This window comes from Quercus suber, unplaced genomic scaffold, assembly GCF_002906115.3.
Source record: "Quercus suber isolate HL8 unplaced genomic scaffold, Cork oak 2.0 scaffold_365, whole genome shotgun sequence".
Taxonomy (NCBI): domain Eukaryota; kingdom Viridiplantae; phylum Streptophyta; class Magnoliopsida; order Fagales; family Fagaceae; genus Quercus; species Quercus suber.
The window spans coordinates 347,784-405,550 of NW_027069817.1; the positions used below are offsets into that span (position 1 = coordinate 347,784).

Here is a 57,767-nt window from a genome sequence, read left to right on the forward strand (position 1 = left end):
TCAATTTAAAAAAAATCTCCTCCAACTCATAATTTATAAACTCGAATTACAACCTTATAATAAAATAAAATAAAGACAGTTGTTATTTGATGGATAATCAAATAGATTGAGCTTTTGTTTATTTTATTATTATTATTACTATTATTATTATTATTATAGTAGTTTGAGCTCTTTGAAATGATGATGACCTTGATTTGAACACCAAGATTAACCCATGAACTAGTCGCGCTCCGAAATTAACATAGGCCATTACTAAGGGCCATTTTGGTATATCAGCTTTTTTATATAAGCTTTTTTTTTTTTTTTTTTGTTTGAAACCTTAAAATAGTAGGTCTCTATTATAAATCTCATGTTTGGTGAGAGTTTTTAGAATACAATTTTTAGAAAATGGTTTCCAAATTAAACTATTGCTTATTATTAGTCACGACAATCAAATCTACTGGAAATATCTCTCCACAAAGAATCTCCAAGAAGCAAAAAGAGGAAAACTAGGTAATTATATAAATAAATAATAATAAAAGAAAGGTAAGTGAAAAAAAAATGTAATTCAAGAAGGGAGAAGCTTAAATCTAGTGTTGGACCCAATACCATACGAACACATGGCAGCATCATATAGGTAATTATATAAATAAATAATAATAGAAGAAAGGTAAGTGAAAAAAAAAAAAAAAAAAAGGCATTCGAGAAGAGAGATGCTTAGATTTAGTACTAAAACCGATACTTACAAACACGTGGCAATTATTAGACGTGGCTATATCATATAGGATCCAATGTTTAGGACATTGGATTTAAACCTTGTCAGCTGTTTATTCAAGAAAAAAAGATTTAAAGTCTTGTGTATTATGTGCCCTGAATTCAATACGATATAGACACGATACTCTCTTCCTTTTCAATGCAATTAAACTTAATTATTGGGACACCAATGGTTGGTACCACATCGATATCCTTTTGTCTACTCTCTTTACAAGCATTCGGTGTCAATATAAACGATGAAATCAATTGATCAATAAGTGTGTGTTTGGTAAGCGTTCAGTCCTTGCATTTGTGCATTTTGTTGGCAAAAAATGTGAGTCTCACAGCACTATTTACAGACTCACAAAAGTCATCCAAACACATATTTCAATATAAATTTGGGTCCCACAACATTATTTACACATTTAAAAATTATTTTGTTACAGTATTTACAGTAATAAGTTCTCAATTTTCAGCAAATAAGCGGTATCTAAACACATCATAAATTGAACCAAAATACCAAAACGTAGAACCAAAAGATTCCCCACAAGGACAAGCCATTGGTATTCTACGAAGTTCATAATTGCTAGCACCTACTATCTAAGAATTCGCAAACGCGTATGTCACGTTCTTAGAAAAGCCAATAAGTGTACAAATTAGCTACATCAAGCTCGTGTACTTACCATCTATAACATTTACGTCAAACTCCAGAAATTTTGTCCGGGACCAGTAAGAAGATAAATTTTGAGGTTTTTGTAGTGTTTTTATTACAAATTTAGTAGAGGAGAACAAAAGATAAATTATAAGTTCATTTGACTTTTTTTTTTTTTAAAGAAATGGCATATTGTTTCTTAATAAAATGAACATACTAATTATTGTTACTAAGATTAAAATTTGAAAATCATCTATTGTTTCTAAATACAATAAACATATTAATTATTATTGTTAAGTGAACTTTAATTATTATTACTTAGAATACTTTAATCCATTAGTCTATGTCTTTACTCTTTATAGTTATTTTATTTAATAGTCCAACTCAACTTTGACAACTATTGGCCTTTGTAATTGTATTAAGAAAATTTTTGTTGTGTTACTATTTGCTTTTGTCTTCACTCAATAACTCCCTTGTCCCATGACCTTTGTCAATTTCTTTTAAAAGCACCAATTTTCTAATAATATAATTGTCTTTTAATGTTAACATTTGCTACCAACTGATTAACTGGCCCACATCCCCAATCGTTAGTCTCCACTTAATAAATAACAAATTAAAACATTCAAATTTAGCCACTCTACTCGCAAATTTTGTTGTGTTACTATTTACTTTTGTCTTTACTTAATAACTCCCTTGTCCCATGACCTTTGTCTATTTATTTTAAAAGCACCAATTTTCTAATAATATAATTGTCTTTTAATGTTAATGTGCGCATCAAATGAAAGGCGAATGGGCTTGGCCTCACTTGGGCTCACAATTTATTTGAAAAGTGGGTTTAAGATTTCTTACTCTAGGTTGTTCTCAGTACAGAGACTCAATGAGATCACTTTTCTCTTTCCCACTGCCTAAAACACCTCTTTCTCTCTATCTCCGCTAACCTTTTTCTGCCCTATTTTTGGTGAACTTTTTCCAACCCCCCTTTTTGTTCCAACTTCGCATATTTATAGCTCAAGGTCAGTAGAGAAATCATGATTACTCCCATGGTTAAGTGCAACAGGAGGTCCAATACCCTTGATTATAAGTGGGTGGTTAGGTGGGAGTGGAATGCAGTAGGAATGGCCTTGGAACTTGGTTCCCACTCCCGCAGAAATGTCCGGCTGCGATGCTCCTAGGTTCTGCCGGCACATTTGGGATGGGATGTTCGGATGTTATTCCTCCCTCATTGCCCGATTAAAGTCCCCCGAGCAAAGATTGAGTGATAAAGCTCGGGCCAAGTTTGCTACCTACTGATTAACTGGCCCACATCCCCAGTCATTAGTCTCCACTTAATAAATAACAAATTAAAAACACATTCAGATTCAGCCACTCTACTCACAATTTTTTTCAAAAGTATAAATTAATTATAACTTTATTTGCAAGAATATATTAATTAAATTTATAAGTCAAAGTAAAGAAGGCAAGTATTTTTTTTTTTTTTGGTCAAATTGTTAAGATCTAAATGGGATTTTCTTGAAGTTTAAGATCATCAAATTTCTACTTTTGATGTTGGGCTTACTATTTTTTTCCTCCTCAAATTTAGATCAAATTTGTTTGCTATTGAGCTTTTTTTTTTTTTTTTGGTGTGTTTAAAAATACCAATATATTATCAAGATGATCATATTCAAGTTTATTTTAATTGGACTTAAAAAAAAGATTGGGCCACGGGTTCAAAATTTTATTTTGGAGAATCAAAATAAAATTATTTTTAAAATATTATACATAATTCTTTCTTTTCTTTTTCGCCAGCTCAGGGGTTCATTTGAACCCCACTCAGCTCCACTTGGTGCCGCCCTAGTCATGTCCCAATGGGAAAAAGGGGTTTCCAATGATGTGGTAAAACTAACCCACTAGTTTCGAAATAAGTTGATAGGAAAACTCTAGGGTGAAGTTACCTTTCTAGAATTTAGGGCCCGTTTGATAAAAGAATTTGAATAATGTTATTTGTAAAATTTTGAAATATGTGTAAGTGAAAAAATGTGTAAAAAAATGTATAATGTTGTTTAAAAACTGAAAATATATTATTTAAATAGTCTACCAAATAGGGACTCTAGAGATACTAAACCCCTTATTCATGCACCAAGTTTTTTTTTTACTAAATTTTTTTTTTTAATTACATACAAAATTTCTACCTGGATCTCAAATTTTACCAATTCTTAAAGCAAGTATAAGTGGTATTTAAGTTGAAGCCAGTGGGGAAATTCACACATCAGAGATTCAGAATTGTTGATTGCTGACTTGCTGACGAAGCACTATTGCCAAATGTTTTAATTATTGAAAGTTAGTACCAAGCAAAATTATCTGCTACTAATAATAAGTAAAAATAATTCTCTAGTTGTAATGAATTTAGTGCAGATACAGCAGCATAAAAATTATAACTGGAATATGCAAGGTCCTGAAAACATTGAAACTAGTATCAGACTGGATCCCTAGGCAACCATTCTCTTTCATAAATAGGATGGCTCAAACTTTTAACCTGTCTAGTACTTCCTATTATCCTACAAATTCCTTCTGAGCTACCGCACTGTTGCAATGCATGTTGCAACTTCAGTTTATATTTGTTGTCAGAGCTACCGCACTGTTACCACTGGTGTATAGCATAATCCAAAAGCCAAATAATTTGTTGTCAGAAACTCTATGAATCGTTGATGCTGGCTGGGACCCCCGTGCAGCTTTCCAACTTTAGTCTTGCGTTTGGAACTATAAAAAAAGGTATTCAATATGTGTCAGGAACTCGGGCATACTGGCACTGACTTTGTTTGATAACTGCGTTTAAATCACCAAAATTATTGTTTAAATACTGTATTATATTTCTTTATACACCGTTTATTTATACGTATTTTCATAAAACATAAAAAAAATTTATTAGAAGTTTCTTCCTAAACAAGCCCACCATCTTTCATTTTAAACATTATCCACATGCTCAGAGAATGTCCCTAATCTGTCAGTTTTTGGAACCATCTTGGCCCACCCATAGGTCTTTACAACTCATTTGGCCTCCCTCTATCAGATTGGTTGCATGACAATTGCTCCTCTATTCTGCCCTCTCGGTACCACGGCATACCATGGTCCACTCTCTTTCTTTTTGGTCTTTGGTCTCTATGGACTAATAGAAATTGTGCTACTTACCAAGCTAAATCTCCGAACCAATAACTTCTAAAAGAGTGTGTTGCCAAAGCTTTAGAGTATCATTTTCTCACAGCTTCGTCCAAAGTCCCCAGTGCAAGGCCTCGGCTCAATGCTAAATGGGATAAACCCCTACCGAGCTGGTATAAGCTGAATACTGATGCTTCCATCATCAATGGCCATGCTGGTGCTAGTGGTCTTCTCCGTGACTCGAATGGGACTTGGGTCCAAGGTTTCTCTAAACCATTAGGCACTGCCATGGTCCTAATGGCGGAACTTTGGGCTTTGAGGGAAGGGCTTCGCATGGCAAGACAACTTAATATATATTATCTTATAGTTAGTGTGGATTCCTCTGATGTTGTCAAGCTCTTTTCCTCCTCATCTTCCACTAATAGACTAACCTGGCCATTGGTGGCTGAATGTAGGGACATTCTCCAAGCTTTCCAACAGGTCCAGCTCAGCCACTGCTTTAGGGAGGCCAACCATGCTGCTGACTTGCTTGCTAAAATAGGAAGTTCTCAATGGGAGGATTTTGTTTATTATGTTACTCCTCCCTTTTCTTTGTTGGATGTATTAGCTTTTGAATGCGCTAGTGACAACGCACCTAATGTATCTATAAATACTGAAGCTATTGTATCTTTTGATACCCGTTTCCTTGCGGGTTAGTTTGCAATAAACTCTTGGTTTAATCCAAAAAAAAAAAAAACACTTAAAATGCAGGGAATATGATGCTTCAGTGTGTGTACATCTGAAAAGACTAGAAATATCTCTAATAAGCATACACCAAAAAACATCTCCCTCCTCTCAATTCTTTATTCGGCTTTTTCTCTCTCTTCTCACAAGTTTGTCTGTCTCTCTCTCTCTCTCTCCTGTCTTCCTCTACCCTTCTCTCGGCCCTTTTTTCTCCTCTCTCCCTATCTCAGCCTCTCTCTCACAAGCCACCAACCTCCGCCCACAGCCGATCTCGCCATGGTCTGCTTCACCTAAAGCCACTCATCATGATGGTGGCTCCATTCACATCTTCTCCCTTCCGTTTCAAGTTCTTTTTCTCTCATTTCTCTCCGTTTATTGGGTTGTATAAATGGAGTTAAGGGGGCAATATAGGGTCGGCGTTGGTTTCTAGTTGCTTGGCTATGTATATTAGCTTTATTGGTGGCAGTGATGGGTTTTGTGGGTCGTTCGTGGGTTGCGGGTTGCTGGGTTTTGCGGGTCGTTCGATTTTCTAGTGGGTCAACGTTTGTTTTGGGTTAATTTTTATTCATCTCTTCATTTTTTATTTGAAGTTTTGTGTTGATTTTGAAGATTCTTTTTTAAGTAGTATTGAGTGGTGGTGATGACTGGTGGATTGGTTTTGGTGGTGGTGGGTAGTACCTGTGGGCGGCGGTGGTGGTTTGTACTTGTGGGTGGTGGTGGTGGGCTGTGCTTGTGTTTTGGTCTCTTCATTTTTTATTTGAAGTTTTGTGTTGATTTTGAAGATTCTTTTTTAAGTAATATTGAGTGGTGGTGATGACTGGCGGATTGGTTTTGGTGGTGGTGGGTAGTACTTGTGGGCGGCGGTGGTGGGTTGTACTTGTGGGTGGTGGTGGTGGGTTGTGCTTGTGTTTTGGTGGTGCAGGGTTGTTTTGATGGTGGTTGGTTGTACTTATGGGCGGTGGTGGGTTTGCAATAATGGTGGGTGTGGTGAGGGTGGGTAATGGGTGGTGGTGGGGAGTGGGTGCAGGGGCGTAGCTAGGAATTTTAACATGGGGGGGCCAATTCAAACCAAGAATGTTGAAATTGATGACGATGAGTATTATCGTTGTATGGATAGTCTATATTTTTAGGTTGATATGGACCTTCTTTGAGATAAGCTCATCGGATTTCATCCTGTTTGTTGATAGAAAATTCACATATTTGTTTACGTGATCCTGGATCACGATATATCTCTTCAGATTGAATTCTTAAACATTTGGAGGGGTCAGGGTGTTCATCAGGCATTGAAGTATTAACATTTGTTTCTACAGCCACAAGTGTCCTAATTTCTGAATTGTTAACATCTTTTTTCTTAAAAAATGCATCAATTATTTTTTCGTTTGCTTATAATTATTTTAGCTTTAAGAATATGACTCAAAAATTAACCTGAAAGGAAGTTTAAAAAATAAAATTTTAATTAGTAATTTTTACTTAGTTATTTGGATATTATTCATACTCAAGAAAAAGCAAAATTTTCACTATAATTTAAACATACAACCCATTTTTAATATAACTTTAATTAATAACAACCCCTCAAACAAAAAGAAAAATTAAACACACAAGTATTAGTACACAACATAAACCAAACAATTTAACAACACCCATAGCCACATCTACAGCCACATGATATCTAACTAATCAAAAATAGGTAATAAATCAAAACAATTTTATCTTAGAAACTTTGTTTTCACAAAGTGCAAAGATGGGTCACCCGTGTGGCAATGTCTACTGCTTCTGCCTGACTGCCTCCAACTTTAGATCTTCCCTTCAAGACTCATCACAAACAATCTCTCCATGCCTTCAATCATGTATTTCTCTTAAAATCTATGAAAATATAAAGAGCATGTGAATATTTAGGTGTAGATAGTTAAGAAAATCAAAAAAAGACACTAAAAAGAGATGAATGTCTAATGCTTAAAAAAGAGAAGAAAACTCACTAGTGACCAAGTAGTCACCAGGTTCTAGGGATGGCAATTTAGATTCGATCCGCGGATACCCGGCCCAGCCCGACCCTAATGGGTCGGATTTTACCTGGCCCGATAAAGAATAGGGTCGGGTATGGATTTTTTTAAAAAAAAAAAAAAAAAATTCAAAGCGGGTTCGGGTCGGGTCCGGGTTAAAAAAAAAAAAAAAAAAAAAAAACCTGAAACCCGGCCCGGATAAAACTCGGTTATGTTAGATTACTAAAATACCCCCCTTATATATATATATATATATATCAATGAAACCCTAAGTCACTACTCACTGTCACAAACCCAGCCGCCTGTCATTACCATTACATTTCAGTTTCACGCCTCAGCCCCTCACATCACGCCTCAGCCCCTCACCTCAGTCAGCCTCTCATCACGCCTTCAGCCCCTCACGCCTCAGCTCCTCACACCTCAGCCCCTCATCACGCCCTTACTCTGGAAAAGGGTGTGATGAGTGATGGGATCGGGACCCACGTGACGGCGAGCTTTGCCGCTGGGTTTGTGGCCTCGATGGCTTCGAATCTAATCGATGTGATCAAGACTAGAGTGATGAATATGAAGTTGGATTGTGCCATGAAGACTGTAAGGACGGAGGGAGTTATGGCTTTGTATAAGGGTTTCATTCCAACTATCTCAAGGCAAGGTCCATTCCCTGTGGTGCTATTTGTCACACTTGAACAGGTCCAGAAACTATTCAAGGATTTGTGAAACATTCTTATTAGAGTCTAATTGAGGAACAAAGAAAATTGACAATTTTTTCCAATTTTTTTTTATTCTTTGTGCTGACCTATGATATAAATATTGCTTTATTGAATGGATTGAGAGAGCAATGTGATTAGTTTAGAAGAAAATGGTTAGTATGATTCAGCTAAATTGCATACTGTTATCTTTAAAAATTAAAATATTCGAATGCTGTTAAAGGTTGTGTTCTTGCTATCAGGTTCAACTAAATTGCATACAGTACTTAATGGCACTGTATTGTATAAAACTGATTAGGATGGATTACTCAAATCTTCAAGATTTGGTACAATAAATTAAGGGTGTTCATTCCTATCTTGCCGAATTAGGGAAGATGCATTTCAGTCATTCCTATAGGCAAAAATGATTAATCTATAATTTGGATTGATTTGGCTGCCATATAATGGGCTTCAAAAAATCTAGGCAAAAAATCTCGATTTGGGCTTGAATGGGCTGTAATTTAGGCAAAAAATTTTAATGGGCTTCAAAAAACATTTTTTTGGTTGGGCCAGATTTGGGCCCAAGCGGCTAAACAGGGCCCGGCGGGGCGGATCTGGGCCCCAGAAAAAAAAAAAATCGATTACTAATTGGGCCGGGTTCGGGTCTTGTGTCTTGGCCCGCGGGTCGGGTCCGGGCCGGGTTTATTCCTACCAAGTTCCAAAACTAAAGCTGATGAAGAAAGAAAAAATTTGTCAGAAATTTTTTTATTTTTAGACTGTGAGTACAGAAGACTGGAATTTTGGGAGCTGGTAGGCAGGTAGGCAACGGTATAGTGCAAATGAAAGTGTATCAAAGAAGACCAAACAAAAGAATAAGAAGTAAAGAAAGGGATTATGTGGGTCAATGGGTGAATTTTTTGAGATGAAGAGAAAGTGAAGTTTTATTTTTAGTGTTTGGACTTGAGCGGGCCAGCTTGTTTTATTTGGAGTACATTAGGTGATAAGGCCTAAAACTAAAGCTGAGTTTGGGAGAATAGTTGAGATTTGGGCATTGGAGGGGCCGGTTGTCCAATATTGGGGGGCCCAATTTTTTTTTCTACCTACTCTAATGGAAGTTTTTTTTTTTTTTTTTTTTTGCAGGGGCCGGGGCGAGGCCCCCCCAAGCAAGGCCCCCCCAAGCCACTATGTGGCTCCACCCCTGAGTGGGTGGTTGCTGTGAACTGCATTTATTTATTTGTTTTGTTTTTTTATACTGTACTAATATTTTTAGATTATTTTAGTATGTAGTATACTATTTTAATGTATAGATTTATTTTTTTTGACTGAAGAAGGTAGAATGTATATAATTGAAGAATAAAATATGTGATATATGATGAATTATAAAATAGTATGTTAAAATAATAAAATAATTTTTTTGGTTTGTTAAAATGACATATTTATAAAACATACGAGGGTAATGCTACGAGGAAGGAACTTGTAGAAGTGGGTGAGGCCATAGAGAAACGGTTGGAGTAATCAATGTGTTGTGTGGATTGGACACACTGAAATAAATGAAGGCCGAAAGAAAGGCTGTAAGCAATGGACAGGTAACTTGACACAGACTGATTTGAGTCACAGACTGATTGAGTGGGATAGTACAGGATAAAACATGCTTCTCAATAAATAAAAATGAGGTTAAAAATTGTAAGGATGTATGGTATGTACCCTCTATCAATGGATTATTTAGCAAAATAGAATTAGTAGCTGTAAACATTATCAGCAAATTAAAAGACAAAATTACGCGATGCTTTTCAATCACAAGCAATTATATTTGGTGATGTGCTCAATATTGTTCTCTAGACATTGGAGGGGTATCCTTCAAAGTAGATGTGCCCACTCCTTTAAAGATTCCCAGTTGTTCCTTCAAACAAGTATTCAAGTTTATGATCATAAATTCTGCAGATACACACTATTTTAATCTAGTATTGAAACTAATAGTCTCTAAAACTTGACCAGCAAAGAAACAAATCAATGAGAAATTCCTATGTATTTGAACATATACAAAGGAGTGACAACAGCATGTTAAGGAGTATATATTTTTGTACATATTGAGAACTATTAAGCAAGGAAACATCTGAGAAGAACAAAGATTGCATATCTAATAAATAGAAGAGATTATCTCAAAAATAAAAAATAAATAGAAGAGATGTCTGTCCATAACTAGGGAATCACTTCATCCAGCTTTTAGTAGGCATCAGAAGCTCAATCACTTCAGCTTTCAGTAGCATCAGACGCCCAAATACATACAGCAACATGAGATCGGTTCAGAAAATGCAGCCATCACAACAAATAACAATGATGAAAAGAGACCATATCAGCAAAGATTTGAAGAACATAATATATCAGGTTCATCTCCATTAATTAAAAACCATATACTAGTCAGGAAAGAGTGGACAACTGACCCCATCTGCCAGAACCAGTTGCCAAGTACCATTTTAATTTCATTGATCATAACAAAAAGTATACTTCAAATTATGCAGGGAAAACAAAACATGAAGACAATGAATAGCTTACCTCATATCAATATCAAAGAACTAACCCTTTATAAACAATTTTTTGTCCCTACACTCAACAGAGCAGACAATCGCTTACATATAAATCAAACTATGAACTAATTTACAAAAAAGAATAATGATTCTAATACACAAATTAGAGATCAAAACACCCTAGCCGAACTCTGCCAAACCTCAACATATTGCTGATCCTTCCTAGTCACAAACATCTTATTCCCTCCAAAACCCAAATTTGTTACCTTGGAACCTCCCATATCCTTCACTCTCCCCATCAAGTTCTTCCTAAACACCCTATCATCCAACCCATCTTTACTCTTCTTTGAAGACCCCATCAGTACCTCACTCCACAGCTCCAAATCCCCTCCCTTACTACAAAACACTTGATTCCCATGACTCTCAATCTTGCACCCAACACCTTCCTTCTTCCCATTCACTGCTTTCCTCTTATCCCCAAGACAAAGCCATGGATCCTCGGCACCCATTTTCCGCAAATCCGCAAAGGAAACCTCGCTGGAATTCACACCAACCTTGAAAATCCCTGACAAGTTATCGGAAACCGTTACATCCGAAAAGCAATCAACTTTCTCCTTCAGCTCCCAAACCGCACTCCCAGACCTTATATCCCAAAACTTGACATTACCCAATACACCTTGAATCCCACTGTGAGACCCAGATGCCATTAACAAGCTATAACTAGAAACCCAACTCAATTTTGATGCCGGTATCGCCGAATCAATCTGAGCACCGTAAATTTCATTATGACCAATCTCCATCACCGAATTCAATGTCTGCAAATCATAAACCAAGATCGAATTTGAGTTTCGCCGACCCGATTCGAAGCTGGCGAATAAGAACTCCGGCGATGACCCGATTGCTTGGACAGTGGAGCTAGACTTCGTCACGTTCTCCCAATTCAAGCTCTCTTTCACTGAACCATTTTCGAGGTCGAGAATCTGGAGCCCCGAGAAATCGGTGGCACCGGCGGCAGCCACCGACGGCGAAATCGATAGCAAAGAGTCCACCGCCGGGAATTGAGTCAGAATCGTTGACTTTCTCCTCAGGGACCAATCAAAGGAGGTGATCTTGCTTCCGTGCGCCACGTGTACGGACCCGAACGGCGTGGTGGAGATCGCCGACGGTGAATCGCGGCCGTTGAGGGGCAGAATCAGCGATTTCTCGAGGTTAAAGGCGTCGAATTGTGAAGGGTTGGAGAGAGAATTGAGGATTAGGGTTTCGACGCCGTAGAATTGGGATTCGGAGATTAGGTCTTGGAGATCGAAAGCTTTGGCCTTTGATGGAAGATTACCGGTTCTGAGGAGAGAGAGGATGATGGAGAACAACTCGGGGTCGCGATCGATGAAAGGCACCGAGTCCGACTCGGAAACCCTAGAGAACAAGGATTTGGCGCCAGCTAGGGTTAGGGTTTGTTTTGTGGTTTGGAAGATTTGGCCACCCACGTTAACGGTCACGATGTTTGAATCGCCGCCTTTGGCTTGCCGAAACCCGTTTGGTACAGCCAAAGGTGGCATCTTTTTTTTGTCTACAAATATTCCCAAACTGCCCTTGGGAAATGGAATTCCTGGATTTCTGAGAAAGATAATGGAAACTGGAAAGTAAAATACTTTAGTTGCTGGGATTTTTGAAGAAGTATGTGGGGATTTTATTAAGTATTAAGAGGAGAAAGAGGGGTTTGGTTCTATAAGGTGAAAAAGAGAATTTGGGGAAGAAGGAACTTGTAAAGTGGTCAACAATAGAAAATATAAATAGTTTATAGAGAGTGTGTTGAAGTTAATTTTGATTTTTGAGAAAATGTAGCCAACCAAGTTGGACCCTATATTTGGCACATTGAGGAAGCACAGCCTGAACTGATGTAGTTGGCAGGCAGCTGAGGCTGAGTGTGTGGGCAGGCAGCTGACATGTTTAATTACGCAACAATTTTTTTTACCACTATTTTCATAACTCTTGATGGGTTATTATTGATTAATAATAATAACAATAATAATAACAATAATAATGTGGTTAGCGGTTAAAGAATTATGTTATTTTAATCACAATTTAACAACTTGACAAGCTGTGTCTTAACATTCTTAGAAATTTATTGTTTATCTTTACAGTACTAAGAATATAATTGTGAAATGAAAATTGTTACGTTTATAACTTTTTTACAACAAATTTTAGATGATGGATTGTTACTAGTACTAATTTAAACTTATTATTTAAATTACTTTTTTATCCATTAATAACTACCAATAACAACCTGTTATTTAGAATTTGTCATGAAAAGTGTCATAAACATATATTTCACGTGTGAAATAGCGTTAGTAAGGTAACCCAAATATCATGGAATTATAGTGACAAATATAGTTGGTAACAAGACAATTTTTCGTTTGTTTCTATTTTGCCTACGTGAAAGAGGGAGATACACTTTTATTTTGAGAATTTTCCCATCATAAATCAAAAACAAAACCAAAAAAGAAAAAATTAAAACAAAATTCATCACAACTAAAAACAAAGGTCTTATAAAAAAAAAGTGTGAGATTTTGTTGTGCCCATAAAAAAAAAAAAAAAAAATCTTTTATTATTCATCGGGGCATCTAGCAACTTGACTTTGCAATAAATTTTAAGATATAAAAAAAAAAAAAAAAAATTACAAAGTTGATAAAGTAGAGTGATGTTACTTAATTACAACTTATCTAATCAATAATTGTAAAAAAAAAAAAAAAAAAAAAAATTGTGGCTTAACATTTTTGCTCTATTTTGTTCACTCTAAAGTAATTAATGGCAATTTATTTTGTGATTTCAAAAGGTTTCATTTATCTTTACATATTTCACTTTATATTCATAATTATTTTTTTAAGAATTATAATTCATACATGTGTGTAGGATCCGTTTTTGTAGCCCAAAAGATATGGGTTCCCCCAGGCCCCAACGAACCCAGAACAATGAATTTGTAGAGAGTGGATTCAAGGTTTAGGCGCTCACCGGCCTCCATGAAGCATAAACTACTTTTCTTTTATTGAAAGATACTAAGACCAATTTACAATTGGAGGATGCTCCTCGGACCATGGCCGATGAGGTTTTTTCCTCTCCAAACTCATTCCCCCCCCCCCCTCTTACACTTTGCTCCCATTTCTTATATATCCCTCTCTTCCTCCTCATGTTGACCATCTATTGACCTCTCTTCTGACCGTCTGTCCCATCAGAGGTCATATCCGTGCTCAGGTGGTTCACCCTGATCGATGTTGCCCTGTCAAGAGGTTACATCCCCATTAATGCGGCCAGAAGGGTTAGGTGAGCGTATTCAATGCCGAGGTGACAATTCGCCCAGGGCTTGCCCCTTTTCCGTACTTCTGTTGCCAACGCGTGGCACTGGGCCCTCTCCTCCTCGGATATTCCAAAAGTCCTTTGGTATGGTGGTCCTCGTGTTTTTCCGAGGTCTCGGACGCCCGTGGACAGGGTCATCCTCGGACCCATCATGCATCCTCGGCATGGGCCATTTGGGCCTGGCTTGGAATGGGCCAAGGCTGCCGATTTTCTAGCCCCACATATATGTATGTATATTAAAAGCTAAAACTTAGAGAAAATCCAATTAGATTTCAATTGTATTCTCAATTTTGTGTCACATGTCCCATCTAATTTTTAATTTTTATGCAAAGTGAATCATTGAGTATAAAAATTCAAGACTCCAAATACAATTGGAGTCCAATTTTGCACCACATGTCCATCTATTTTTTTAAAAAAAATTTTGTGGCAAGTGGAATATTGAGTACAAAAACTAAAGATCATAATTCCAATTATATTCTAAATCATATATATAAAATGATAAATCATTACATATTTTAGAAATGTATGATTATAAAAAAAAAAAAAATGTGTAAACTAATACCATGTATAATTTAAACCTCTTCTAAAAAAAAAAGTATAATTTGAACCGTGTAATTGTGATTGTTTTTAATTGTAACTGTACATATGCACAAGGTTATACACTAATTTAAATTAAATCCAAACCACAAATAGCTGAAGTGCAGTTTCCTCTTATTATCTTTACATAACATAAGATTTTTTGGTTAGTTGTGTAGAAATTAAATTGGTATGGCCATCTCTACCACGCTACCCACTCATAGGTTAGGGTTCAAGATCTAAGTTTTAATTCGAATTAGCTTTTTGTTGATTTAGTCAACAAAAAAAAAAAAAAAAAATAGACCTCTAAAAATCTATATATAAGCATACTAGTTAATAGGCTCCACCAAAAAAGCCAAACCAAACACAGTGAGCTGGGTCGGCCAGATTTGTCAAATGAGCCATGAGCCCATGAGTCATGGCTGAACATAGATATATAGCACCCACAGATTTCGGTCTCTGTCTAAACTAGATGGAAGGCACGGCACGGCATCTACAGGATCCCATTCTTTGTTCAAAAGCCTAGTTCTGAGAAGGAAAACCATCAAGATATGCGTGTGTGGGAGGTACAGCATCTGGGATCAAAGAATATGAAACATTTTCTAGAAGAAAACATCAAGATATACGCGTGTGGGAAAGTACAGCATCTGGGATCAAAGAATCTGAACCTTTTCTTGAGACCCTGTATGGTATATTTACATGGAAATCTGAACCTCATTCACAAAAGTCTTCTCTCACCGCATGAATGAATTCTGCTTAATGCCATGTTCAGCCCCAATGAAACTGTGCCAATAACCATAAGCTTTGCAATAGATTTTGTACATACTGTGATATTCTTAGATGTCAAATTCTATCATTAACAGTGCTGTTTATTTGTTATTACTATTATGACTGTTCTATTGTCATCAATATATTACATCTGAAAAGGGCTGACGACAAAAACATCTAAAGGCAGCTGTTAATTTCAACCTCAAGTAAGGGAAAAACAAATATACATTATCCATAGTCCATACATGTCATGACAAAGTCTGCCTATTTTCAGGCCAGGGACTACAAAAACAGCCTTCATACCTGGGTCAGCAATGCAGTAGACCTTCCAATTAAATCTAAAACTTTTCTTCAATTGGATTCAGCAATTATGGTGCTGGGTTGCTGCAAACGGGTCTGTAATCCAAAGCCATCCTGCAAAGTCCTGCAATTCTCCATGAACAAGGACGTATTGAGTGAGATGTGTATACTAGTTAGCTGACACCTGGCTGCATCATAGGGAAGAAAGACCAATCCTTGTTTGGAACACCCTCCTTCCCAACAACCTTCTCATTCGCCCACCAGTCCGAGACAACATTAGGCTTACAAGAGTCTCCTCCATCTCTATTGTCAAAATTGAATTCTTTAGCAGAACCAAGAGTGATGGACCGATGTTTCTGATGCCTCTCTGCCTCCTCCCCATCAGCAGGAGCTTTCTCTGGAGCATCATAGGAAGTTTCACCAACACGGCACTCATTACATTCCACAATCTCATCAGTAGCATCGCTTCCTTCAGCAGTTGTAGCATCTTTTAGAGACGCTGATACAGCTTCTGCCAAAGGCAATGAGTTCTTTCCAACACATTTTACATCTTCCGTACTTAGCTCAAACGACACCCTATGATTAACAGCAATCCCATTATCCCGCCTTCCCTTGTCTGGACGTGAGTGTAATATAACTTCAGACATCTGACGGTTGAGAAGAAAACTATCACGAGATGTGGGCCTTACAGCATCTGGTGTCAGCGAACCCGAACCTTGACGTGATCCCCACTCATGGTTGGATAGCTTTTCAAAGTTCAAGAGCTTGGGAGGGTCCCCTGTTCGGAACTCTACGATGAGGGGACCACCACCAGCAAACTCATGATCAGGGAAAGGAGATGAGGTACCTGAACCTGAGATGCCAGAGCTTGGGGATATTAGTTGACCAACAGGGCTTCCAGGGTGAAGTTGATAAGAGTGGAACTCATAATGGGATAACGGGAATCTCGAACCAGCCTCACCATTACGGAGGTTGGGATCAAGCAGCTGAGCAAATGGCACCTCAGGTGAGGATGGTGTAGTCAAGTGGACAGACTCAGGAGGTGGAGTGAAAGGAGCAGTTGATGGCTCGGTAGTAAAAGCTGAGAAAGCAGGTGGTGAGACTAACTGAGTTTCATGGGCATAAGGGCCTATGGAAAAAATTGAGGCAGGCCCACCTGGGGAGTACATATTGGCAGAAATAGAAGTGAGCGACAATATACCCACTGGAGATTGTGCAGCAGAAGGAGGTTCTGATTGAAGGAATGATGCGGGAGAAGAGGGAGGTGCAACAAAGGGAAGTACTTGTGCTGGTGCTTGGATTGGATTTTCTGCAGCTGAAACATCAGCTCTAGGGGCTGTTGTTTCAGGAACAAGGACAGCATGCCCAATTCGCTTTCTGTGTTTAGGAGATCCAAAACACCAATACAAGCTCCAGCAGCTTCCCCATCTTCTCTTCTGCAAGTAACCAAAGAATATGAAAAAAACATCATTAAGTACAAGAAAAATACCAGCTTCACTCCATATCAACAAATTGACATCAAATTCAAAGTAAATTTCAGCCCTTAGAATAAATAAATAATGACATCCAACAGGAATATTTCAATAAAATCTTACATTTATCTTTAAAGTTTAAACTAAGAAAATTGAGGGATCTTAAAACTTAAAACATGATATCTCATGTCTCTAATATTTTGCAAAACCGTAGGTGAATTGAGGAGTAAATACGGAATGTTTTAATTGCAAACATATCATGAAAAACCACAACATCATTTAGCACCATCTGGAGCTAAAAGACTAACCACCACTTTGAAGTTTGAAAAATGCCCCTGTATATTTTGAAGCCAAATAGGCCACAAAAGAAAACAGGAAAAACTCAATGTTATCAGACATCTAAATGCCTGCTTGTTAGATACAATCAAGTTCAAGTTAAGAGTACTCTAACTATTTAGGACTCCCTTATTTCCTTCCTGTGAGTGCAACCATTTTTCACTGAGAGAAGATGCATATACAGCGAAATTCAACATCTCCAAAATTGCTTGCTCAGAACCACAGACGTGATGACACTAGTACAGATGTGCTGACTTGGTAGATGACCATTAGTTTCAAAATACAAAAACATCTCAAGCAAACATGAAAGTGCACTTCTTATCATCAAACTTACTGCAGGAAGTTTGTCCGATAAATAACTAAAGCAGTGCCCCCCACAACACCCCACCCCCCCCACATTTTTTTTTTTTAATTTAATTTCTTTTGGCTTGTTTTAAAAAGCAACATTTCTCGTACACTCATGGATCAGCAAACTTTTGATTGCAAATGTATTCAAATCCATATATACTGTAAAATGGCCTTCTTTATTAAGGAGCCACCCATAATACCCAGATATATAAAACGTTGAGAAAAATTAGCCCAGCAGCTCAAGCCCATCACTAAAAAATTTGATCTACAACCCCCGGGGGAAAAAAGAAAAAAGAAGGGAAAAGAGAGAGAGAATTATACTAAGAGCCACAACTCTGCCCGTAATTCTAATTGTTTTGTTCCGAAGCAAAGATATCCAAGACATGGTTTCTCCTATTCAGACACGGCCAAGGTCTTGAATATATAGATTATTTCTTTATTTTCCGATTGCCTGAAGATTCTACACCACCACTTCTCCCATGATACACATACCCTCAGGAATGAAGTGCAATTCAACCATTCTTCCCATATATAATTCAAAAGTCTTCTCTGTATTACAACGTCCATCACAGTGACTCTGCCTCTACAGAGACACATTTCATGCCTTTTAGTAAACCTTTTCTTCTACTTACCAACAGTACAGTAAAAAGGCACAATTCCAACACTTTCACAAACTTCAACAGCAATTCTTACAAACCCAGAATGTCAGGAACATAATCTAACCTAAAAAAGCAGACCAAAAGCTACTTCTTAAACTGTGCAAATTCATTTACCACAAACCAAAGCATCATACTTCCTCATCAGAAAGTCAACCTTCTATTAAGACTACACAAAAGAATTCCAAAACACCGTTCACTTAGCTCTTTGGAAAACACTTTCACTGATTTCCAAAGCAGAATTTGCACAGCTTTTTCTCAAAAAACAAAACAAAAATTAAACTTTTTTCAAAAGCCAACCAAACAGTGCTGATTCATTACCATAAAAACTCAATAATTGACAAAAAAAAAAAAAAAAAAAAGAGAGAGAAAAACCAATCATTACTATACGATTAATTAAAAAGGCCAAAAGTATAAACCAAGAACCAAACTCAAACAGATCTTAAATCTCATATTTAAAACTACATCAAAGAAAAAAAATCAACTTTTAAATCAAACAAACTGATCCAATTCCAATTCAAAAGCTAAAGATAAACAAGATTGGATTTTTAAAAAGATTTTATACCTGAACTGTGGCTTGAGGACCACGATTCTCAGTTGAAGCGATCGCAGTAGCAGCAGCGCTTATAGTCTCCAAAGCGTTGTTTAGAGCTCTTGAATCTCCATTCCCATTTCTCATCTCTGCTTTTCTCGATCAAAAAACTCTTACTTTTTCATTCACAAACATGAAAATTCTTCTTCTTCTTTTTTTATTTTTTTCCTTTTTCTCGGCAAAGAAAATGCAAAGTTTCACGAGAAAACTTGGAAGAAGATTGGAGAGCTTAACAAAAACTGAACCCAGAAATTAAAATGTAATGAAAAACCAAATCTTTATATATAGAAAGTATTTAATTTTGAGTAAGTAACGCTCTTGAGGTCAAACACGGCAATGACTTGGCTTCCATGTGATTATTCAAGACCAAGGTTTATTCTTTATAGGGGCCTATTAATATATATTTTTTTAATGTATTAAGCACTATTCAATTTACATAATTATCCCTCTAGTTTTTTTTTTTTTTTTTGAGAAAATTTTATTCCTCTAGTTTTAATTTTGAGAAGCCTAGGATTATGGTACATGACAAAATAATTGAGTGACAAAAGTTTGCATTATGCATGAATCTATATTAATTCTTAGTGTGCATGGCCTTGTTGTGCCTAAAGTTAAATTATAATCATTAAAAATTATGGGCCATAGAACAATTCTTTTTTAAATAAAATGAAGCTTGTAATTACCAAGTATTCCTTAATTATTCAAAAACATAATTGCGTTTTTTTTTTTTAAATTGGACTTAATCAAATAGTAGATTGGACATTAAGGTAAACCAAATGTGGCCTTGTTAATTCAACCTTAACATGGGGTCAAAGGACTAAAAATAAGTTTTTTTCTAAGGAAAAAAAAAACTTATTTTTAATAATGAGTTAAAAATCACATATGGGTGCACCTTTTTTTTTTTTAATATATGAAAGCTGTTGATTGTAATAGCGCCTTGCTATTTAGGGTAGTTTGGTCCTGCTGATTGGACATCTAGCACTGTATTTTATCATCAAAGCCAAAGAAAAATATTTAATACTCTGTGTTTGATAAGTAGGAGTAGTTTTTATAGTTGCGTATTGATTATTGATTATTGATTACTATTATTGTTTTACCGAGGAAGCTTTTGTTTTTTTTGTTTTGGGGTTTTGTCAAAATGTGTGTGCACGTGTGCACATCCACTTCTCGATGGCTTTTGCTTTCGTGCGCAACATCTCACACACCCTAAAAGATTGGGTCCCATACTCAAAAAAAATTCTCCCCTTTTACCAGCCACCACTTCAAAACTATAACTTGCACGGTTGGTCTATCTATGACTCTCTCTCTCTTCCACACTTTGAACAAAGCCTTTTTTAATCTCTCTGAAATTGATGCCCCAAAGGGTCTTTCTCCACTCTTTCCCTAGCATAGAAAAAGACCCTCGAATCTCCTGTTTTTTTATTGCATTTTTTGTTTTCACACTTTAGGAGAGTAAAATATCAATATCGTTGTGGAAAAAGAGCCTCTAGGTCCAACTCTTTTCACACATTGACCCTTTTTAAAAAAAAATTTACGTATTTATGATTCACTAGATTTTACACGCTATACTTTATGGTGCTTTCTTTCTCTCTTTACTTTTTTATCCCAAAAGATGTGATTTCCTTTTGTTCAATTCCATGTGAAAAAGCCTAATCAATTCTCTAGCTCCTTGGGTCCACCCAAACATATGTGCCACAACTAGATATTTAACACAGCACGCATAAGACCTAAGCTTTTGGGGTAGGTTAATGTGGTCATGGCCCTACCAAGAATAACATTAAATTTTTGGAAAGGAATATGATTGGGGTATGTATCAATGAGGAAACACAATAAGCTTTATAGTATGCTTTGTGATGTGCCATTGGTATATCATATAGGCCATATTTGAGTTTTAAACATTTTTTTTAAGGGAAACAAACTGTCATATATTTTAAAATTGAATTGGAGTTAAAACTTATCAAAGAAATGCGATTAGTGAATAATATATTTGATGAAGTTTGATTGATAGGCCTTGGATTGAGGCCCCAGATAAAGTTTTGAATTAGAAGCACTGAACTACTTTTGACCTAGAGTAGTTCATAATCTGCACTACTTGTGATTGAGGCATCCTAACCGCATTTGTCATTTTCCTATTATTGCATCAATTTGTTTATAAGTCAAAATGAAGTAAGAAAATTGTTCAAGTTCATGCTTTCCTATAATTTTTACCTTAGATTGCTGGAAAGGGTGAACAAGAAAGTGGGATTTCATTAACCAAACACCTAGCCAACAAGTCAGGTCAGGTGGGTTTAGATTTAACCTAATCGGGTAGCGGACAAGATGAGCCTAACTAAAATGGATTGTTATTTTGATAACAATTATCTAGTCGTTAATGAATCGGCTCAACCAAAATTACTCATATTCTCTTTTTGTATTTCTTTCAATATAACCCCCCAAAAATGGTAAATGTTCAAAGTAAAATTCACATTACATTATACACAAATCATTAAGTTTATAGTCGGATAATTAATTCTAATATTCTAACAGTCCCAAAAATTACATTAATAAGGAAAAGAAAATGTATGCAACTCTTATATATATGAAACATGAAAACCTATCAAGATAACTAAATATATAAAGCTTTCAAAATAAGATAAAAAACATGCTTCGTAAAGAAATAAAAAGAGGTCTTTAATGAACTTACGAAAAAATTTACTCAATGTTAGTAGTGACTCAAATATTATATATATATATATATATTTGAGAATTGTAAGCCAAGTTGGCAAGTAACATTATTAGTATTTCATTTATAATATATAAAATCAAATATAACTTTAATACGTGCACACACGCATACATATACATATACATATACATACATACATACATATATGTGTTGGGTCAAACGATTTATTTATCGACAAAACATAGTAGAATAGGGCAAGGCCACGTGGAAAAGAAGCTTAATCATAATTGCAAGGTTAGAAATGATCATATAACTAAGGCCAAATGAATGACAAGTTACATTAATTTAGTGGAGTTCCCAATAGTTATAAGGAAAGTGGGTAGTTATTTTGAAGAATTAGTAAAAAAAACACCTCTAGTGGTTATCTAAGGCATCAGACATGAAGACACGTACTAAGTAACCGAGAGCAACAAGGTGGCAGTTGCCTAGAATTGATTAAGAGAGGTTATTAAGCCTTGTTAATAACAAGACACTTGGCGGTGGATAAACAACCGATAAGCAACACGTCGAAAACGAAATCAAGCATAACTGTTTAAGTCTCAAGTATAAATAGGGTTTGATTCTACAAGGAAAAAACACCACACACAAGTACACAACCAATAACACACCTAAGCACTTTCGTGATCAATTGTACTTAGATTCTTTGGAGATATAATAGTTCTTAGGCAAATCAAGTAGTCCTTAGGCTTTGTAATAGACTTTATGCGTGTAAGTTCATTTCCTTTATACTCGTGATCTTATTAAATAAAGTATTTATCAAGTTTGATACAATATCTAGTTGTCCATTTAATTTTTATTTGAATTGCTGCCTGCTTCAAATCAATTTAGCATTAGGATAATCGTTTAGGCTTGATGTCAAGGAACACGCCATCTCACAAATCGTTTAGGCTTTAATCTGTTATATTTCTTTCAATTTACTTTACTTCAATATGACTTGCTCTGGACTAGTTTAACTCGAGCATTTCTTAAAAATCTTCTTAAGTGGGGTGTTTCCAAACCCCTACCCTAGTCTACGAAATCAGATTATCACTTCAAGAAGTTAGTCTTATCCTCTTAACATCACTTTTACCAACCTGAAAATGGTATTAAGGGACTAAGTTTAATTAAAAATTAGTTTCTACTCATACAAATACAATGTATGCATTAAAAATGGATCAATAGAAATTTAAATTTTAAATTTTATAATATACACTGGACCAATGGATCGGATCAGTATGAGTTCAATTCTTTTCTTATGCCCAAACCAAATTGAAAATTTTGTTTAACTATCATGTGAATGATGCCTGGGGAATTCAATTGGAGGTTGACACTTTGAGACTTCTAACAAAACGTGAGCGTTACTCTAGGCGTGTTGCTTGTCTGATGCATGGCTTGAAGGGTAAGGTGTATACAGGGGTCAAGGTCCCATCAATGGTTTGTGAAATTAAAAACCATAAATGAGAGAAGTTGCTTTTTATGCTTTTGAGTTTGACAAATGAAACTTGTTTCCTTTGAACGATTCAAATTTCAATTCACCTCATGTGAATTTTTTTTTTCCTTCTTTTATTGTTTGCCAATCAAAGCTATAGATGGAAAGGAAATGAGTACTAAAGATAGCTTTGAATCAGAGTTGGTTGTCTCTCTTTTTGCTTGACTTCTCGACACTCAAAAAATTAGATAGAAGACTTTTGAAGCCATAGTAAAACTTTAAACTTTAAAGTAGGGTCAAATGATAATTACCTAATTAATCAAACCTCAAATCTAATCGAGATAGCCTTTCATCATTGCAAACATAGTAACCAATCAACATAGCTAAAATTGCTAAACAATATTATTTATTCTTTTTACCTTTTTCTTGACTTTTCCACAGCCAAAAAGATTAAAAAAAAAATCATTAGAAAGAATGAAAGATGATTCCCTTTCGACCCAATAAAACATTAAAGCTAATAAATCCTTTTCTCTAGGTGGTAAAATTTTAACATAATTAAGATGTATTCATATTCAAGTAGTTTAAACAAAGTTTGGGTTATTCTATTGTCATTTCTCATTATTACTGTTTCAACCTCCCTCTCTCACAAAGATAACTTCACGTGCAAAATAGGGTGTACTTACCACTGAAGTTAGCATTTAGCTGGACCACTCCTGCACTCCACAAGAGAAGGGCTTTTATTTTTCATTTTTTTTAATGTCAAAATATATAATAAAAACAGGAGAATCCGACAAATAATTATCACTTGTAGTGAGATTATCTTAAATTAAGTAAACAACTTAAAGACCTTGAGGCCATATGGGTTTTGTTCCTAACCTCATAATTAAAGGCTAGATGCCATTAAACTAGAGAGGCATTGATGAAATGTCATCAAGGCAGATAGTCATTAGGTGATTAATATAAATAAATTTTAAAGGCATTAAATCCCAAATGCTTAGATCAAGTTAATTGAAGCATTGATGACCTCCAAAGTCCAAAGTTCTAGATCATCCATTGGTATTTATCCATTTCTTAATCAAGGAAAAGCAATTAGGCCTAATTTAGGCCAGAGGTGATGACTTTTTATTGTAATATACCATAGTTCAACTCCATAGCGCTCTGGTAGAAATGATGAGTCTGTACGGAAGTTAAATCAAAGATACGTGTGAGAGAGAGAGAGAGAGAGAGAGAGAGAGAGAACACAGCTAGTACGATAATAAAATTTTGTCACTTGGCAAGTTATGGCAGTGGAAATAGTCATGCTACTTTTTCTTCACGTCATAATTTATTATGCGGTGAGCTATGATAAAAATTTTGAATTTTGTTGTGTTTTTTTAAAAGGGTCATCGCACTTGTTAATAATTTATTTTAAAAAAAATTTAATATTATTTTTATAAAAAATAAAAAAGTTATCAAAATATTAATTATTTTTTTATTTCTCATAAAAATTTTATTCAAATGAATTATTAACACTCGTTAGCATTTCACTTTTTAAAAAGAGAGAAACACCATTTACAACCTATCACATGATCAATTGTAACAAAAATTATAAATTTGATTATATTTTTAACATTTTTAAAGAGGAAAACACCACTAAGTAACTTATCACATGCATTTCGAGAGAGATCTAAATTTAATTCTAAAGTGTGTAGTGCTGTTGTGTAGTTGTACAGACTATATGGGTTGGCTACCTACAACAAAATCCTGTCTGTTTTCAACCAAACCAAACTTTATACGAGGGAGTAAACGTGGCACGTGTACAAAAAGGAGGTAGTAACTGGTAGGGGAGTAGTTTCTAAAGCGGAAGACTTCAGGGGAAGGAAAGTGGGTCCCAAAATTCCCTATATCTGACAGAGGAGATGATGTAATCTTTTTATTTATTTATTTAATCAAATAATAAGGTGGTTTTCGGGAGTTTGACCCATGGTTTTGTGAACTTAATTGAGGGTATCATCGTACGGCTGTCTGTTGCTGCACGTGGTGATCAATCACAACTATTCAGAGATGCTAAAATTGCTAGCACAGAGAGATAGAGACAGTTATCTGAGAGAGTCTAAAAAAGTTGTTGTTGTTGTAGGGCTAGTAGCATCCCGTTCTGTTTATACAAGGTTGTCTTCAGGTAAGGATGGGCACCGATTTTTAAAGCAAGAAAGAATAAAAAAGGACACTCTCCTTGGCAAACGTAAACATTAGTATAATATATAGGTTTTTTGACTAATTTTTAGTAGGTTTCAATTAATTATCCATTTTGTTTCACATTTCCAATTTACTGTTTTTTTTTTTATATATATAAGGGAAAACTTAGATAGCCAACAAAATTTTAATTGTTTTGGTATTCTTGAAACACTGCAACAAAAAAATGTTTATTACAACAAAAAAACTGTTGTAATAATATCAAAATTACTGTAATAGTTTATGCGAAGTGTTGCAATAAAATTTGAGGTAATAAATTTATGCTAAAAAAAATTTTGTTGCAATAAAACTTAAATATTATAATGATAATTTTGATGTAATAATATATTTGTTGTTGCAATAAACAATTTACTATTTCGAATATCTTGCAATAAATTGCAAAGAATTGACAAAAATAATTTTGGGTCAAATTATTACAACAATATCTTTATTGTAATAGATAATTGTTTTATATTTTTTTATTACAATAAATTATAAAATAATTGGTATTAGATCATTGTAATAATATATAGGAAATGGTAATATATAGGAAAGATTTCCCTATATGGATCCTACTTAATAAAAATGACAAAAGGTTATTAAAAGGCTTGTCAAAAATGATTAAAAAAAAACTGCTAAAAATTTGTCAAAAATGACAAAAAGTTGCAAAAATAGACAAAAAGCTGCAATAAAATTGTTAGCGAGCACCTTACAGTACCTGTTAACACAACCCATAATATATTAATTGCAGCTTCATGTTTGTCACAACAATAGATTGTAAAATAATTAATATTTAGTTATTGCAATATTATATTTGTTGCAATAAGCTATCTCTTTGAAATTTCTATCGTAATATATTGCAAAAATAATTTGTATAAAGTTATTACAACAGTTTTCTCAATTTAAGTTATTGAGATTTTTTTTTTAAGTTATTGCAAAATATTTTCTAAATTCAATTTAGTATTAAAGCCTCTATTGCCACTGAAAATTATAAATTATTGCAAATTATTATTATTAATGTAATAATTTACTACTTTTAAGTTACTATTGCAACGACTTTTAATTTTTAGATGTGATATTATGTCTAATACCACTATACTAATTTTGTTGTATTAACACTTGATGTAGTATACTTATTTTGGTGTAGTAAAAATACTATTAAAAAAAAATTACTATTTTTTCACATTTTCTCATCTCCTAATTGCATATTTGTAATAAAATGATTCAGTTAATGTATACTCTAAGGGCATATACTATTAATCTATTTTTAAAAAAAATTTATGTGAAACTTAAAAAGTGTAAGAAAAAGTTAATCGCTTTTTTAATTTTTCATAATTTTTTTTTTTTAAATTGCTTAAATAAGAAGTTTGGATAAAAAATTTGTGATGAGTAACGTAATTGGGAGGTGGTGGTTGGGCTAATGAGTTTTGGGTAAAGCGATTAACCAGCAATTTTAGTCATTCCAAATATCCACAAATTTAATGAAAAATCAATTTCATCAAAGCAAATGCAACAGTAGTAATGACTCTTTTAAACTATAAAACTAAACAATGTCTCTCTAAATTTTGGATGGTAAACAATCTGTTTGAAACCTGACAAACCATTAGGTTTCCATCAAATTTAACTAAAAAACCTTAAATTTCTGTCAGGCACGTTTTTTTTTTATATTGAAAAAATTTATAGCGTTTTCTAGTGTTAGTGAGTAAAGTGTTTATTAACAATAGTTAAGACTTAAAAGTAGACATGATTTTAGTTTTAAAGTTTATAGAGACATCGCAACTGTGTTATAGTTAAGGAGAAAGTCTAATTAACCATAATAATTAATTATTGATATTACTTTTTTTAAAATATTATATCTTTTTTATTAAAATGTTTTTATATTTTTTTAAATGATACATTCAGAACTACGCATAATTGCTCTTATAATTGTATGTAACACATACATGAAGGACCACAATGTGTCCCAATCCTATCTGTTTAGAATTTAGTTTAAATTAAATGTTGGACTCACGTGTCTCTAAGCTTTTATTACAGATAACATTTATCTTTCCTAATTGTTAACTTTAATAATTGTTTAGGTACAAAATTCGTGTTATATCTGATTTTTAGAAACATTAAAGAATTTTTTTTAGAGGGAGTTTCAACATATGACATCTACTTCTAGTGATAACTCTTTTATCGTCAAACTAATACATCAATCAGTTTTTGGTGTAGATCTCAGATCTCTTATTCAATTATCAGAGATTTTACCAGTTGAATTAACTGGAACCCACGAAAAAATAAAGATTAAATTTAGATGTTTCTAAAATTTCAAAGACTATAATTGAAACAAAAATAATAAATTAAATATACAAAATTGAAATATGATACATACTATGATACTAGTACATAATATAAACTATAAAGATTAAAAATAAAAAATGCAAAAATTTAATTGTGACCGAACGTAGACTATACTAAAATCTGACATAAGCACGTTAGTCCAATCCTTTTGGCCATGTGATGCTCTTGGCAAAAGGATCTACTTTAGTTTCGAATCTATCACATATGATATGATAAATACAAGAATTGTTAATATGGATTTCCACAAAGCATAATTTCATTTTAATATAGGACAACTCGTTAAAGGTTTTTATGACTTTTTCAAACATCACCAACATCTCGAGTGCTTATTTATTTATTTTTGACTTCTTATTTATTTATTTAATTTTGAAAGGGGCAGGGTTGAGGGGTTAGGATAAATTACATTTTGGAAAAAAATTTGGTAATAATTTTGGTCATAGCCTAAAGCTGTAATTCAACTCTATATCTATATATTTTTATTAGATGTGAATTTTGATAAATTTACCATTGAAATACTTTTTATTTTTTATTTTTTATATCTTCCATGTTTGCAATATTTCCAAAATATAAAAAACCAATAGTTATGTTATCAATCAAATATTTAAATTTCATATTTTTGTACTCTAAAATTATGCATAAAAAATAAGTTTATAGATTGAATAGTGAATAAAATTATATTAACACAAAATTTTACATATGTTAAGAAGGAAAAAAAAAAAACATTCAATCCAATAGTTATATTTTTCAAAATATGTAACCATGTAAATTTTTTAAATGGAGGTTGTAGGCTTAGGCAACAACAAAGTTAATAGCCAAACTTTGTCCATTATATTTTTGTCCCTATAATTTGGGATAAATTCGATTGGAAATCAATTCAATCTTGATTCAATTCACATAAGCCAAAAAATAAAGGATACAAACACATAATTCCCTTTACGAAATTTCATGGACCAAATTCGAACTCTTGAAATTTGAAGAACCAAAATTCAACCTACACCAAATTTTAGAAACCAAGAGTATAATTTATTCATATTTGTATTAGTAGCAAGATTATACACGGTAGTAACTTCGTCACACCCTTTGACCCACATCACATTGATCAATACCTCAGAAGTTTTTTCCCATATTTTTCACATTAGACTATGTTAAGATCAAATAAATTAGTATTACATCAAATTCAATGGTAGGTTCCAACTTATGATATGATAAAGCATTTTTTTTTCCCTTTTTTTCCATATTTTTTTTTTTTGTCATTTTGAACCAGTAATAACAAGGAAACTTAATCATATTTGTTGGTTACATAAATCATATTAACTTGTCACATTTCGATAGTAACTAAAATCACTATGCTTTAGCTAAAAAAACTAAAATCACTATGCATAAGAGAGATAGCAATGAGAGATGCTGGGCTAGAACAGTGATTCTTGATGGGGTTTTTTGAGTTTTGGATCTGTGTGGGACTCTTTTCAAGATCTCATCCAAGCATTGAGTGGGTACAAACACAACACTGTACACGAAGAACGTTTTACATAAAAGACACACACTTCTATAAATTATAATGTATCATATGATCCAGCACAGTGCTAAAGCAACCCCCGTCAACCCAAAACGGAATACAGTGACTTTGGAAGTAAAAACAGTTTTAATTCATGGAAAGTTTCCTCTGCATAAAAAAACATAGTTTATGGAGACACAGCAAAACATGACAGAACATAAATCAACATATTTAAGCAGCCAAGCTTTTTGAGGCAATCTCAAATACATTCTCTGACAGTCCATTGGTAGACATTATCCTCTCCAGCTGTGCCTGCAAAACACCAATCAAATTTTGTACTTAGACAAAGACAACATTGTCCTCTTTCTGTAGAACAATTTTTTGAGATGTAGTGTAAGAATGATTTGATTACAAGTAGGACATTATAAGTTTACAATATGAAAAGAGGGGATTTAGATTAAATGGACAACAACAACGTTAACAAGAAATATTTACAGCAACGATGTCCTACCTTCGCATGGTTTTGCCTGGTTTCATCATAACGCCTCCATCTAGAAAAGGCTGAGACCATGCGGGATGCCACCTACAATTCATGACAAGGATAAAGAAAACCAAAAATAAATTAGTAATTAATATGATGTAAATCATATAAAAAGCCTGAAAAGAGAATTTTGAATGGACCTGAGGGTTGAGTTTGTCTAGTTGCAGTACAATTTCCCCCAAGAACTTGTAGCCTGACCCGTCTTTTGCATGGAAATTCACAGGAGACCCACAGAAACCTCCGATGAGGGAGTACACCTTGTTTGGATTACGCAGGTCAAATGCAGGGTGGTTTAAGAGGCTCTTAACATTCTCAACGTTACCAGGAACGTCAGACATGGCTTGAAGGGCAAACCATTTATTCACAACCTGAAGAAAAAGAGGAATTTGAGATTGGGGAGGATAAGATTATGTCACAATGATGAGAAGAAACTTTCCCTGCATAAATTGGTGAAGAAACGATTCTCAAAATCCAGAACCACACTCAACATCGGGAAAAAAAAAAAAGTATCATATACACTAATAAAGAAAAAAGAAAAAACTGAAAAGCTCCAATAGCAACTTGTAAACATTAAGCATGTTTTCATCCACTGATAATTAGGGAATATTAAGAATGCATCATCAGTTCAGTCTTGCCTCATAATTAGCTTTGTTAACAAAGTTACCTAAATGTCTTTCTTCCACAGAGATGCTTCCAAACACAACTTGATCAAGTTCTAAGGATGCCCCTTTATTTTCCTAACAAGTATCATTTCCTGTATATACAAGCTGAGTTCTGAACTATGCTTTACAACTACTCATATATCAGGAAGGTCGTCATTGTGTACTTGGGAAAATCCTATGCAAAATACCTACCATACATTCCCTCCCTAAGAGAGAGAGACAGAGAGAGATGAAATGCACAACACAGAACTCAGAGAGACCCAAAAATATCATTCTAGCAAATTAAGAGCAATTGAGCAGAGGTAATACCAAAAAGTCATGCTGCCACTTGCTATAGAAGTCAGCCAGAACATCATCACGAGTTTTACCAGGGTTCTGGGCTATGGCCGCCAAAGCTGCAAATTGATCAGTCATATTTGTGGCAGTTCTATACTCCTGCAACGCAAGCTCGGTATACTCTGGAGCTTCAAGTGATGCAAGATACACTATAGAAAATACAAAACACACAATTAATCAATTTATAAAAGTTTATCAGGGGCCAATCTTGCAAAAATACAATTAAAGCAAAACATACAGCTCCTATTTTTTTCAACCTGTGAAGCATTAACACAAACTATTTATTACTCAACAAAAAAAAAAAAAAAAAAAAAAAAGATAGAAGCACAAAATAGTAATTAATATATCATATTTATGCAACTCCTAGAAGAATGCATACTGTGCTGAGTAACTCTGCTTTCAGTTCCTGGGCAAGCTGCTTCCTGATGAAAGTGCGAACAGAATGAACAGCATCAGGATCTGCAACTCCCATCATGTCCATTATTTCCCCTTCTCCTGGTAGAGTCATTGTCTTTGCAACAAATTCCTGGAAAAGCAGAGGTCATTGAATTGAAGTTACATTAGTACATTCACCCTTCCCCCAGTATTTTTTTTTTTTTCCAAAAAGAAAGTAGCCATACTTTATCCAAGCTTGAGTCACCGAGTATGCTTCTGAGCCCATGCACAAAATTTGGATTCAGAACCAATGGCTTGTTTTGTTGGAAATCAGCCACCAAGCTGAGCATCAGCTTGCGTGCCAGCAGCTGTCCAGCCTCCCAACTGAACAGAAAAATAATCAAGCAAATTTCTGTCCATCAGTTGCTCAATTACAAAAAAGAAACAGAAAAAAAGGGGTATCGCAGCAATTAGAAAGACAAACCGGTTGAACTCATCAGAATCATGAGCAAGAAGGAAAGACAGATTGCTGTCAGTCAGATCAGATTCAAGACGAATAGGAGAACTATAGCCCCGCAATAGAGATGGAACTGGCCGCTCAGATATATCAGAAAACACAAACTCTTCTTCTTTCTGCTAAGTCCAATCAAAATCATACATATATTAATGTGTATATAAACAATTAAAAAGTAATAAAAGGTGCCTAACATTGCTTAGCAATGTAGTATCGGGTCAATACAAACATAAGATAAAATTGTTCTTGCTTTGCATAGAATATGAAATGGATTATCTCAAAATGTCTACAAGATTTTGCATTTATCTTTTCTCTTAGTGACTCACTGTTGGTCCATTAAGCAAAAAGGGAAAATACACGCAAAAAAAAAGAAAAAATAAAAAAGGCAAACATAAAAGTTCTGAACTGACCTTGGTCACTCGAAGAACTGTAGTATATACGGGCTGATCATTGCTTGAGACAGACTGCAATGTTCCATCGTGATACACACAGGAAAGAGGGATGTCCTTGCCAGTTGAGTCGAGCAAACCTAGTGCAACAGGAATGAACATGGGTTCTTTTACAGGTTGCCCTGGAGTCGGTGGTACCTCTTGACTGTGAAAAGCCCACAATCAAACACAACTTGTTAGCCATATCACCAACCAATGAGAAAGACCATAATTCTTTGCTGAGAGAGAAATCGCAAGCATGTATACCAGAATTTTAGAGAAAATGTACGAGCTTTGGGATCGTATGATGATGTCACTTTGACAAGAGGGGTCCCAGCTTGGGAGTACCTGTATTTTAGTTATATTTTAAAGAGTAAGCATCAAAACCTTCAAAAGCTCAAAAGAAACAAAAGGCAGATACAGACCATTGTAAGAAATTAGCAAAATCAGCATCATTTGCATCTCGCATGGCAGCAAAAAAATCTTCACAGGTTACAGCTTGCCCATCATGTCTCTTGAAATAAAGATCCATGCCCTGAAAGTGGAGAAATTTTATACATGGACTCCCACAGATCAGCAGCTATATAATGAACTAGACATTTATATCACATAATCAGATTTAAACTCAGACAAATTCTAAATCTTACTTTTCGGAAACCTTGACTCCCCAGCAAGGTTTTGTACATCCTGACAACTTCAGCTCCCTGAAATTGGATCATAAGAACAAAAAATCAATAAATTAAAAAATAGTCATTGTCCTGAGAGAGAGAGAGCTTTGTTGTTGAACAAAAAAGTCAAACCTTTTCATACACCTGTAAAAGAAAATGAAACAAAGAACAATTAGATAATTTCTCAAGAGCGTACATGGGATATGAGGATTATAAGATGCAAAGACAATTGCTAAACCCTACCGTTACTGCACGTTGAAGTTGGTGAAGGCCCCAAATCAGCATCATATCCAACACAATGCAAAAGAGAGCCACATATCCAAAAGTTAAAAGCACATGACAATTTCCAATTCACCAAAATAAAAGTGAATATAACTATTAACTCTAGTTAAATTATGTAAAGAACAACTTGCCTGTGTAGAAGTTGTCCATCTGTTGTAGGATGGAAGAAGGAGCACAAGTTAAAAGCGTTATAGTCAGGAAAGCCGTAGATTATGTTGATAACATAACAGAAACTTTAGAAGAGATAAAAGAAACAGAAAATGATTTCTGACCTTAATGTAAGAATGTGGCCGTACAGGATGAGCCATGGGACCAGCATCCTGAAAATTAAGGAAACATATATACACTTAAATGCAGCATATGATACCAAAAACTCTACAAAACGTCAATGACACCTATTTTAGATAGGCAAACATGTCTATTTACAAATGCTCTAAATGGTTTAAAATGATAATTAGACAATTATGATAACATAATAAGAACAAAGGCATCAATCTAGAGGTTGCACGCATTTTATATATTCTAGAAAGAAAGAAAACCTGTGGAAACTGATAATTTCGAAGCTTGGAAACATCAGCAATCCGCTTTACAGTACGACTTCCCATATCAGATGAAAACTCCTACCAATTATTAAGGATTCTTATATTTGTAAGCTCCAACAAAGAATATATAGTGTGTTCAAGACTAATTTGTAGACAGGACAAAAAGCCTATACCTGATCACGGAAAACGGTGAGACCTTCCTTTAGGCTGAGCTGGAACCAGTCACGACATGTCACTCTGCAATTATTATATCAAATCATGACTGAGGTGTGAACACATTGAATATTAAAAGATAAGGTATTGATTAACATCAAAGTTCCAAATCATCATGAATAGAAGAAAATTAGTTTCAACCCAAAGTAACAAGTATAAAAGTGACAAATGTAAGAAAGCAAACTATAAGATGAGGAGCTAAACACAGCACATTTTTTACTCTCATTTTTTTTTTTTTAGAAGGAATAATGAGCTATGATGGGATATGAATTAACCTGTTGCCAGTCCAGTTGTGGAAGTACTGCAAATTATAAAAAACATGAAACCAATGTCACTAATAATTAAATTCATAGGACTTAGAGTAAAGAACCCATTTCATTATAGACATTAATGACAAACCTCATGGCCAATAACTCCTAAAATTGCAGCATAATCTGCATCTGTAGCTGTTTCTGGAGATGCCAGGACAAGCTTGGAATTGAAAATCTAGAAAAAGGCAATTCAATTTCAACTATAGTTTCGAAAAGATCTAAGGAGAGACATCAATGTGTGAACTGAAATAAGTTCAGAAGGCATACATTCAAACTCTTGTTTTCCATGGCTCCCCTGATCATTGATTCAGAAACACGAAATATGAGCGAGTAAAACATTAAAAGTGCTATAGCACAAGATATTTGTCACCAAAAAGTATCAAATGGGTACTAAATCTTTATTTTAAAAAAATTAACTTACATGTTAAAATCTGGAACAGCCACAATATTAAAGAGATCCAGGTCATATTCAAGACCAAACACCTGTTTGCAGGGGCATAAGACAGAAAGTGTGCTTTAGAATAAGATCAATAAGGAAATTTTTAGTATCAAATTAAAAAATCAGGTTTTATATGAAGAAACTAACATCCTCATCCCATTTCATAGCCGCCTTAAGCGAATACATGGCATGAGCAGTCTTGGGCACATCTTGTGCTGGGGTCCAGATCCTTAGTGAGACCTTCCTACCAGAACGGGTGATAAATGTGTCATCTCTGCTCTCCAACTGTCCAGCAACTAAGGCAAACAAGTAGCAAGGTTTCTTAAAGGGATCCTCCCACAGGGCATAATGTCTACCACCCTGCAGCAAAGAAAAATAACAATAAAGAACAGCACATAAGATTCTACATAAATGCCCCCCTTTTTTTTGGTTGGAACACAAATGCCTTTTCCAAGCAGAAAAAGTGAAGCTTACCTCGAGATCACCTTGTTCTATGAGATTTCCATTAGACAACAATACTGGATACAATGACTTATCAGCTTCAATGCGACATGTGTATTTTGCCATTATATCAGGGCGGTCCTGTTTGCAGTTGGAACACATCAATAAACTGGAAAGTTAGAATCAACATTTCCAATTACAGGCCACTAGAATAAATAGGTGCTGCAAGATACCCACCTGATAAAATGTAATGTTCCGAAAACCCTCAGCTTCACATTGTGTACAGAAATTCCCGGATGACTTATACAGTCCCTGCAGTGAATTTGATTTATTATATGGACAAGAGAGATCCACATAGACTTCAAAATCAACTTGTGGATTCCAGAAGGCATGTTTTACCTCTAAAGATGTGTTCTGCTCAGGATGTATCTCATTAACGATTTCCAAAGTAAATGTACCACTAGGTGGTGATAGGAGTGTCAAATGGCGCGAGTCCAACAGGTATTCTCCCTCCTATGAAGTAAAAAAGGGGTCATAGTAAGAAAACCTTAAAAAACCAAGTAATACTCTAGCCCACCTGCAACCCTAGAAAATACACAGACATGCACCAATTCATAGCACTAGAAATTATTAAATTAGAATATATATATATATATATTATTGATGGCATGTCAATGATACTGTCAGGTATCTTAAGATTTAAGTAGAACCAAAAACATAAATTGGCTATTAAACTTAAACTTCCTATTGTAAGAAGTTAAACCACAACGCATATAATTATAAAATTTGGGCAACAAGAAAGGCTTTCTATTTGTTTGTATTGAAGGACCTTAGGAAAAGTAGGAAAATTACAAACCTTGAGTTCATTGCCGTTAACACAAATTGAGACCAACTTTACGTCGTGTCCATCCAAAACCAGAGGAGAAGAACCTATTTCACAAGAATTATTTATTAAAAAAGAATAAAAATGGCATAGGAGTATTCTTCCAAAATTTCTCATAGGCATTAACTTGCATAGACGAATGAACAAGACCTAATACTTAGACCGCTGCTATAGGAAAATGTGAGGAAAACAATGCTGCTTGAACGGCTAATTACTTATCTGTCAAAGATATAAATACTACCAGTGAACAAAGTACTAAATAGGAAGAATGGTCACAACCCACCTTCAACTCTGGGGAACACAGTTATTTTTGAAGAAACAATTGTTTTCTCTTCACCCAATGAAAATCTCAAATCCACCTGTAGTCATAATTCCATCAGTATGCACACAAAAACAAATGCCACAAAGTTATTCTAGTCCTAACGTGGAAAAATTAATTTAAGTATATTTGTACCGTATCAAAATAGTAATCAGGCATCTTGTAATCCTTCAAAAAGATTTCTTTAGGCGTATCCATCTTGGATTCTTCAACAGATTTTTTTAAGATTTCTGTGGCAACCGAACAAATCAGCCTCCTGTTGGCTTGTTTAGCCCTCTACAATAAGGTTGAAGAATGCAAATGATTAAAAAAATGATAATTAGAAACTACAAAGTACCCAAAATGAGCATCAAACACGATATGTATATCATGTGTGTGCTTGTGTGTAGAAATACAAGAAAGCACATTAATTCAATCTATAGCAACTTACAGATAATGAAGGATATGAAAAGCGACAATTCCTTCGACACAAAGCCTGAAATCAACAATCAATCAATGAATCCATAAACCTTCTTTGTCTTTTCCTTTTTTTTTTTTTTTTTTAATAGCGAAAAACTCCTATTCAAATAGCAGAGATTCAAAATCATTCAGAAGCCACTAAACACAATACCACTAAAAAAAATCCTAGAAGACTATATAGTGAGAGAGAGAGAGAGAGTGCACGAACCTCCGAAGTAAGAAAGCGTCTATATCTATAAATATTTTTTGCTGAATTCTCCAAAAAACTAACACGGCTTGTAACCTGAAGCTGCAGATAGACAAATCAAACCATTTTTACAGGTGAATTAGCTATCATGAAGTACAAATCATAAAACTAATTCACGACTGGCAATCAACAGCAGATAAATTCAACTTCACATAATTGAACACAAGGCACCCAAACTTCCATATGCTATGAACTAATCACCAGGCAGAAGACTCATTAAGAGCCTGACCTAAAACCCCACTTCAAAATTAATTGTAGTTTCTCTATTTAATTCCTCAAAATTAATAGTCTATACACTACACCTCACTCTCCACTATAAAAGTACAAAAGCATATCACCAACCAAAGGAATATATGTGTGTGTGCGTGAGTGTGTCTAGAGAGAGAACATTAATAAAAATGAGAACGATTGGCAATAGAATCTCATCATTCCCATGGAACCAATATGAAAAAATAATAGGTCTAGAACAAATAAAGTAATATAACGTACAAAAGAACAAAAGTTTGTAACCATAAAGCAGCTATTAAAATTGATTCCAAGTTTTTATTTTATTTTATTTTTTTTTACACACACATACAAACACAAAACCATGACTGAGGAAATGAGAAATAGGTATTCACAGGAGCAGAGGAGACCAAACCCAATAGACCCATCCTTGCCAAACCCGCACATTTGCATGGTAGAACCAACCGAGCCATTCAAAATCAAAAGCCTAAACAAGCTAGTATTACAGCAACCACTGTCAGTTCAAAGATCAATCTCCTACAAAGTCCCCCACAAAAGGATTCAACTTTCAATGAAAAAAAGTGAGACCCAGATGGTCAAAACCCAAAAAGATAGCCAAAGGGTCCCCAAAACCCTAGATCAGATACACCCACAAGAGAAAAAAAACAGAGTCACTCCTTATAGCTATATATATGGATAATTCAAATTATGGACAAGAAAATTCACATAAATAATAAATAAAATAGAACTACATCAGCCTTGTTTCACTTAAATACGCACACAAAATATTAACTTTACATCAAATTTGGGAGATATTGATCTCTGGGCTTCACCTTTTTTGATGATCAAATGCAGAGAAAACAGAGGATTCCTCGGAAAGCAAAGTGTGGAGAATGGAAAGGAGCTCCCTCAAAAGAAGATATATTTATAACCATTAAAAAAATAAAATTGTTACTATGATTAGTTATGATAATTTTAGAAAAATTCTAAAGTCAATTTTTTTTAATCTTATTGGACCAATAGCAGGGTGGTTTAGTAATTTTCTTATTTTAATATCTTTTTGTAAACATTCTTATTCTTATTTTAAGATATTTATCTTCTTTTTTTTTTGAGAAGCAGATATTTATCTTTCAACCTGTCATTATACATCTAATCAGAACAAAAAAAATCTCGTACTTCTCAGTGGGCTGAAAAGGACTGCAATAATTTGGCCCAAAATATTTGGGCCAACCATCTTTTGTGTGCGGCTTTAATTGTATAGGCTAGACTGAGCTACATGAGCAGGCCCTAATGATGCTGTAGAGGGCTTAAAGGGTGAAGTGGGCCGGCCCATATGGCAATAATATAGGTTGGCATTATCACAATGTGTAGAGGATGCCCCAAAGGATAATGCATGATGCGAGCGCAATGCCATATAAACAGTTAGGTACAAGAAATAAAATATTAATCGTGAAATATACTCTAACATTCTAATTAGGGTAAAACATTTTTTTTATACAAGATAGAATTCTACTCTAGCCTAATCTAAATATATGTGTGTGTGAAACTTCTTTCTAGAAACTTGAACCCTAGTTTTAACCCCCCACACTTTACAAACATTTATACTTGTGGAATGACCATCGCACCAAGGATGTGCGATGGTAATTTAAGTTAAAACATGTTGAAACCAACATTAAAAGGAAAAATGAGTGCAGAGAAGCGTGATGAATATTGCTATTTATGGTAAGTAGTGAAAAATAGCTTCCCAAAGTCATGGGATTCTAAAGATTTTAAAATTTTCTCGGTAATCAATATTTAGACACATGTTTAATTTATGTATTTAGACACAAAGTCCAATTTACTAATTTCAAAATGGATGGATGATATTTTAGGAGGAGTTCCTCTCTAAACTCTTGAGGATTCTAATTCATATTCTTCAAAATCATGTAACTTATTTAGAATGATATATATATATATATATATATTAGTAGAAGTAATAAAAAAGAACATTTCAATTAAGGAAGTAACATAGACTATGACTTCAAATCTATATATCTATATATATATATATATATTAATAGGTGTAGGGTCATGATTTTCGGCCCAAGCCCAAAGAAGAATTGGGCGATGTTCTAATGAGCTCAATACAATAAATTTGTAGAGAATGGGATGAAGAACTAGGCTTTAATAAAGTTTAATAACGGTTAGTATGAATTTAAAAGAGGAATATGCAAGAAAGACATATAAGAATGACTGAAACCATCATCCGAGGAGGCAGATTATGATATAAATCAATAAAAATGATTATTAATCTAGTTATGAGTGCTACAGTAGTCTTTTTCTATTTTTTCCGATCCTTCTCTTATGGGAGCTCTTTCACAATATATAGTTCCATCCTCTCCATTTTGATCATACACTTGTTCATCATCTAGACCTTCACTTGAGTGTATGTCCCCTCAGACACCTTCTCTGACTCTCTGTGAACTATGATAGTTGACACTGCACTGTTCAGGGGTTTTCTCCACATAAATGCGATCAGAAAAATTGCTGCAGTGCATTTAATATGGTGGCAGCAGCTTTTCCTTTAGATATTTCTGAGTTTCTATCACCTTTGTACGTGTCTAGATCTCATCCTTATCATTAAAACTTCTTGGAAGGTCACCTAGATCCTCATAAATACAGATTTGATCAGTATTTATCGTATCCGAGAAGGAATTCCTCCTCAGACTATATTCCTCTATTCTTTCCTCACATATTTCTTAACTTTGAGGCCTCTCCCAATCATTTACTCCTCCTCAAACATACACATGTCCTTAAGTAAGGCTCAAGGCCCAATATACAAATTTGGGCTTTTACCCCTACAATAACCCCTCAAAATTCCGATTTTTCCCTCGCATTCGAGGAGAAAAAGTGGGGTTTTGATCTACCTAAAAATGAAGGGTTAGGAATACTAAAATCTATGAACTTACACGTGTGGGAGCATAGTTTTGTGCACGTCATCATTGCTACTGACGTTTCGAAATCCGCGAAGTGCCATTAATTGCTCTAGGCGGCGTTATGTTCCTTGCATCTAATGCTGAGGCATTAATCCGATGGTTGATATTTTTCCTTAGGGTATGGGCGGGATAACCCCCACTCACTATTTTCCCTCTATATAAAGTCTTGCTGGAAATCATTTTCCCTTACTTTACAAACTCTCAAACTCTCCAGCGATTTCAAGCATTCAAATTCACAAGACTTGTTAAATCGTTGAGCTCACCATTCTTGTTTCTTTAGAAATCTTTAAGAGTTCTTCTAAAGATTTCAAGGATCACCACTCACCTTAGTTTGCGTAAGTTTTGATTTCTCCGAACCTTTCTTTTTCTCCTCGGCCTTCAATTTCTTATTTCCTCAGTTGTCATTTTCGATATTTTTCCTTCTTATTTATCCGAAATGGGTAGATTTAAGTATTTAGTGGACAGCCCTGCCAAGATAGAGATCTTTAAGAGAGAATACCATATACCACAGGAGGTTGCCCTACGGTACTGTTCCCCAAAAGAAATAGCAACTAACCGAGAAGTGGGAGAAGTCATAATCCCTATGATAGCTTTAATAGAATGAGGAATGACTCTCCCTATGGGTGGTATTACAATGGACTATCTCCGTAACCATAGGATATGCCCTCACCAGTGTGCACCTAACCTTTTTAGGATCCTAGGCGATATCGATGCTCTAAACGAGCATTTAGGCTTGGGGCTCACTTAGCACTACGTGGTCCACATGTATGAGTGTCACAAACAAAAAGGAGCGGGATTTTACCTTAAATCCTGATCTGATATTGTCAGGCTCATCTCGTGTCTCCCCCAAATCTAACAAGGGGATGAAAGACGACTACTTGATTGCTTTGGGAGCGTGGCATGACGGTCTTCATTACCCAACCCAAGCGGGAGAGCCGGTGGGATATCTTAGATTTAGGTCTCCTAACAATAGATTTAGGCTCTTGGTCCTCTGTCTTGTTTTACTTCTTTTTGTCTTGTTGTTTTGTTTTGTGTGTGTGTGTGTGTGTGTGTGTGTTTTTTTAACAATTTATTTTAAGTTTCTGACTGTGCTTAGTTCTTTTTTGGTGTTAACAGATAGAAGGCACGTAGCTCTTTGATTAACGTTGCAGCCCTCAACTACCTGCTGAGATCCCAAATTTTTATAAGTGAAGACGGGAAACTTCGAGCCGTCCATCTAATTTTGGACTTTAAACCTATTTCGGATAAATTTCAAGAGGTCGGTAATGCTATAAGAGTGGGTAACCAGCGGATAGCTCAGATCGACGTGTCTCGGCCCAATTTTTTAGCTCCGTACGATCTTCCACCAGTAGCACATCCGGTCCCACAGGGTGTTCCCCTACTCGCCCACCCAATTCAGTAGGTTACCCTTGACGTAGCAGCGTTTAGAAAAAGGGTTGCCTCTTCTAGTTCCTCGCTCGAAGAGGAAATTGATAAATTTCAATTTGGAGAAGAGGAAACATAGGGAATACAAGTGATTTTAGTATCAAAGGCCGAAGAAGAGCCGGACAGACACTCAAGTGTTCACACCCCAGCTCTTGTGGTCACCTATTTGGAAGGCACTTTAGACGAAGAGGAAGAAGAAATGGCCTTGAAAGAGGATAGTAAAAGTTTAAGGGACCTTAAGAAGGCGAGAAACAAAATATCTGCATCAAAAGAAGCCAATAAGTCCCAGCCCTTAGCTAACCTTCCTCCTCCCCCTCCTTAGCTCCTCACTGACCTCGGATTGAAGCCAGTCCCCGAGCTGAAGAAAAAAAGGCCAAATGAGGCTCTTGAGGAAGGCGAGGTAGGTCCCTCAAAGGGAAATAAAAAACAGAAGGTGGTCAAAGACCAATGAGGTAGAAGGTCCTCTTCTGTTGAGAGTCGAGAAGACCCTCTCGGGGCTGATGTGCACTGACCATCGCGCACGTGGTCACCCAAGCTGGAGATAGAGGGTGCCCCCGTTACTTGGGACGTCTCAGTTTGAAATTTTCAAGGAGGGCAAGCGAGTTACGTTGCAGAGGCCTTGGAGCAGCCACTTCTTCTGCTAAGAGATATGGACGCTTACAGGCGTTTCAAGCAGCCCGAGCATTTTCTATCCCTTAAGAGGGATTTGGCTATGGTGAGTGACTTGACCCACCCCTATAAGTAAATTCTCATTCATTCTTTTTCTTTGTCTTATATGGAATTTTCCTATTTTTGTTATGCAGATTACCCAACAGGTTTATGTGGTCAAGGAATGGGTCAAGGATGCCCGCAACGAGGTGAAGGCAGAGGCCCAATTTCGATCCGCGGTTAAGAAGACTCTGGGGGCTCTTAGGGAAGATCAAGCTAAATTGTTCGAGAAGTTGAAAGAAGCTATGCAGGCCAAGGACAGTGCTGAGGCAGGCCTTAAGACTACTCAAAGGCAGGCTGAGGACCAACGCCAGAAGCTTTATCTGACTGAGATAGATTTGGCCACAAAGAGACAAATGGTTAAAGATATCAGGGGACAAATGGTTAAAGATATCAGGGCAGAGTTGCAAAGGACTAGAGAGGCAGTCCAATTGGCTAAGGAGGCCGTTGAAGCGAAAAAACAAGCATCTTACAAACTCGGTGTTGAAGAAACTCAGGTGAGACTTGCCAAGGAGCTCTCTGCTGTTTGCAGGGACTACTGTGACATATCATGGGGTAAGGCCTTGGACGTTGTAAGAGTTCCTGCAGATTCCGGACTGAGGCAGCCTGGTAGTATTTATTACCATCCTGAGATCCATGAACTCCCAGGTTCTGACTCCTCCACCCCTAACCACGCCTTAGAATTATCTGAACAACCCCTTATCAACCAAACTGTTCTCCCTTACCTTGAAGCTTCAAAGGGATCAGGCCAGACAGATGATCAGGTTAAGGAAACTAAAGGGGTCCAGGATAAGAAAAAGAAGAAAGCTCCTTCTGAGGCCGAGGATAATGAAGCTACATCCAAAGCAAAACCTGTAGAGGCTAAGGGTAACAAAGCTGACCCCAAAGCCAAGGATGCTGCTATCTCCAAACCTAACCGAAATGACGATCCCCCAACCTCCAAGACTTAGGTTTAGCTCTTTCTATAATAGTTTTGAGTATGATGTATTTTCTTTCTTTTTGATTAATGAACGTACTTGTTTTTCTATCTTTCACGTCTTTATTTCATATACTTTTAGACTTTCTGTTGTTGCAAATAATTTTGAATTATTGTCACTTTAGTTTTAATAAGAAGCAATTGCAATGTTATTGAGATGATAATACAAGTAATTTAGCTAAATGCCAATGAAGATTGATTCTAATAAAAATAAGCAGTGGACTTGGTAAAGACTGAAAAATAAAAGAAATACCTTTCACATTTATCAATACTTGAATAGGTAATCAAGGATTTTAACTTACTCAAATTTATCAAACTGAGAATTCAATCATAGACTTAAACATTTATAGAGTTGTCGTTGAGTGTTTAATTTCGTATGTGGTCCGAGAAACCTAACATGACCTAGGAGTTGTTTAACACTTAAAAAAGTTGTTATTGAGCGTTAACTTACTCATATCATCTAGTCCGAGAACTACATGCATGATTGAGTTTAAGTTTAAACACTTATAAAAGTTGTCATTGAGCGTTAACTTACTTATATCATCTAGTTCGAGGACTACAGACATGATTGAGTTTAAGTTTAAACACTTATAAAAGTTGTCATTAAGCGTTAACTTACCCATATCATCTGGTCCGAGGACTACATGCATGATTGAGTTTAAGTTTAAACACTTATAAAAGTTTTCATTGAGTGTTAACTTACTTATATCATCTGATCCGAGGACTACATGCATGATTGAGTTTAAGTTTAAACACTTATAAAAGTTTTCATTGAGTGTTAACTTACTCATATCATCTGATCCGAGGACTACATGCATGATTGAGTTTAAGTTTAAACACTTATAAAAGTTGTCATTGAGCATTAACTTACTCATATCATCTGGTCCGAGGACTACAGGCATGATTGAGTTTAAGTTTAAACACTTATAAAAGTTGTCATTGAGTGCTAACTTACTCATATCATCTGTTCCGAGAACTACAAGCATGATTGAGTTTAAATTTAAACACTTATAAAAGTTGTCATTGAGCGTTAACTTACTCATATCATCTAATGCGAGGAATACAGGCATGATTGAGTTTAAGTTTAAACACTTATAAAAGTTGTCATTGAGTGTTAACTTACTCATATCATAGTCCGAGGACTACATGCATAATTGAGTTTAAGTTTAAACACTTATAAAAGTTGTCATTGAGCATTAACTTACTCATATCATCTGGTTCGAGGACTACAGGCATGATTGAGTTTAAGTTTAAACACTTATAAAAGTTGTCCTTGAATGTTAACTTACTTATATCATTTGGTTTGAGATTACAGGCATGATTGAGTTTAAATTTAAACACTTATAAAAGTTGTCCTTAAGTGTTAACTTACTCATATCATCTGATCCGAGGACTACATGCATGATTGAGTTTAAGTTTAAAAACTTATAAAAGTTGTCATTGAGCATTAACTTACTCATATCATCTGGTTCGAGGACTACAGGCATGATTGAGTTTAAGTTTAAACACTTATAAAAGTTGTCTTTGAGTGTTAACTTACTCATATCATCTGATTCGAGGACTACATGCATAATTGAGTTTAAGTTTAAACACTTATAAAAGTTGTCATTAAGTGTTAACTTACTCATATCATCTGGTCCGAGGATTACATGCATGATTGAGTTTAAGTTTAAACACTTATAAAAGTTGTCCTTGAATGTTAACTTACTTATATCATTTGGTTTGAGATTACAGGCATGATTGAGTTTAAATTTAAACACTTATAAAAGTTGTCCTTAAGTGTTAACTTACTCATATCATCTGAGATTGAGTTTAAGTTTAAACACTTATAAAAGTTGTCTTTGAGTGTTAACTTACTCATATCATCTGATTCGAGGACTACATGCATAATTGAGTTTAAGTTTAAACACTTATAAAAGTTGTCATTAAGTGTTAACTTACTCATATCATCTGGTCCGAGGATTACATGCATGATTGAGTTTAAGTTTAAACACTTATAAAAGTTGTCCTTGAATGTTAACTTACTTATATCATTTGGTTTGAGATTACAGGCATGATTGAGTTTAAATTTAAACACTTATAAAAGTTGTCCTTAAGTGTTAACTTACTCATATCATCTGATCCGAGGACTACATGCATGATTGAGTTTAAGTTTAAAAACTTATAAAAGTTGTCATTGAGCATTAACTTACTCATATCATCTGGTTCGAGGACTACAGGCATGATTGAGTTTAAGTTTAAACACTTATAAAAGTTGTCTTTGAGTGTTAACTTACTCATATCATCTGATTCGAGGACTACATGCATAATTGAGTTTAAGTTTAAACACTTATAAAAGTTGTCATTAAGTGTTAACTTACTCATATCATCTGGTCCGAGGATTACATGCATGATTGAGTTTAAGTTTAAACACTTATAAAAGTTGTCCTTGAATGTTAACTTACTTATATCATTTGGTTTGAGATTACAGGCATGATTGAGTTTAAATTTAAACACTTATAAAAGTTGTCCTTAAGTGTTAACTTACTCATATCATCTGGTCCGAGGACTACAAGTATGATTGAGTTTAAATTTAAATATTTATAAAAGTTGTCCTTGAGTGTTAACTTACTCATATCATCTGATCCGAGGACTACAGGCATGATTGAGTTTAAGTTTAAACATCTATAAAAGTAAGAATAACAAAAAGTACAAAGACTTTATATAACAAATGAACATATTGATCAAGAAAATACCCATTAATAATAATACATTTTCAGATTGTTTACATTTCATAGGCGTGGTACTACATGATCATCTAAATCTTTTAGAAAGTATGCCCCAATGCCAGCCCTTGAGGTAATATGATACGGCCCTTCCCAATTGGGCCCTAATTTTCCCCACATTGGGTTCTTTGAAGCGCCCAAAACTTTTCTCAACACTAAATCACCAGGTGCTAATGGCCTCAGCTTCACGTTAGCATCATAACCCTGTTTGAGCTTGTGTTGGTAATATGCTAATTGAACCATTGCATTTTCCTTCCTCTCTTCAATCAAGTTTAAATTCTTCTCCAGTAATTCGTTGTTACTACTCGGATTGAATGAACTGGTTTTTAAAGTTGGAAAACCAGTCTCTAAAGGGATAACAGCTTCAGCCCCATAAGTCATTGAGAAGGGAGTCTCCCCAGTAGATCTACGAGGCGTGGTCCAATATGTCTAAAGAACATGTGGCAATTCTTCCATCCATCTGTCCTTCGCATCATCTAGCCTCTTCTTTAGTCCATTTACTATGACCTTATTAACAGCCTCTGCTTGTCCATTCCTTTGGGGATATGCGGGGGTAGAATATCTATTCGTAATTCCCAACTCACAGCAATATCTTCTGAAAGATTTGCTACCAAACTGGAGGTCGTTGTCTGAGATGAGGGTATGAGGGACCCCAAACTGAGTGACAATGCTTTTCTAGACAAACTTTTTGGCATCCACATCTCTGATGTTTGCTAAGGGTTCAGCCTCGACCCACTTAGTGAAGTAGTCTATGCCGACTAGCAGGTATCTGTTGCTTCCTACTGCCTTGGGGAAAGAGCTCACAATATCTAAGCCCTATTGAGCGAATGGCTAAGGGCTGGACAAAAGATTAAGGACACCTCCTGATTGGTGTATGTTTGGTGCGAATCGTTGACACTGGTTGCATTTTTTCACATATTTTTGTGTTTTCCTTTGTATATTCGGCCACTAATAGCCTTGAGTGATGACCCTATGCGCCAGGGATTTGTCTCCAGTGTGGCTTCCGTATATTTCCTCATGTTACTCCTTGAGGAGCAATTCAGTTGTTTCAGGGTGTACACATAACAAGTATGGTCCTGAGAATGAGCGTTTATACAGTTTTTAGTCCTCAGACAGCCAGAATCGAAGAGCCTTTCTTCGTACTTTCTCAACTTCTGACTTGTACCATAGGGTATCTTCAGTTAGGGTATCTTCCTTCAAAAATAGTACCATAGGGTCTATCCAACTATGCCCTGCTCTGGACTGGTTAACATGGATCCTCTCTCTTTTTGCTTCCAAGGATTTGTATAAATCCTCTACAAGGACAATCCGAGGTAGGTTCTGATCCGATCAAGTAGCAAAGGTGGCTAGGGAATCAGCATGTGTGTTTCTACTTCTAGGGATGTACAACAAGCTGAAGGATTCGAACCCTGATTGCAGGTGTCTAACCTGATTCAAGTATCCCTACATTCTTTCATCTTTCGCTTCGAATTCTCCTTTCACCTAGCCGATGACTAACCTTGAATCTGAGAACATCTTTACTACCTTTCTACCCATTTTTTGAACCATGGTCATTCCCATCAACAAAGTTTCATATTTAGCTTCGTTATTTGTAGCCGAGAAATCCATCCTTAATAACTTCTCAATAATGATTTTCTCGGGGGATATCAGCACTAGCCCCACTCTAGAGCCCTTCTGATTTGCTGCACCGTCAACGTACACTTCACAGGGTGAAAGACTTCATTCGGAGATCATGCCAACCGATTTTTCATCCATGTTCTGTGTTTGTACCAATTCTTCGAATGGGGGTTCGGCGAACTCGGCCACCAGATCCGCAAGGACTTGACCTTTGATAAAGGTACGAGGCATGTACTTAATGTCAAAAGCTCCTAAAACCGTACCCCATTTAGCTATCCTTCCTGTGTAATCAACACTTCGGAGTATGGCTTTAAGTGGAAGTTGGGTGAGGACAATAACTGTATGTGCTTGGAAATAATGGGATAACTTTCATGTATCATGCACTACTGCAAGGATAGCTTTCTCTAATGGTAGATAACAAACCTCGGCCTCATGCAGTAACTTGCTCACATAATAAACTGGTCGTTGTACACCACGATCAACCCGTATCAACATTAAACTTACAACATAAGGAGCCACAGCGATATAGCCAAACAGAACTTCATTTATCTGAGGACTGGACATAATAGGTGGCCGAGTTAGATATTCTTTAAGTTGCTGGAAAGCGAAAACACACTCCTCAGTCCATTCGAACTCCTTCCAATTGTTAATCAGTAGAAAGAAAGGCCTGCATCTATCTACTGACCAAGAGATAAACCGGTTCAAGGCAGCAGTCATTCCGGTCAGTTTTTGTACTTCTTTGGGATTCTGAGGAGGTTGCAAGTTGTTGATAGCCTTTATTTGATCGGGATTGACCTCAATCCCTCTATGGGTTACCGTATAGCTTAAGAATTTGCCTGATCCCACACCAAACGAGCATTTGGAAGCGTTTAAGCGCAACTTGTATTTTCTAAGAACCTCAAAAATGTTTCTGAGATCTTTCACATGTTCAGGCACTACCTTACTTTTCACTACCATGTCATCTATGTAGACTTCAATACTCTTTCCCATCTGAGGCTCAAACATCCTCGTCATCATCCTTTGGTAGGTAGATTCCACATTTTTCAAACCAAATGGCATTACCTTGTAGTGGTAATTCGCAATGGAGGTGACGAAAGCGGTATTTTCCTGATCATCAAAGGCTAATGGTATCTGGTGGTACCCTTGAAAGGCATCCAGGAACCTTATCCGAGGATGGCCTACAGTTGCTTCCACCAGCTGATCTATTTTAGGCATAGGGAACAGATCTTTAAGGCAAGCCTTATTCATGTCTGTGAAATCTACACACACTTGCTACTTCCCGTTCTTCTTCTTTATAACCACAGTGTTAGCCAACCACTCAGGGTAGAAAACCTCTTTGATTACTCTTGCTCGTTTAAGCTTCATCACCTCTTCTTTGACATCATTTGCATGCTCTTTAGATGGACAGCGAAGCAGTTGTTTTTTAGGAATGATGGCTGGGTTGACATTCAAATGATGACAAATGAACTCCGGATCTACTCTCGGGGCCTCAATAGCGTCCTACGCAAATACATCAATGTTTCTTCTGAGGAATTCTATTAGCTCTTCCTTCTTTTGAGGAGGTAGATGAGATCCGACCTGAAAGAACTTTTCTAGATCGTCCCCGATAACAACCTTTACCAAGTCTTCACATTTCGCCTCCTCGGCTGAATCATCAATGGATGATGCCAGAGGTTTTAACTGCTATAAATCCTTTTCTACATGGGCCGAGGACTCAGCATCGGACGTATGCCAGATGGCGGTTACTAAACATTGTCTGGCCACAGATTGATTTCCCAAGATCTCCTTAACCTATCCTTCAAACGGATATTTAACTTTTTGGTGCAGAGAAGAAGAAATAACTCCTAGTATATGAAGCCAGGGTCTAGCCACAATTGCTGTATAGGGTGAATACACATCCACAACGATGAAATCTACCTCTACTACTTCCAGACTAGTTTGCACAAGTAGTTGGATTTGGCCCTTTAGGATGACGACTTTCCTGTTGAAACTCACTAGGGAGAGCTATAAGGCGTTAAGTCCTCAGGTTTTAAGTTTAGCCCCTTATATAGATTTAGGTACATTATCTCGGCCCCACTTCCTTGGTCCACCATCACCCTCTTCACATCATATCCTCCAATTTTGAGAGTGATTACCAAAGCATCATCGTGGGGTTGGATGATACCGATTTTATCTTCATCCGAGAAGCCCATGACTGGTGGAATTTCCATTCTAGCCCTCTTCGAATTTTGATTAGCATCTCCGGCGGATAACCAGGCCACAGACATTACTCTGGACGGGCAAGATCCTGTTCCCCCTGGTGCAGTGAAAATGACAATTATCGTTTGCAAGAGGGGTCTTAAAGAATCATCTCTCATATATTCTGAGCTTGCCTGGCTCCCTTGACCACTGGAGTGATGTAAGAGTTGTTTTAACTTGCCCTCGCGAACAAGTTGGTCCAAGTAGTCCCACAGACTCTTACAATTCTCTGTGGTATGCCTATGATCCTAATGGTATTGGCAATAGAGGTTGTGGTTGCGTCTTTCAGGGTTTTCCACCATTTTATTTGGTCGCTTGAAGAACGACTCATTCTTAATCTTCTTTAAAACTTAATGCACTGGTTTTCGGAACACAGCGTTAATTGCCTGAAGATTCGCCGACCCTGATTGTCCAACAAAATCTCTCCGTGGTCTATTGTTACTGTACCGATCCGACTTGAAATCTCTCTTCTCCTGAGGGATAACCTTATCCTTCCCTTTCCCTTGCTGCTGATCTTTTTCAACTCTTTTATACTTATCAATCCTGTCTATTAGTTGACACACACTGATGACAAGTTTGGCAGTCCGAGATTTCCTCAAATCGTGGTCAGCGGGGAGGCCAAGCTTAAAAGTACTGATGGCCACTTCGTCAAAATCACCATTTATCTCGTTAAACATCTCCCAGTACCTATCTGAATACATTTTTAGGGTCTCACCCTCTTGCATGTTTAAGGATAGTAGGGAGGCCAATGGCCGATGAGCCTTGTGACATGTGATAAGATAAGAACCAAATACCTGAGTGAGCTCTTTGAAGGAACTTATAGAATCTACTCTCAGGCTGTCAAACCACCTTATTGCGACTAGTCCTACACTGGATGGAAAACCCTTACACATTAAAGCTTCATCCTTGCAATGAACATCCATCCTCTGGTTGAAATGGCTCACGTGTTTCACAGGATCTGTTTGACCATTATAGATGGTGAACGTTGGCTGATGAAAACGACGAGGAAGTCTTGCCTCTTCAATCTTATGCATGAAAGGTGACCTGGAGATTTGGTTTAGGGCCTTGCTCATTGCGTCATTTCCTACACCTCCACGTGAAGGGCTTCGAAACTGCCGTTCACGATGATGCTCTTCTTCATAGGAAAAGGATTCACTGGGTGAGGTTCAAAACCTCCGCCTGTGATTAACGTCCTTTTCGTCATTAGAAGAAACATCAGAATTCAGAGAAGCTTGTTTCCTCTTTGCATGGCATAACTCTCTTTTTAACTGATCAATTTCCAGTTGCATGTTCTTGTTGTCCTTTGCGTAAGAAATATGGCTTCCACCTCGAGGTTGACTTCGGTCAGTGTATGTGGTGTACACATTTCCTTCACGGTCACCTCTTTGTTCAAGGTTGAGAAAATGATCACCATGTTGGGATGCTCTTAATTCTGCTGGTTGTGGACCTGGTTCTGCCATCGTTAATCGTTGCTTTCACTATCACTCAAGCTTCCCTATAAACGGTGCCAATTGTAAGGCCACGATTTTCGGCCTAAGCCCAAAGAAGAATTGGGTGATGGTCTAATGAGTCAAATACAATAAATTTGTAGAGAATGAGATGAAGAACTAGGCTTAGTGAAGTTTAATAACAGTTAGTATGGATTTAAAAGAGGAAAATGCAAGTAAGACATATAAGAATGACTGAAACCATCATCTGAGGAGGCAGATTATGATATAAATCAATAAAAATGATTATTAATCCAGTTATGAGTGCTATAGTAGTCTTTTTCTATTTTTTCCAATCCTTCTCTCATGGGAGCTCTTTCACAATATATAGTTCCATCCTCTCCATCTTGATCCTATACTTGTTCATCATCTAGGCCTTCACTTGAATATATGTCCCATCAGACACATTCTCTGGCTCTCTGCGAACTGTGGTAGTTGAGACTGCACTATTCAGGGGTCTTCTCCACCTAAATGCGGCCACAAAAATTGCTGTAGTGCATTTAATGCAATGGCAGCAGCTTTTCCTTTAGATATTTCTGAGTTTCTATTGCCTTTGTACGTGCCTGGATCTCATCCTTATCGTTGAAACTTTCTAGAAGGTCACCTAGATCCTCATAAATACAGATTTGATCAATATTTATCGTATCCGAGAAGGAATTCCTCCTCGGATCATATTCCTCCGTTCTTTCCTCACACATTTCTTAACTTTGGGGCTTCTCCCAATTATTTACTCCTCCTCGGACATACACATGTCCTCAAGTAAGGCCCAATGCCTAATATACAAATTTGGGCTTTTACCCTCACAATAGGCAAAGTTCAGAGAAAGTCTAATTAGAATTTCAAATTAAAGTTCAATTTTGTGCCATGTGTTTTAAATTATTTATTTTTAGAAAGTTTTATTTCATAATTTTAGAATCAAATGTGGGAGTACATCATAAATATTAATTGAAGTGAGTTATTGAGTACAAAAATCAAAGATTTTAGAATAAATTAATCATAAAAATAAAATGAAAAAAGTGCTTCCCAATAACAAAAATTAAGAAGTAATGAATAAATATGGACAGTTTACATTTTATACTTCATAATATTCCTACAATATTTTTTAAAGAGTTAACAAAATATAAGAATGATTGTCAATAATATTTAAATTTTATATATAAGAATTATACTATATATCTTATTATATATCTTTAAGTGTATCTATGCATGGGATTATAAGCTAGTAAAATATAATTGAGAAAAATAATACATATGATTGACCATAACTAATATGTGGAGGATTTATAACTGACTCCAAAAATTTAGGACTAAGGATTTGTTGTTGCTATTAAAATGAATTTTAAATCTTTAGAACCCCACTCCTAACATTTATGTATATATATAGGCAAAGTTCAGAGAAAATCCAGTTAGAATTTCATATTAGAGTCCAATTTTGCATCATGTGTCCTAAATTATTTATTTTTAGATAGCTTTATTTCTTAATTTTAGAATCAAATGTGGGACCACATCATAAATATCACTCAAAGTGAGTTATTGAGTACAAAAACCAAAAAGTCTAAAATAAATGAATCATAAAAATAAAATAAAAAAAGTGCTTCATAATAACAAAAATTAAGAAGTAATGAATATATATGGGCATCTTACATTTTTTTTTTTTGAGAGAGAGTTTCAACCTATAGCGTCTGCTCCTGATGATAGCTTTCTATTATCAGACTAAGACACAAATCAGTTTTTGGTGTAGGCGGAAATTGAATCCCAGATCTCTTATTCAAACATCAGAGACTTTATCAATTGAGCTAATTGGAACCCACAACGGTTTACATTTTATACTTAATAATATTCATACAAGACTTTTTAAAGAGTTAACAAAATATAAGAATGACTGCTAATAGTATTTAAATTATATATATACGAATTATACTATGTATCTTATTGTATATCTTTAAGTGTATTTATGTATATGTATAGGGTTATAGGCTAGTAAAATATAATTGAGAAAAATAATACATATGTTGACCATAACTAATATGTTGAGGATTTATAACCAACTCCAAAAATTTGGAACTAAGGATTTGTTGTTATTATTAAAATGAATTTTAGATCTTTAGAAACCCACTCCTAACATTCTCTAGTTTAAATTGTAGGCCAAAATGCAAAAAACACCCCCTAGGGTTTGGGTTAGTTACAAAAACACCATATGTGGTTTCAATTCTTCATTTTAACTCTTTTAAGGTTTTCATATTGACCAAGTTGCCCATTAAGTCATCAAATAATCACATTAAGAAGACTCAAAAACTGATTTGCGTCACTAGTCACATGATTTTTTTTTTTGGTAATCTAACAAAAGCTAGTCTTAGGAATCAATATACCAGACATGGATACCTTAGAGAGTTATTATAAGGAAGAATTAAAACTCCATGTGCTATTTTGCAACTAACCGAACTTTTATTTATTTATTTATTTATATAGAAGAAAGACATCAAACTTTATTAAACCAAACCAGCCATATCGCCATCTGCTTGAATTACAGAAATTACGTGGGATGGAACATCCTTTATCCACACAATATAATCTAGACTACTAAGTACAAACCTAGCCAGATTGTGAGCAAACTTATTGTCATTCCTCTTAACATGAGAGTAGGAAAATTTTGAATAACAACCCCGCAAAAGACCTTGCAACTAACCGAACCTTAGAGGGTGTTTTACAGTTGGCCTTAGTTGCATATATATCATTCGGCTAATAAGTACACTAATTTTCCTTGTTTAAATCCAGAAGTACCACAATGGTGAATCGTTTGATATGGAAAATTTCCTTTCCTTTTTTTTTTTTTTTTTTCCTACTAAAGAAATCTATAGTTTAATTGTTCGAAATCTATAGTTTAATTGTCCTTTTGACAGCTCATCTGAAAATATATATTTAACTAAAAAGATGCTGTAATTTGGATTGGAGTGGAGCCAATTGCTCGAAAACCCAGCCAATATGTGCTACATGTTTGGCACTTAATGTGTTTATTAATATTATTATTATTTAGTCAACTCTTTAGACCAGGGATTCCGCAATAGCAATTTAGGTTTTAAATTTAATTACCAACACATTGAGTTTAAATCTTAGATAGCATTAGCTCTTAAAAAGCCCAAGTTTTTTTTTTTTTATACAATATAGAAATTATTTTTTAACCTAATTTAAGTGTATATGTGTGTGAAACTCTCTCCTAGAGACTTGAACTCCGACCCTTATCCTCTATACCTCACAAGCACTTATATTTGTAAAGTGATTATTGCATAAAAAATGTACAGTGGTAAAAAAGGCCCAAGTTTAAACATAGCAATGTTTGTACAGTTGATATCTATCTCATATTGAAGTTGGCTCATTGAATGGATTTAAATGTCCATAAATAAAGACATTGTTCGTTGCTTTTATATATATAATATAATAATTTGTTGTACATTCAATGTAACAAACTGAAATTGAATGACATACAATTCTCACAGTGTAGAAGAACTTGCCCAATGAGGACTTGCCCAATAAATTAAAAAGACAACCCCGTTTCATAATTAAACTAGAAGGTTATTTGATTTGGACCATTTGGTAAGTTCTTATTATGACAACTAGACAACATCATGGGAATTCTGAACTGATGTTCTCTCCTCGGATTGATTTGTTTTCATTAGTATATTTTGTTTTATAAACGAAATTTTTTCGTGTTTTAAACGAAGACGTTGAGTTCGAATCTTCCTTAGATCAATTATTGAATTATAAATAATAATAATAATAATAATAAATACTATACAGAAATACTAAAAAGAAAAGTGATACTTAAATTTTTTTTCATAAATATAATTAAAGGAGTTTTAATTTTTTTGTCTCGGTAACAAGGGTCTTTAGCATTAAATATTGTCCAACAAGATAAGACCAAGATAAGACCATTACTTTAGCCAATTTAATACAATATTCAAAGCACTGTCATGTTCAACTTCATAATTAAAAAATTGAAGTCCACATGTCAAAAGTCGAACTAAAATACAAGCACAATTGAAGAAAAAAAATGTCTTGGTAACTGTATTCTTTACATGAAGCGGCCATTTTTAATTGAGTGTTCATCGAGGTCTTCTTCAATTCTTTTGGCTATAATCTATGGCTTTCATGAAAAATATGCTTAAAAAGGAACTGCTAGTGCTAGGCAATGTTTAAACATTAGTATTTAAAAAAAAAAATTTAAAATCAAAACCAATAAGCTAAAGATGGAAATAGAGATTTATATGGCTAAATAAATGAATTAGTTTAATAAGCTAGCCAACTAGATTATGTTTAATTTAAAATCTAAAAGTAACCTGATTATGGGCCTCATTATGAGTAATGAAGACTGTGCATAAGTGTGGCCTTCGAACAAACACTTTCCAGGTGGCTCCCAGTGCACGCTTGGAGACTTGGTTGCCTCATTAGCAAAACATATAGAATTGGAAATTCAAAATTCTAATAAAATGTTATCATAGTGTTGTTCTTGATTTTACATCAGGAACACTAACGTCAACATGGGTTTTTTCTTGTTTCTTTGAAGCCCGACATGTAATACAAATATTGGTTAATTTTGACATCATCATTTTCTTATTAGAGTGGAAATTAGTTGTCTATGTTTCTTAAAAGTGGACAAGCGTCTGTGGATTGGAGAGTTTTTTGATTGGACAAGCTTTGGATGGTGATAGGTGACACTCGAATTCCCCTATGGTCCACTTGAGTTGCAATTTGTTTTTGTATCATCATTTGCAATTAGCATAATTTTGCAAACTAACCTCATATTGAGCACTGTTTTATGCTTCTAGTAATGAGATAATAAGCAAAAATTTGATAGTAATGTAAAGCTTTTTTGTCCTTTTTGAGCAGCTAGCAACACTAGAAAAGTTAATATTTGTTTATGCTTCACAACGTTGTGTCTATAAATTGTGGGGGCAATGTAACAGTGGGTAGTTGTTGGTTTTGTAGCTTTGTATTCGACTCAATTTCAAACTCAAAGATATCTCTCTCTCCTAGGGAGACAAGTGTCACAATCTAGGCCATTGATCTCCAGTAGAAATATGAATGTAAATTGATCAGGTCCTTTTTTTTTTGTATGTGGTCTCACATGGAAGCATGTGCTCACTAGTCGTACCAAAAGAGTGTTTTGGACTGATGTTGAAAGAGCCAAAATCCAAAATGATTTAAGTCAACCGAACAGTCCTTTTGTAGAAAGAGATGTTATCTCATTACTTCAATGATTTTTATGGGGGGCTAAAACTTATGTGTGAGATTCACTCATTCACACACAAGAGTCAAGACCAACGGCTTGTACTTTTATCAGTGATGCTTTTCTGATCACTTTGAAACTTGTATTTGCCTAGGCCTGCCATAAGAAAGTAGTTGTGCATAGGGGATATAACCAAGTCATTTTCCAAATATTTGATTATAAACTTCGATCAAATAGTAATTACATTGGTATTGGTTTTTTTTTTTTTTTTTTTAATATTGTATTTAGGAGATTAAGTGAAAGGTCACATTGTTCATTGCCCCTTAATGAATTTTAGGAATATCATACTTAAGCTCTGGGAACAAACATATGATGTTTGGATTTAAGTTGCACTTTATTGGTTCCTTAAAAAAAAAATTTGTAAGACTTTTTTGAGTGTATTTAATCCTCCAAGCAATATATTATTTGTTATTCTAGGAAAAAGTTGTGGAAAATTTAAACAAGAAGCCTCTGAACCAATCTATCAATAATTGTCATCAAAACAGTAAGATTCTTTGTATCCTCATTTAAGTTCAAAGTCATGAGTGCCTAATGAAGCCAAGCACTTATGGTTAAGCACAACATTGAAGGATATGCTTTTGAACAATTTGTATTATCTGATGATGGTAACTTTGATTCTATTAAATCCATACCTAGAACTGCTCTCATTAATCATTATTGCATCAAGAATACTCTCATATGTAGTAGCCATATGTGATATATAAATTTAAAAAGCATGTACCATTTGTCACTCTCATATTGCCCACTTTTCCATTAGCCTAGATGGCATTTTAATAACTCTTTGACATCATATATAACATATAATGTATATAATGTCAAATTTTAATAATTATTCCAATCAAAGCCACTTTCCTATTAAATTTGACATTATTTAACATTATTATCCCCACTAATTCCACCTATGCATATTAGTATAACAAACTCATGTAAAATCATAGTTTCTCGGGATTTGTTTTAGTGAGACTCAACGGTGGTGTTTAGTACAAGAACAAAACACACAACTTCCACAATTTAAATGTTTTGATGAAAATGATGAGAAAAGAAGAGAGATATTTCTCTGTCTATTTTTCTCTACAAGTTAATAATATTCTATCACTTGCAATGAGCTCTTGGCCACTTTATATAGACAACCAAAGGGTATGAAGTCAAGATATGCAACTCTTTGGCAATGGGATGGAGTGAGCACACCATTGGGCATACTTTATTTAGGTTTGGTTTGGCTCAATATTTCTAATACAAACAATGGAAGAAGGTCAAAACAAAATAATAAATGCAATTAAGATAAACGATAGAATTCATTAAAACCTAATAAAATGATTGAATCACTCATGAGCTTATGGTTTAGTATTAAACAGTGACTAATAATAGCCTAGTCTCCC

General features: G+C 35.2%; 4 protein-coding genes across 5 annotated transcripts; all 4 read right to left on the reverse strand.

The window, feature by feature from the left end:
- Positions 1-10,457: 10,457 nt before the first annotated feature.
- Positions 10,458-12,288, reverse strand: LOC111988102 (BTB/POZ domain-containing protein At5g41330). The gene has a single exon (XM_024019865.2). It carries the CDS (start codon positions 12,004-12,006, stop codon positions 10,621-10,623), a length of 1,386 nt encoding a protein of 461 aa, XP_023875633.1. The 5' UTR covers positions 12,007-12,288; the 3' UTR covers positions 10,458-10,620.
- Positions 12,289-15,225: 2,937 nt separating this feature from the next.
- LOC111988098 (uncharacterized) lies at positions 15,226-19,202 on the reverse strand. Of its 2 annotated transcripts, XM_024019861.2 has the most exons (3): positions 18,823-19,202; positions 16,602-16,881; positions 15,226-16,526 (listed from the first exon to the last, which is right to left on the reverse strand). In XM_024019861.2, the coding sequence occupies exons 1-3, from the start codon at positions 18,934-18,936 to the stop codon at positions 15,619-15,621; spliced, it is 1,302 nt and encodes a 433-aa protein (XP_023875629.2). In that variant the 5' UTR covers positions 18,937-19,202; the 3' UTR covers positions 15,226-15,618. The 2 variants fall into 2 exon arrangements, with proteins under 2 accessions (XP_023875629.2, XP_023875628.2); XM_024019860.2 differs by having other exon boundaries at positions 15,226-16,881.
- Positions 19,203-29,056: 9,854 nt separating this feature from the next.
- LOC111986059 (puromycin-sensitive aminopeptidase) lies at positions 29,057-37,560 on the reverse strand. The gene is made up of 32 exons (XM_065760402.1): positions 37,309-37,560; positions 36,650-36,730; positions 36,413-36,457; positions 36,118-36,258; positions 35,947-36,022; positions 35,637-35,710; positions 35,180-35,293; positions 35,018-35,092; positions 34,814-34,921; positions 34,487-34,699; positions 34,322-34,383; positions 34,168-34,195; positions 33,989-34,075; positions 33,865-33,890; positions 33,550-33,613; positions 33,374-33,454; positions 33,107-33,154; positions 32,966-32,984; positions 32,796-32,800; positions 32,685-32,696; positions 32,532-32,588; positions 32,310-32,419; positions 32,152-32,232; positions 31,867-32,050; positions 31,427-31,575; positions 31,188-31,326; positions 30,947-31,093; positions 30,806-30,824; positions 30,541-30,743; positions 29,710-29,937; positions 29,540-29,611; positions 29,057-29,340 (listed from the first exon to the last, which is right to left on the reverse strand). The coding sequence occupies exons 1-32, from the start codon at positions 37,384-37,386 to the stop codon at positions 29,260-29,262; spliced, it is 2,907 nt and encodes a 968-aa protein (XP_065616474.1). The 5' UTR covers positions 37,387-37,560; the 3' UTR covers positions 29,057-29,259.
- A 12,407-nt stretch (positions 37,561-49,967) lies between these two features.
- Positions 49,968-50,690, reverse strand: LOC136061940 (uncharacterized). The gene has a single exon (XM_065760403.1). It carries the CDS (start codon positions 50,688-50,690, stop codon positions 49,968-49,970), a length of 723 nt encoding a protein of 240 aa, XP_065616475.1.
- Between the last annotated feature and the right edge of the window lie 7,077 nt (positions 50,691-57,767).

Coding starts and splice junctions, on each gene's coding strand:
- LOC111988102 (XM_024019865.2), bottom strand. CDS start 12,006: ATGCCACCTTTGGCTGTACCAAACGGGTTTCGGCAAGCCAAAGGCGGC.
- LOC111988098 (XM_024019860.2), bottom strand. CDS start 18,936: ATGAGAAATGGGAATGGAGATTCAAGAGCTCTAAACAACGCTTTGGAG. Junction 16,882..18,822: donor GTCCTCAAGCCACAGTTCAG/GTATAAAATCTT, acceptor GGTTACTTGCAG/AAGAGAAGATGGGGAAGCTG.
- LOC111986059 (XM_065760402.1), bottom strand. CDS start 37,386: ATGGCTCGGTTGGTTCTACCATGCAAATGTGCGGGTTTGGCAAGGATG. Junction 35,711..35,946: donor TGTGTTCCCCAGAGTTGAAG/GTGGGTTGTGAC, acceptor CTTGTGAAATAG/GTTCTTCTCCTCTGGTTTTG. Junction 33,455..33,549: donor TCACCGTTTTCCGTGATCAG/GTATAGGCTTTT, acceptor AATAATTGGTAG/GAGTTTTCATCTGATATGGG.
- LOC136061940 (XM_065760403.1), bottom strand. CDS start 50,690: ATGAGCAAGGCCCTAAACCAAATCTCCAGGTCACCTTTCATGCATAAG.